At 39.3% G+C, this 70,663-nt stretch overlaps 3 protein-coding genes across 14 annotated transcripts in view; all 3 read right to left on the reverse strand.

Annotated features, from left to right (window-relative positions):
- The window catches only part of cttn (cortactin), a 24,474-nt gene extending 16,811 nt beyond the window's left edge, over positions 1–7,663 (reverse strand). For all 5 annotated transcript variants that reach the window (XM_008303168.1, XM_008303167.1, XM_008303166.1 and 2 more), the window contains exons 1-6: positions 7,536–7,663; positions 5,417–5,525; positions 5,243–5,316; positions 5,032–5,161; positions 3,175–3,285; positions 1,904–1,958 (exon numbers count right to left, since the gene is read on the reverse strand). In XM_008303168.1, the coding sequence (XP_008301390.1) occupies positions 1,904–1,958; positions 3,175–3,285; positions 5,032–5,161; positions 5,243–5,316; positions 5,417–5,500 (454 nt within the window). In that variant the 5' untranslated portion in view covers positions 5,501–5,525; positions 7,536–7,663. The remainder of the gene's footprint in view (positions 1–1,903; positions 1,959–3,174; positions 3,286–5,031; positions 5,162–5,242; positions 5,317–5,416; positions 5,526–7,535) is intronic.
- A 1,499-nt stretch (positions 7,664–9,162) lies between these two features.
- ppfia1 (PTPRF interacting protein alpha 1) lies at positions 9,163–60,315 on the reverse strand. Of its 8 annotated transcripts, none has more exons than XM_008303171.1 (30): positions 59,239–60,315; positions 56,656–56,925; positions 41,911–42,012; positions 41,381–41,545; positions 41,157–41,231; positions 38,704–38,805; positions 38,043–38,276; positions 36,913–37,059; positions 35,547–35,681; positions 32,905–32,988; positions 32,671–32,802; positions 32,365–32,427; positions 31,667–31,746; positions 31,427–31,577; positions 29,923–30,146; positions 29,592–29,823; positions 23,633–23,757; positions 22,620–22,792; positions 22,407–22,500; positions 21,931–21,942; positions 20,433–20,514; positions 20,121–20,321; positions 19,762–19,824; positions 16,395–16,570; positions 16,120–16,217; positions 15,832–16,007; positions 13,200–13,268; positions 12,935–13,103; positions 12,659–12,723; positions 9,163–10,889 (listed from the first exon to the last, which is right to left on the reverse strand). In XM_008303171.1, the coding sequence occupies exons 2-29, from the start codon at positions 56,923–56,925 to the stop codon at positions 12,668–12,670; spliced, it is 3,690 nt and encodes a 1,229-aa protein (XP_008301393.1). In that variant the 5' UTR covers positions 59,239–60,315; the 3' UTR covers positions 9,163–10,889; positions 12,659–12,667. The 8 variants fall into 8 exon arrangements, with proteins under 8 accessions (XP_008301393.1, XP_008301392.1, XP_008301398.1 ...); XM_008303170.1 differs by having other exon boundaries at positions 9,163–10,911; XM_008303176.1 differs by lacking the exon at positions 21,931–21,942 and having other exon boundaries at positions 9,163–10,911.
- A 2,997-nt stretch (positions 60,316–63,312) lies between these two features.
- The window catches only part of LOC103373313 (uncharacterized), an 8,270-nt gene continuing 919 nt past the window's right edge, over positions 63,313–70,663 (reverse strand). The window contains exons 2-11 of the mRNA XM_008303177.1: positions 70,406–70,643; positions 69,216–69,357; positions 68,977–69,120; positions 68,819–68,893; positions 68,417–68,475; positions 67,454–67,644; positions 66,460–66,860; positions 65,199–65,298; positions 64,031–64,220; positions 63,313–63,933 (exon numbers count right to left, since the gene is read on the reverse strand). Of these exons, the coding sequence (XP_008301399.1) occupies positions 63,797–63,933; positions 64,031–64,220; positions 65,199–65,298; positions 66,460–66,860; positions 67,454–67,644; positions 68,417–68,475; positions 68,819–68,893; positions 68,977–69,120; positions 69,216–69,357; positions 70,406–70,643 (1,677 nt within the window). The 3' untranslated portion in view covers positions 63,313–63,796. The remainder of the gene's footprint in view (positions 63,934–64,030; positions 64,221–65,198; positions 65,299–66,459; positions 66,861–67,453; positions 67,645–68,416; positions 68,476–68,818; positions 68,894–68,976; positions 69,121–69,215; positions 69,358–70,405; positions 70,644–70,663) is intronic.

The following is a 70,663-nucleotide window of genomic DNA, read 5'->3' on the forward strand; positions in this document are numbered from 1 at the left end:
TGAAATAAATTCCTGACGTCGTCTCTCCATTTTTCTCTTGGAGATGAACAAAGACTGGATTCCAATTTGCATACGTTTTCCTTAAAGTATGTACTGCAGCTGCATCTACAAAGTACCAACTGTTTCATGCAGTACACATACATTGGGACATACTACCTCATCACAATAATGTGCTTTAAACTTTCAGTGTTGTAGTGTAAAACGAGCTGTAGTTGGGCGTTTTGGTATTTTGGCCACATTACATTTGATATACTATGTACTGGGACATAAAAAGTCATTTTCTGACGTACTAGATAGTATTTTACATTGTATAGTTACTTGCTTCAAATCAGTTAATGAAAACAAACCATAAGATCTTACAAGTTTGCTACAGAGCTCCTTGATAATTGTATGGAAACACGGCTTGTGTGGCGTCCTGCTGGTGGAGGAAAATCTTTGTTCAACACTGACACCAATGAGGAACCACTGGAATTGGGCAAATAATCGGGACTTTGGAGGAGATGAAGGCAACATAAAGACGGCGACAGTATGGAGTCATGAGAATGCAGCTTAAAATACTAGAAGCTAAGAAGCCGGAGGAGCACCAGGTTACTGTTCATACTGAAAACAGTGCAGGCTGTCAGCATTATCAGTCATTTTCACCTCATGTGGTCTTGAATTTTAGTCTCAATCTGAAAGTTCTGATTTCTGTAGCACAGACGTAGATTTAACAGAGGACGGTGGGAAAACATAACACCTCTGAAAGGGTGAGGTCTTTTTCTTCAGATACGTATGTGTTCTAAATGTGCAGAAAGTTTTGAACAGAAGCTGTTAAAGGTCAATGAATTAATGTGAAAAGGAGCCGTATGCACATATAGAGGGATTACTGTCCCAAACTGAAGACACCAAAGTTGATACTAAATGAGAAAAGTTGATCTACAGGAGAATAAATAATTAAAAGTAATGCAAAAGCACTCTACTACATAATACTCCATTATATTTTGAACTTAATTGGGTTTTAAAAAACATTTTCACCAAAAACGGATGAAGAAAAATTCTCAGATTGTAGAAAATTAAGTGTTCGATCCTCAAAATCTACGCCCATGCTATGTAGGAACAATAGTTTCTCAGAGTAAAAAGGGGCTATGATTCTACAGTCAAAAAGTCCTTTAAAGATGAAAGTGAGCACTGTCTACATTTAAATCCACAACCAGGGCTCCAGATTGCAACCATTTTAGCCAAACATTAGGGCTGAATGATTATAGATAAACATCAAATGGAATTTTTCAATGAAAGAGAAAACAAACCTGCATTTTTAATGTATATAAGAGTTATAAACAAAGGCAATGCTATAAATGTGTTATTGACTGTAACAAAAATAAAATAACAATATGCGTATTTAAATAAAAGTTAGACACCTGAATGCTCCAAATGTAAACAGTAAGTCTGGAGCCCCGACTATGAAGCCGAACAACATGCCTCTGTCTGAACACAACCTGCACATTCCTTGGTAAGATGTCTGCAAAATGGACCCTCTTCCAAGGCTTGCTGGTTACTGTTAAATATGTTTAACATTCACATATTTTCCAAACATGTCCATCTGTGCAGCAGGATCCTGGTAGAGCAGAGCGACTGATCGGCACAACAAGAGTGAATGTAGTACAGCTGGCCACGAGCCAAACGCTCATCAAACTATCTGCGACTGTAACGTGTGTCTTCTGTCGGCTACGCAGTTTACAAAACCTAATCAGCTGCAGAAAGGGGGAAACATACACTGTGAATTTAGAGGTTTATCACTAACGTGTCCACTGAGTAAGAAGCTATTTCCCTGTTTTGGACACAGCATATGACTGAAGTTGTTTTTCATTGTGGGTGATGTGCAGCAGAGGCAGACATGCACAAAGACAGTAAGTTACGACATCACCTTTCTGCGAGGCGTGTTTCTCCGTCTTCCCGGCATACTCAAACCCAACAGCTGACTGGAAAAGAGAGAAAGAAGCAAAGCAATCATTCCACTGACCTCTTACTCTGATATGTGGATGTGTTTAAGGACACATCTGATTTTATGAAACAGGGCTGCTGAATTATTCCTCCACTGTTTTTGGGTTTTTTTTGTACTTATGGAAATGAGAAGCACAAAAGGCTGTCATGGTGAACAGCGGAGACAAAACGGAAATCTTGCTCTTTGTTATTTATGCAAAATGTCATCTGAAGCAACACAGCGTGTTTCTTTCCTAAATATTACTCAGTGACATCTGTTGTTCTGCGTCTTACAAACAAACTGCCCGATAACAACCGTTTCATGCAGATGCGAAGGACAGCGACTAAAAAAAACAGAGAAAAAGCTGCTGAAGAAAAGAGTCGGGATTTCTATGTAGGCGTTTGTTTTTTGGCACAAATATTTATGGTTGGGACATTTTATTTGGGTGTAACAGTTTTTTGCTGCCTGAATATTAGTGCTGTTGTGTCTCCAAGTGGACTGGCTGGTCGATGTGCTCTAATTTGACTAAAGTCTCATTGGTGGGACAATGTTCATTGGTAATTTCATTATTTCGATTCGTTTAATTTTGGTCAACTAAGATTTTCTTTGCTTCATTAAAGCCCGACTAATTATGAATTTTAATTTACGCTCAAATATTTAATGTTCAACCCCAGGTAGACTAACAACTGCACCCTGGATGACGGAATAAACCATCGTTTCATTCCTATGACAGTCATAATCTATCGTAATGAGACCCACGAGGCGAGAGGTAAACGTTAAAACTGAGCTTCCTTCAAGTAGTCAGTGAGAAAATATTGCTGTTTTTTGTGTCTTTACTTTGCTCTTATACACTTTTTAGTGTCATATTTAATGTATGTTTTTATATGTTCACTGCTAAAGGAGATACAAACAAATAAACGAGCTGAATTAAAAAAGAAAAAGCAAAAACAACAACACATTGACAGATGATGTGTTACTAAAATGCTTCTCAAAGATCCTTTCACCACTTTTAGCTAAATGTTCATCAACACGGTGCTGCACAGTTTTGCAATAAGCCTTGATTTCAGTTTGCTGTTATTTAACTGTTGCTTTAATCCCACAAACTAAAAAAAAAACCAAAAAAAAAAAACATCAAAAGCCCAGCTGTGTGTCATTTCCGCGAAATGAATGAGATGTTGTTGCACAGTTGAGTGGTGGGCAGCCACAGGAAATACCTGATCGACGCGGTCAGCCTGCACTCCAAACTTCCCTCCGAAGCCCTTGGAGGTGTCGGTCTGGGAGCAGTGCTTGGACAACTTGCTCTGGTAGTCGTGACCCACGGCCGACTGCAAACACACAAACACACAGCAGAGATACTTTAAGAAAACAAACGCATTCGAACTTCAGAATGTAGAACAAGCTCCTGTGTGTTGAGGCTTTAGACAAAAAAGGGCAACAACAACAACAACATTTGAGGAGGGGAGGAACGGTGGAAAGAGCAACAGAGCTGGAAACACAGCCAGCAGTTTGAGGTGGTGACGTCTGACTCATCACAGATGCACAGTGTGGTGTAAACACTGCTCGGGTCATCACATTCATGCTGCAGCGACCACAGTGCCCAGAGCCAGAGAGGTGTGGACGGACAGAGCTGCCTGCCAGGAAGGATTATCAAGTGTGAAACGGCCACAACTGACTCAGCCTGTTCACACACATTGAAACTAGCATTATGGGAAGTGCTGCCAAGGCTCCGAGGACTCAGATGTCAATCTGAAATTTGTAAAATGTTTTGGATGCAACGTGCTGGTTGGTATTTAGTTTCAGCTGCAGGAAGATCAGCAACTGCAGAACTAGTTTTCCCCTCACAGAAAAAATGGCACCAGAAAGACAACAAATAAAACGACACGGTGGATTTTTCTGCCGTGTAGTGCAACTGTGTACAGGACAAACACTTCACTTCCTTCAGAACACTGGACAGACTGATCTGTACTTTGCTCTGATTGCACACATCAGCAACGAGAGCTGAAGTCTAATCAGTGTGGAACCAAAGAGATAAATAAACTCCTAATTAAACTGAGGATGACAAAGTGATTTACTACTGGACGTAAACACCAGATTATGATGAAACACTTGTTCTACAGGTTCAGTCAGGCCAAGAAACTTGAGTCTATTCTAAAATTTGACAGTAAAAGCATAAACTTGTACTAGATGACTAAAGATATTGTCTTAAAATACTACTTGTAGCTTCAGTTTGCCTGATTAGCATGAAGTTAATGTAAGAGGCATTCACCAAAGCATAAAAAAATGCAACCAATTATTTTGAGATTAACTGAAATGTAAGAAAAAAAACTTCCTTTGTCTTCGTATTTCATAAGATGTTTGAAATGTTGATATAAGTCTTAGTTGTAGTTAAGGCTATATTTTTAGACTCTTATGACATTACAGGGATTTAGGAGTAATTATTAGTTGAATAATCGATCGACAGAAAAACAATCTGAAACTAGTTTAATGACTGATGACTATTTTAGTCATTTTTTCAAGCCACAAAACTATAAAAGTCCACACATGATTAGCTGCAGCCCTAAATTGGTGATATGATGTTAATAATTTATTGCCATTCATAATGTGACCAACTGAAAATGCATTTCCTGGTAAGCCAAGGGATGAAGGACGTGTATGTCAGAAAATGTATTGTAGATTGGCTGTAATAACTGCTTGTTCCAGTCTTACACTTTATACTGTTTAACACCGTACGGACCAAAGGAGGTCACTCGGGCTACCAGCAGTTAGCCAGCAGAGACTATTGCGGAAGGTCAGGTAGTAAAGTGCCACCATGAGAAAGACTCCTGTGATGCTTAATGCCAACAGTACGCTAAAGTGGTCACACAGTGAGCTTGTGGCTGATTGCTGAGTCATATCACATGATAAACTTGTTGGAGCAGCTTATATCATGTGACCGCATTCAAAGCAATTACATGATGTCCACTGAGCTCTTGATGTGTCACTGACTAATCAATTATTGATCGCTGAGGCTGCTGCTTATCGGATGAGAAAATTGTTCAAAATTTGCATCCTTGGCTCTCTCAGTCTCTTACTTTGTCCATGCGATCCTGCTGCACTCCAAATTTTCCTCCATATCCCTCTGAGGCCTTGGGCATGGCCTCCAGCTCCTTCTGCTTCAAGCTGGTGTGTTCGGTTGACACCGTCTCACGCAGCCGGTGGATACTACGCCAAAGGAGGACACGGTTAGGGGGACATTCCCATACTGTAGTTAATATAAGTGAAATATATTTTCAGTTCCCTCACTCTATGTGCTCCTGATGTCCTGAGCCGGCCACCGTCTTGGCCCCCCAGCGCTGCTCCTTCTCCGACACATCATTCTGCAAATACACAGAATAAACAGTGATGAGGAGAGTGAAGAATGGAGGATGTTTAGGAGGATTGTGAAGAACTAAAGGAGGAGGAAAAGGATGAAAATACCTCAAAATCAGGGTCAGTTTCCCAGTCATCCCCTCCGTCATCTACAGCCACTTGGATGCTCTGTCCCACGCCTGCCCTCCACATCTTTAGTGAGCCTATGCCACACACTCTGAAAAACAGGTAACGCTTTGTTTTAGACCTGTTATTGTACATACATAGAAAGGAGCAAGGCCTTTCAGGGACCTAGACCAACTTTTTCACTAGTGGCAACGGTGCAACCAACAGTGTCAGTTAGCCGCACCCCTCACCTGGTCACAGGTGCTCATCGATAGACACCACATTTACTGATGTTCCCCGAACGTCTCACATTGCAGGCTGTGGTAGATGCTACTGGGTCACACACTCAAAAAAAAGGTTGCATGTGTGACCATTTTCGTTGCAGTCTAGAGCCCTGCCTCTAATGACAGAGCTGAAAAAATAAAGAAGGACACTGTGAAAACCCGTGAGCTGTCTGTGGACTTGTGTTTAGACAATTTACTGCACTTTTGTGTCCCAATGGTTGGTAAAAATGAGATCTTCTTGTTTATATGTATGGAATTATCTCTCATTAGGCATTGTAAGTCATTTATCCATTAAAACTGAAAACAAAACTAGTTCCAGCATCTCCAATCTCTGCTCTATAAAACTGCAAGCAAAAAATCTTTAGATTTTGTGCTGTTGATCTGAAAAAACATTAGAAAACTTTGACTCAGCTGTACTGTCATGTTGTGCCGTGACACTAAGACTTATTATTACACTAAGACCTGTAATATTTCCTCCTGTACATCATAGCCATACTGGATGTAAAGTGAGCCCATCTAACACAACTCTATAGTAAGAAATGGAACAATTCACTTCCCATTTCTTACAAACATGAAGTGAAGTTAGCATGACGCTACAGCACTCAGAAAAAATGTGGTTATCTTACAACATCATTATTGTTTTTTCAGGACAAATCACTTTTTGCATTATCATTTCATGCTGAGGAACCAAATGATGAATCTGTTAAATCAGCCCTAATATTGTAATTCATCCCCACAAGGTTCCATTGTTGTTGTTTTATTATACTGTGCTGTATTGTACGTACACCTGCACTCCACACCATGTAGCCATGGTCTGGAGCAGATAAATGTGACAGTGTTTAGCTGGCTCTGGACTATCTTCAGTGTGGAACTTTACCCATTATTTGATTAGTCTACTGAGTCCGTTTTTCAGCAAAAATGCACAAACTCTGACTGCTCTGGTTTCTTCAGTTTAATCATTTGTTGTATTTCTGTGTCGTAACATTTCAATACAGTGAAATAGCTGTAGGTTGTAGCCTTCAACTTTAGCTGTGAGAAATCATACCCCACGCCTAATCAAGAAAATGATCCAATTAATTGAGGATGACAGGAATACAGCTTGGGCATCTATCTAGAACAAAAGCTCTCTGTGCCAGTTCCTGCCTCAGCACCATGTGGGCGATCTGCATCTGTCTTCAATCAGAGGCTGCAGGAGACGTGGCTCCATTCATCTCGGGAAGCTCCAGACCAGGAAGAAACAGCAGCCTGAAAACTTGATGTTGGTTACATGACAGGACTGTCTCCCCCAGGACAACCACACCCATCCATGTGATGAATGATCTGAGCAGGCCTGAGAGGGAGAGGGTCCACTCAGGTGTGACTGAGGTCCAAATGTAGTCAAGGCAACAGGGGGCAGCTGGCACGGGTAACCTATTTCAGTACAGCTCGTTTAACCCAGATAATGTCGCTTAGTTTGCGTCAATGAAGCAGGCAAGGCCACAAGTGTCGGGACTAACAGATGGATGTTTTAGCTTGAAAACAGTGAATTATACATCCGTGTCAGCGTGGCGTGTTTTAATTAAGATTTCTAGCATTACCGGACTCTCGAAATAACGGAAACACCTCGTTAATGGTTAATTCCACTAACGCAGATTCAATGTTCAGTGACCAGCAGCGGTAAAACGCATGAATACATGTAAAATACAGGAACAGAGTTGGCAGCGTCAGTCGGTCTCTGGCATTTCCTGTTCCAGTTAGCTAGCCTGCTAGCTGGCTAAAGCTAGCATGCCTTCTGGAATGACTACCTGGCTCAGCTCGAGCCCGGCCATTGGCGGACATTTTAGGCGTTAAATGCTCACCGACAAAGGTAGCTTTGACCCGGCTGAACGCTCAATATCCCTCCTGATGGACGTGGTCCGTTCACAACCGCAGCTTTGATGGAGAAACGGTGCAGGGATCTGCTGGTTCTCCCTCCGCAGCTCTTCCGGCTCTCCCAGTATCCCGAGCCCGTCCAGCTGCGACGTCACAGGTGGGCGGAGCGAAGATAATATATCGGTCGTTTTAATAGAAAATATGAAATATTGGATTTATACTCTTAAAAGTTTTTTTTTTATATGTTTGATTTGTCAATTAAACGATATATATATATTATTTGATTAATGCCTTTGTTTTGTTTTGTTTTTTTAATGGATATATAAAATATATGAATGTATTTTCTTTATTTTATGTTCATTTGATTTTAAATTTACATCAGTTTGATTCACACATTTATATTTATCATATTAATTTGACACATACATTTAATTAATCATTTTTACATAAATTTGATTTATACATTGAATTTTTAGATGAGCATGATTTGTATGTTTAATTAATAGTTTTTATAAATTTATTAAGAAACGTAATTTTTATATCAATTTAATTTGCAAATACATCTTATGTTTATATCAATTTGACTTATAGTTTGGATTTATCTTCTGTTGATTTATACATTTTATTTATAATTTTACATCAGTTTGATTGCATTTTATTGTAATCAAGCTATACATTTTATTTACATTTTATATCGGTTTATTAAATAACAATAATAATAATAATAATAATAATAATAATAATAATAGATTAACGTCTCTATAATAATTTGATTTGTACATATGCAATTTAAAAACATATATAGTTCAACATATAAATCAACCAGCCACAAGACTACAAAATGACTCAAGATGACAACATTGAGGCACAATATGAGCATGAAGTGGCTGCACAGAGATGCAAAATGACAACAAACATACACAAAGCAACTACAAAACCAGACTGACCACAAAAAGGCATGAAGACTTTTTTTTGTCCCTTTCACAACTAAACTTTCTGTACATAAAAATGTTTCTCGATGCACCATGGACATTTTGTAGCCACTTTTTTGACCATGTTTAAATTACATTTTACTAGTTGCCCATCTTCTAAACTCTGACAGCACCCTTTTGATTTATACAGACTAAAATGTCAAATTCCCTGAACTCTAAGGGAACTAGCTGTTGTACTGGTCGCTATTCTACAGGTGCTAGTTGGACTGTTTAGGGATAACACTTTGCTCATTTGACAGAGCCACAGAAATACTCAGATCATGAGGAAAACAAACATTTTTGTATCCAAATGATGCTGTCACTTCTTTACTATTCAACAAATACAGTAAGAGACCATTTTAGCTCCAAAACTGTAGAACATGGTTTCAGTTTCAGCTTTTAAACACCCACCTGTACAGATTAGCATGTGATTACTTTGTGTTGTCTAGTATTTTGGCACCGTTTTTAAAGTGATTTGTCTTTATTGCTTTTTTTCTCCCCCCTCTTGTTTTGTATAGCACCTTGTAGCTTTTTGAAGCATACTACAGCAGTAAAGTTTAATATTATTTCTGCACTGTTCCACAAAAAAGATCTCTGTAGCTTAATAAAAGACTTGATAATGGATACCCAGAGACAGCTGTTATACTTGTTGTTATATTAAAAGTTTATTTCCTCTTACATGTATAGCCTTAGCGCCCACTCATCCTTGCAACACTGCTCTAAATGAGTAACTAACTTCTCATTCAAACATCACAACAGCAGGAGAGGAAAACACAAAACTTCAGTCCTTTTTTTTATCTGCAGTGGAAAATAAGTTTCAGTATTTTATTGAAAGTAAGCAATAAATAATACTGTGATAAAAATAGTTTATAAGTACTCAGACTGTACATCATTGTTACAAGATCAGAAGATTCGACAGAGGAAGAGCAGGAATAAAACAACAGCAACATGATTTGCATTGTGCATAAAATGACTAAATCACAAACAAACGAGAAAGATCTACTTTAAGCTTCGACTACATGTACGGTGAAATGAAAACTCTTCGGTTCCTTCTCATCAAAAAAGGTGGAACCTGTGTTGTGAGTGTAGACAAGACAAACTCGAGAAGCATTCCGAGGAACAAAAAGTGGGGCTTTAGCTCTGAACTGACGACACACAAAACGTGGATGAATAAATAAGAAGCGACGACAGAGAGGAGTTAAGAAACGATAAGGCTTGATATGAAATCTCCGTACAAAGTGTTTAAAAAAAAAAAAAAAAAAAAAGGGGGTCTGCGGGTGGATCGCGCTGCCTCGAGGGTTATCTAGTCACAGCGGGGATCAGCTGAGGCCTCGGTGAAGTTGGTCCATCGAAGGAGTTTCGACACTTTCGAGTTCATCTGACGTCCTCGTCGGTGCGTTTCTCCAGAGGTGAGGAAGTTTTCTTAAAGGGCTGAACTGGGTGTAGATTGGGTGGGGATAAGTGGAGTAAAGTCCGCATGCAAGGTCAACTAGAGAGAAACTGGAAGTCTGTTTTCACTTGCATTCGAAAGTAGCCCTCCGTTTAGTTTGTTTCGCTACTGATATATATATGGCTTTAATTCTTAAAATTCAAGAGTTTCATTTTGGTTTCGCAGATATGGAAAAGAAAGAAAAGAGTTTCACGTGATATCTGTCGCCACCATCGCCCGGCTTGCCAGCAGTTATTTTAACGGCGATGGATGACTCACAGTGTCGAGCAGTTTGTGAAACAGTCTCCAGCAATTCGTCTGATATTCACACATCCGTTGACCTAAGAGCTGCATTTACACAAAAATCACAGGTAATAAGCTACAAAAAAAAAAAATTACAACAGTTAAAAAGGGCAGAGGATATGAATTAAGTTATATCACATATCAAAGTCACTTAAGCATAAATTCAATGATTAGAATTCAAATCAAAGCGAGGAAAGAAAAAAAAAAAAAACATACATCTGGTCAATAGAATCAGGATTATAAAAAAGATTAGATAAAATGTCTGTTGGTAGAAATATACAAACTCCAGACAGCTGAAACATTCAGTTACATACATCTGAGAGCTGAGCTTAATGCGGGCACAGTGGAGAAGTGTTTTAAAAAGTGGGTTGATTAAAGGGGACAGAGGCAAAAAAGGGTTACATAGTAATTCTAAAATCATTTAAATGTCCCATTGGTTTACATAAATATAATAACAAATGTAGATAAATCTAGAAAGTTTCCTCTAGGGATACTGAGATTGGTGAGTAAAGTCTTTCTCTGTGATGACAAAAAAAAAAAAAAAACTTTTTTTTTTTAGTGTCCTTGCAAGTCATTTCAGTTCATCATCCTGGTCTTGAATGCGGGGAATTCCCCTTCATCTTCTGACCAGCGGTTACCTATAGAAATAATGAGGATAAACTGAGAAGGGGGAGAGAGAGATCAATGGATACGAGAAGGGAAGCAGGACAGAAGCCAGGATGGAGGGATGGATGGATGGATGGATGGATGAAGGGGAGGAACAAAAGGAAAGAGAGGAGAGGCGTAAAACGTGCGTTATTAAAGCACAATAGAACAAGAAAGCTGCTTTCTGCTTGGAGAGAGAGGAGCAGATGTGCAGTGAGTAAACAGCCAAACATTTGTCTTGTTGAGGGCTGTAGTGTCCAGGTGGATGGCTTGGTCAATGTGCTCTCATCAAATCAAACTCTTAGTGTTTGGACGGTCGCCGGTGTTACTTTCATAAAGGAAGCCGTCTAAGACTAATACATTACTTTTGGTAGAAGAAACGATCTGTAAACACTCACACTTCCACAACCACATGGAGACAAAAAACTGCAATGATCATCACCTAGTTGTCAACTGTAAAACTAATCTATAAGTTATGGCATCAGTTACATCGGTTTGAGTACATTTTTTAAAATAAAAAAAAGCCAAAATCCGACCAACCTTGGGGTCGGGAAAAAAGAACTGCCAACCTGGCCCTTTTTAAATGTTTGACATTATTCACAATTTCCTGACATGTTACAGAGCAAACAACTAACGGATCAAACAAGAAAATAAATATTGACAGAATGTTTGCAAATGAAACTAATCATGAGCTGCAGCCCTAATGGAGACTGCCAGAGCTAATTTAACACAACATGTGTCTTACAAATATGATTAGAATCATCCTTCATGTCATATCTGTACATATGAAAAGTGTTCACAGTGTATAGAACTAATTTTATTGTTATCTTTATCCAGTTTAGTATTTTTTGCCTTGATTATTAACATGCTTTATTTTTATCTAGGTGCTTTTAAGTGTGAATTTACCCAGTGAGGGATCAATGAAGTTTTATCTTAGAGCTTATCTTAAGGCCACGGCTACACTTTCAGTTTTAGCATTTCAGAGTATGCAACAACCTCTGGCAGCCCATAATTCAACTACATTACCATGACATACTGATCCTGTTTTTATCGCGGTAATGCTCCATGTGCATACTTAAACCAAGCAATAGGGCAATAATTCATCCAAATATTATTCAAACTGCAATAAGGTCGGTGCGATATCCAAATTACAGGAGCTGCAGTTGTTGCGCAACCCACAAGTTACATTCTCCAGACGTATGGGAAGGTACCAGTTTGACCAAAACTGTAGCAAAAATCACAACTACAGAAAACTAATTGCAATATGATTTGTTTTCTATATTGTTCAACCACTTGAGGCGTTGCCTTATTCATTGTTTACTCAGAGTTGAGTCACAACTAATTGACATCATGTCAAAGACGTCGCCTGTGTGGCTGCATTTTGTTCAAACAACAGTTGTTGTACTGGACTCACTGGTTCATATAGCTCCAATTTTTTGAAATTTTATGAACACTGGAAGGTGCACACTGGTCTGTTCTGAGCTTGTAATTATTTCAGTATAAAATAATCAGGTTTAAATAACTCTATATGGTGCAATTAATAGCTTTTCGTGTTGTTTTAGAATTCATTAAGGCTAATAAGGCTAGCAGGTATATTGACTCAGTGCGCTGTGGAAAATAAGTAGATAACTAGCTGTTTATTCTCCTCACAACCAATTAATTGGTTAAAAAATACAATTCAACGAGCTGACCAGTTTCTCTGGTTTACTACAGCCCCAGTCTTATTTGATTCTTACATCGTAGTTGATGTGTGTGTTCTTACCGTTGTGTGTTAACAAGAGTAGGTCCTGACTGTGGCAGTGTCCAGCCTCTGTATAGACTGACTTCCTGCGTTTCCATGTTGGCAAAATCACATGCAGAAACATGCCATTAGTCACAGCATCGTAAACAGAGCAGCAAAGCCATTCAAGAAGAATTAAGGGCACATGAGGAGTCAGGGCTGAATGGCCCATCAGAGAAGTTCTACTGCAGTAATTAGCAGCATTGACAGAGCACATTACACACAAACATGCATATATTTAGTGGTTCCTCTGCCTACCGTCCATCGGGCTCCTCTTTGGCTGCGTGGAGGGAGATGCTGTGCCGCTACTGGTCACTCTGAAGTTGGCCGGGAGGGTATCTGACGCACCCAGGGACATCCCCCTCATGTCTTTGGGCCTGAACTTCTTCCTCCATGAGGGAGCACGGCGGAAGTTCTTATCATCATCCTGGCAGGGTGAAGACATTGAGAGAGGAAGTTGATTTCACACATATTTTCTCACTCAGTTTGTGTCACTGTGTTGGCAAGAGTCTGTGTTTGTCACCTCTTCCATTCTCCTGTCTGTGCCAATGGCCAGCAGACTGTTGTATTCACGCTCCAGAGTCGCTCTGGCCTGGAAAGAACAGAGAAAAAGAGTGAAATAAACAGAGCATCCCAAGGATCAACACTGAACCCTGGCTACATTATCCTGTCTACTGAGGCTGGAATCATATGGTCGTCCTGAGCCTCTGAGCAGCTGATCTGGTTTAACTGGAACTGATTTTTAGTCTCTAGTAAATAGCTTGGTCCTCCCTCTAAAAACTGCATGAATACTTATATCCTGCATATTTAAGTCTTTCCTCATGCACCTACAATTCTAGTAATCTTGAAGGCTTCTCCTTGATCAGTGGGGACAAAAGCATCTTCAAAATGAACATGTTAATGTATTTCAATTTCCTTGTTGAAGCAAGTGTGTTGGACTTTTATATAGAAATAGTTGTGTTACATTTAAGCCAAATGAGCCTATCATTTCCAGGTAAATCTCTGCATTTCACAGTGTACCAGAGTGCTAAATCTGGATTCTGTGGTGACCTGATGCACCAGTAGTGCAGCAATCACTGGTTTGGCACAACTGAAGATGAAACAGGTTACAACTGAGAGTGTTATATGGCCAATAAAGGGAAACAACTGGAAGCAGTGCTTGTGTAATTACTCTTAGTGCCAAAAGGGGGAGACAAAAGAGTTGAACTGCAGGTTTAGCAGCTGATGTGTGCATTCAGGGTTTTTCCTGGCAAAGAACAGGTCTTTGGAGGGTGACTATGCAGAACAGGAAGCACCATCAGTCTGCGTGCACCAATGAGTTAGTGTTGCGTTATTTGACGGAAGTCTATGTGCTTTCCTGTTATTTCTATCCATTTGATGAACATTACTGTCTATCTTGCTCGAGTAAATGAAACCCTAATGAACTGGTCCATTTCTTTTTGATGGCTTCTCCTTGATGTACAGTGGTCCCTCATTTGTATGTAAGTGGGGACAAAAGCATCTTCAAAATGAATACGTTAACGTCAAATTCTATACTCTTACCATTTCGATGCTGCCTACCACACAATTCCTCTCTGCAGGAAAATACCATGACCTTGTCTAAAATAGCTTTAACAACCAGATACAGCAGCATTTTCTTTCCCCATGCCCTCACCCTCATAAATAACTGAGTCAATATTCATACATCATGATCTCATTCCCGTAAGTGATGCACATATTGAACTTAATGTATAGTCTTACATGCTCGTCTTATATAATCCCTACATTGCTTGCATATCGTCTGTACTGCTTGAGAGTCAACAGCAGCTGGAACCAAATTCCTTCTGGGTGGTAACAAACTGGGGCAATAAAGCTGATTCTGACTCATTCCAGGTAAACAGGGTCTTGCTCCAAACTATATTTCTGAACTCCACACCCTTTATGAGCTGGATCACAGCCCAAGGTCCTCTGGTGAGGGTCTCTATTTCTAGGCTGTTCCTAGATTGACGTTAGTAGCTAAAGGCAGACAGAGGTTTCACTTTCAAGGCCCCCTGACTTTGGAGAGTCTTGCCAGAGGAATTCAGGATCAAGACTCCTGTGTCAACCATCATGTCCCCTCTCCAAACACACTAGTACAGACAGGCATTCAATGTTCTTTAACCTCTGTCGCTACTTTTAGGATTTCAGTGATTTTCATCCAATGTTCATATATTTCTGTCCTTTTTTATTTATTTTGATCTTTCATCCTTCCACTGAACCTTCTTTTTTTTTTTTAGGTCTAAATACTGATAAATCATGCTAGTTTTACCATCATCTACCTCACTTTCCACTCTGCTGGAATACAACCTGATGAAATTAGCACAGGAAGAGGACCGTGGCCTCGTCGGCAGGCAGAGTGTTGTGTAACATTTTATACGCACCACGGAACCGTTAACCAGCGTAGCACATTAATAAAACATTAATAATTAGGTTAACCGACTAGTATTTCAAGATGCCAACTAGCGACAGCAGCAACGTCTAATCAATTAGTGGACTCATGAAGCACATCACCTGAATGCATATCCTCTTTCGCCCTAACAATCAACATTGCTTTAATACATTACATAGCTATGGAAATAATTATTAAACCACCCGTTTGTTTTTTCTACAAACCCTCCACAACAAGCCTTCAACATCAATTAATTTTTTGTTGTAGCTTCATCTTAGTAGTTAAATATTCACAATATCTTCTGACAGACAAACAAAGTCTAATGAAACATAAATGATTCAAAATTCACTCTAAATGGCTGAAAATGCCATTGTTTTGTGCATAAGCGGTAAATGTGAAGATAGCCAAAAGAACAGAATTGAGAGACGACAGCAACATAGTCATCCTGGTGCTTTATGAAGAGTTTTACAGTGTCTATACCAAGAACTGCAAAAGAAGAGGCAGAAAACAGCAGTCACAGTGATTTAATAGTTATTTTTGAAGCTGCATGTAATCTAAAGCAGGAGGACCAGTAAAAGTGACTTTTTACAACTTTAATTACAGATATGGAAGCTGTTTGTGGATTCATATGTTGTCACTTTTATGAACCCAATCTGTGTGACACATTTGGAAACGATCATATGGTTGAACCTGGCATGATGATTAAAACCAGCTAACAGTGTTGAACATTTGATGTTTGTCTGTGTACCTGTGTGTTCTGTGTGGGGATCTGCAGCAGCAGGGCCAGCGTGTTGTGATCGAAGGTTTCGTCCAGGGCGAGCAGCGCTCCGTGAACTCCGCTCTCATAAAGATTACCACTGTACTCTTTGAGTCCGATGGCCTGAATCCAACTGATCACACGCTCATTACTCCAAACCAGCACATCTGAAACAACAAAACGATGAAAGAAATTCAGGAGGAATGCAATTTTGAAAGAAATAAAATTAAAATGAAGTAAAAATGATTAGTGTTGAGAAGCCAGCAGGGTGTTTGCTACCTTTGAGCTCCAGCTGACAGTCCTCTCTCTTCCTCTCCAGCTCCTTCCTGTCGTAGTTGAGCCTCCTCAGGCACATCACACCACACTGAAAACTGTTCCTGTTGCAAAGACAGACAGCTTAGTGTTTGTTTGAATCCCTATTAGCTGCTACTTTGGTTTTAAATGCTCCTTTTACTCTAATATTCAGCTTATCTTCCCATTGTATATCCCATCAAACTTTGGATATACAGAAATACTGAGAAGATATAATGACACTTGAATCATCCCTGTTTTACCTGTGGAAGCTGTCCACCATTTTGAGCTGTCCTCTAAGGTCCTTCTTGGTGAGGTGGTCGAGCATGCGGGCGTCCACCAGGGACTCCATGAAGTAGGAGCGGTACTGAGGCAAACCCAGGCTGGGCAGCCACTCGTTACCGATCCACTCGTGGTTCATGTCTCCATACGCCAACGTCTGTGGTCAGAGAAGAGAAGGTTTAACCAGGGTTTGTGTGAGGGAACTGCCAAGATGGAAAGTGTTATTAATAAGATTACTCACTAGATTAGAAACTAATTACTACTCCAGGATATGGATGTGTTTTATAACTGCACTTATCTTAAACTAGATACTGACTGTAAGGCAGATCACAAGAGGCCAGTGACATGTTTTGAGCATCGTCCAATTGATCAATTTAGATTTTATTTTTAGATTTTGTTGTTTTTTTTTTCACCTCCATAACTTTGCATACTTTGCAATAAATAAAGTATATTTACACATGGACCTTTGTGTACAATCGTCCTCGTAATAGCAAAAAAAAAGTGTGCGTAATTCTGTCTTTCAAACATAGTTAAAATGGCTTTTTGACATGATTCTGCTCCACTTGGATCTTAAATATCGTCCAAGTGGAGCCACTATGTTAAATTTATGTACCAGCTTTTCTATAAATTAGAGTTTAAACTTGTCTGTCCTTTAATGTATTTTATTCGTTATCTTTTAATATTTTATTTTAACTGTACCATTAATTTGCGTCTTTATGTTTTTACGCAGTTTTGCTTGTTTTTTAACCATTTTAACACAGTATTTAAAGCACTTTGAACTTTATTCATATTTAATCAGCTGTAATGTTCAGACGTTTTACGGTATCGATAACATCTTTTAAAACTATACTTTGATTGCTGTCTGTGGTGTTTACACAGGAAACTCAACTTGCTCCACAGTAACTACAAACGGGTTTCCCTCTGAAACCTCAACTCTGCGCTTCATTTAGAAACACTACAGGAAAGTGCTAAGTTGCTTCGAAGATGAACAAGGAATGAAGGTGTGAACAGTTCACTGAAGCACATCAACTGGAAGGCAAAGAAAGCTAAATTATCATTAACATATTTGAACCATATTTCCATATTCTGCGGCATTTTTGTCAGCAATTTCGTAAAAATATTTGAAGAATTACAACTTCCTTCCTTGTTTTTAATGTTATCTCTGGCAACCTTTATCGATGGTTCAGTGGAGGATCTTAAGCCTCAAGCAAAACACTTCTTTTACAGTTTTTTTTCCATGACTTGTTCTTTTATGCAATTGTGGTATTGTTTGCATTAACATTATTATGAGCACAAAACTTAATGTGCTGAGGCTGTTTCCTGCAGTTAATTTTGGGTCATATTCTAACTACTAACAAACACAACCACAGCAGTACATACCATTTAGTGACAATCCAAGCAGAAATGTTTCTGCTGCATAAGTATACCAAACTAAAGGGGTCAAACTGCACAATGAACCACTCTGAACATGCGTGTTATGAAGGCATTCTCAGTGACGTAGAAATAAATACCGAGCGAAATCTATGACACCTCCCTAAACGTACATTTAAAAAGAATCAACCCTGAGTATTAGGAATAGCAGAATTTTAAAAAGTGAGCGGCAAGTGGGTTTTTTGGGGGGAACGTGTGCAAACCTGGGCCCAGCTACCCTCGTCATCCTCCTGGTGTTAGCATGGTTAGAGTGAGCATGGTGAGAAGAACAGAAAGGCGAGGGGTTAGTGAGGCAGCAGTGCTGGGTTAGAGTAGCTTCAAGTGGAAAACAAAGTCAAAAAAAATTATAAGACAAGCAAGTCAAAAATATAAGAAAATTAACCAACCAGATAAACTAATGGTGAGGCATCATACAGGAAACAAAAATGGCAACAGACAAAAAAACAACCGATACACAACAGAGGAGAGGGCGATATGGAAAAAAAACACTACTTTGGTATTGTCTCATGTCATTTTGTGAATTCTAAATCAATCTGTTATTTGATACACTAAATTTTCAATTGACAAATCAGACAGGGGTGACTGTTTCATTACAGGATAAATGAAGGTATTTCAATGGTGGTGTGATCAGTGAACTCCTCCACACTGAACCCCAAGTTGTTCCCAAAGCAGGTGGCTGCCATTGGTGTGTGAGTGTGAATGAATAGTTGAATAAGAAACACATTGTGAAGTGCTTTGTAGGCCCTAACTATGGCCAAAAAAACCCCAATATGTCTGGACCACTTAGCAGGAGCAGTGTACTGCTGCACAAGGAGACTACTTAGACGAGGGCAGCAGCCAAACTCAGGTCATTAAACTGGTTTTTGCTTTTTATATTCACAGTCTCAGAACTTTGTCAGCAGTTTTCCACTGCAGGAACTCAGGCTTGGCATGAACGTTTGCAGGAAAGGTGTACTAATAGGGTGATTCATCCTATCCGTTACCATTGCGGTGTAGGATTGACACCTTTAGATGTGCTGTTTACTCAAGAGTGCGTCACAACAACAACAAATATTAGTTTCTGGACATAACTCCAGTTCTAGGAGCACGTAGGAAACTGAAAATGTCCTATTTAAAGAGGACATCCAGAGGGCAGAAAAATGGCACTTACACCTGCACTAGAGTTTTTGTGTGTCCCCCCCTCCAAAAAAAAAAAAAAAGGCCAGAAAGAGGTTCCACAGAGCCAGTGCTTGCAGTTGGAACATGCTCAAAAGTTTGGGCTGTCTGAAAACAACCAACAAGTTCCTGCAGGGAAAAAACAGCCTTTTCATTGCATCTTATACAATCACAGACATTATTAAGGAAGAAACTAGGTCAGTACAAATGGCAGCAAAAATCTCTGACAGCAGACAAATGCATATAGCCTTACCATATATAAATTTCACTCTTTCAGAAATGTCTTTATTAAAAAAATAATAAAATAAAATGTTAAAGGAGCCAGTGGGAGGGAGTCCTTCATTCTTATTCTCTCTTGTTCACAACAAGGTGTCTCTGCTTTCAAAAACCTTTAGAACCTGCAGTCACCTGAGCAGCAGGTGCTTGTGTAATCTGCTATTAAGCACAAACACACATACACACAAAACTCTAGCTAACGTAAGAGTAGAAACACAAACACACCGAAAATGTAAGATCTAAAGACAAAGATGAGGAAACTACTAATACCACCAAGGAAGAACAAAAAGTCACTAACTAGCAGGAAGAATTAGGTCTTGTTTCAAGCTGCCTTGTGAGTCTCCAATGAATACTGGACTGATCAAATATCAATATATGCATGCAATAAGCAAGGTCTGGCTGTCCTGGAGGCAACTTGAAACGAGACTCAACAGTCACCACAGATGTAAGAAGCCAATGGTGCCAAGCCAATCCGGGTAGACTAACCGTGGGAGGTGTGGCTGCCAAACTTTCCATCTCTTCATGCGTGACCCAAACGTTTCCTGTGGTCTGATCATGTGACACCCCCCCAATCACAAGTGTGCAAAAAAGGAAAGAGTGACGAAGGACAGAAAGAGAGCAGGATGGAGAGAAGGTCATGAAGCATTTGTTCATTCATTGTTAGCCAAAGAACCAGAACTGATCAATCATTAGTACATGTTAAGCAGTTAATGCATTAAAAGTCTCATGCTCAATCAGATGACAAGAATGTGTTGACAGAGTGCTGAAAGGAAAACAATTCCTAATATTATCTGTGTGAGTGCACCCTGAATGTGTGTTTTCATATGAACCAGACAGATGAGTACCGTTCTGGAGGTTGGCGGGGCAGAAGGGCTGGTGAGAGACATGATTTCCTGGATGGCCAGACGAAGCTTCAGACGATGTAAGGGGTTACTGATTCCGATCTCCCTTTGGATCTCTGTGTCTGACAGCGCCGACATGATAGCTCCGCTCTTCACGTTGGCACGACATGCAGCCACATACCAGGCTGGCATGCCCACCCACAGCTGACCAGAAGGGGGCAGAGAAGAGACGGTGGCATCAGTTTAAACACGATAAATGTCACAGAGATGTTACTGGTCTGACTGGTTTTTAGATGAATATTGTCAGTGTCATACCTCCAGCCAAACCACAACAGTTGGTCCGTCCCACTGGGCGAATGGCAGGCCCTGCCTGCGAGCCTCTTCCAGTAATTCATGCCTGAGACACAAAATATAAATTAGAGCCAATTCACTTGCTCAAGAACATAAATACATGTTGTACATAGCCACAAAGCCAATGTAGAACCCATCACAAACTCCAAAGTTCACCTTCTGAACACACATGAGCACAAACCCCAGAACATCAACTGACATGCACACTCAAAACAGAGAGCAGGAGTTTGAGAGAAAACGCAGAAACTGAAACCCAGGAAGAGTCAAACATCTGGACAAGCTTAGACAGAATTTCATTTAAATGTATTTAAGGATTCAGGTTTACTTCAACCTGCTGTATATTCCATTAATGTGGCTACTGTGTGTCTCTGTGGGTCATGTTAACTTTGTACTCTGCACCTTTGTTGTAGACATTTCAGTAAACGAGTAGTTGCACAAAACAAATTGTGCACTTAGTTTAGTACTTTTATAAGAAGAGATTTTCTAATTTCTGTGTTTCTTTAAACAGTGAACTCTACAGGCCAGATCCCTGAATCTCTAAAATGCAAAGTTAGCATTTTACTTAGAGCCTCTACAATGGGAAATACAGCAGTTTGAAATAAACCAGAAAACTCCTTTAAAAAAAATCCTAGCCTGGAGAAAGATAGAAAGCGTTTGTCCTCAGCCTTTTTCCAGCCTTGACTGCCCAGGTTTAACCAGATCATTTGTTAAGCCTTTAGGAGATAGCAGCCACAGTTTCAGGTCTGAGGAACTTTATTAGCCAGTTAAGTTTTCTCCCAGAACCAGTGCTTTGAGAGTTAGAAAATGACCTTAGTACGGATGCATTCTTCTACATCTGTACATGCACAGAGGGAAGTATGTAGGACAGAAAACCTTTGCAATGGCTGTATAAATACTGAACATTCACGTCATGCACATTCTCCGTTTGTAATGAAGGAACAGTGCCATTAGTACCAAGTCTTAACTGAGGTCATACAAGTATGAAAATGGCTGGATTTGGCCACTAGATGGGGCCATGTGTCACAAGCACCAACCATCTGTTTGGCAGGTATGTCCAAAATCATGTTCTTAACAGACAATTTAGTTTCAAATAAATTCTGAGCAACAAAATGATTGTGCTAAAGTGTAATATATGATCTTTTTCAAACTTATGGACACAAACACTCACAAAAAGCCAACTATCTGCATGAATTCTGCCATCTTTCCTATAGTTGTAGTGCATAATGTCATGCTCCGATAGGAAAGCTGCGAGAGGAAAATTTTTCACTCACTAAAAATCAGCACACACACATTCCTGTTAGTTAAGCTCCTCTGTGGAAAGCAGGGTAAAGAGCAGCACGGAAAAGCCATCAGACATTCGGAGGGACAGTTGTTTGGGGTCCTTAGAGTTATGGGTGAGGTCAAAGTGAAGCCAAGTGTGGGGGGGGAAAAAAGATAAGGTAAGGCAAAAGCAACAACTTACCCGGTCTTTGGACTACACATGGAATGAGAAGGGGATGATAAAAAAAAAAAAGAAAAGGGAGGTTGGCAAAAAAAAAATATATAAAGAGAAAGAATGAATTGGTGCTAATTCAGGATGGAAGCAAAACAACATTTGTGGCGTTTGCAAAATGTTCACACAAAACTAAGCATGAGGGGGGAAAAAACATAAAATTATTGTAGGAGATGACTGCAATGGAAATACTGGGTGTGGAGTGGAAGGGAGATGAGCTGCTGAGCGTGAGCCAGGTGGCGAGGAGTGAGCATGTGAGCCTGCAGCAGGGGCACCAGAGCCCACAATAAAACTCATGGACTTTTACATTATTAACACTGTATTCCAGTATAAGCATCCTGTAAGTAGGGTGTTATATCATCTGTATTATTTTTCAGCTTTCTTCTCAGTCTACATCAATTCTGGAGACAGCAGAGAGATGAAGGGACTGCTGGGAAGACACCTACTTCTTCTGCAGCTTCCTGTTCTTCTCAGCAGGGCCCCCGAGGGTGCCCATTCCTAAACCGTCCTTCGGAGAGCTCTCTGCCTCAGGAGTGCCAGCTAGGAACATAAACACCTTGTTCAGAAACAGCAATGTCGGCAGCATGGTAGTGCATAACATTTACATAACCATGGTGGTGCAGTGGAATAAAAACGAAGCGTCTCCAGCCTTGTCTGACCTTGGCTGGGGGAATCCTTGCCGGGAATGCTGGGTCGGCCCTTCTCCTTCTTCCCAAATAGGCGTCCAATGGAAGACTTGATACTCTTCTTCTTGGCTGCTTTGTTGAGAGAGTCCTGGCTGCTGTTGCTACTGCTCGGGTTACTACCCTGGCCATCCTGCAGGCTTGCCAGACTACAAGACCAAAGGGTAAGTGATTAGATGGAGGGAGATTACAGAGACAAATGGCAGAAAACAGGACACACCAAAAAGGCAGGGCTCCAGAGTACCACCATTTTGGTTGCACATGCAACTAAAAATCTGTCAGGTCACTGGTCACAATGGTAAAACTGATATTCAGCAGGTCTGCTTGTGTCACTCAAAGTGTGGCTTGGACGAGAGCTCTTGCTGTCAGAGCATCAACTTTCCAAATTTTAAAAAGCACAATCTCTCCAAGAAACTCGTCCTGTGCTGGACGGGTAAAAGCCTGCCATTGGCTACACATGTCATGTGCTTTCTCCTTCTCCTCTACTGTCTACATATTTCTGTTTTCAAAATTCCCTTTACTACAGGAAACAAGCACCACCACCTCCAAGCTTGCAACCTACACACCTAAAATTATGAGGGTTGCCGAGGATCTGGATCGTGAAATGTGTTTTTTTTTCTATGAATTACTATGCATTAGTGCAAGCCTGTGTGTATACATATATTCCACTAAAACAATTTCTATGTCACTATTTTGCAGGAACACCATTGCTCCATCCTTCACTTAGCTCTGCTACTAACTAACTAACTCTAAGTCGCAGAATGTTCCTATGAACAAGAACGAAACATTTATGACTATCCTTACTTCTGTTTACAATCATTAACTAAACGCATACAATTTTTTTTTACATGTGTTTGGGAGCTAACAAAATCTAAAGTGAACATTTTTGGTACACCTAAATGAACCAATATAAAAGGTTAGTCTGAAGCCCTGCACAGTGGTGAGGAAAAAATTTGCCAATTTCTTCTGGTGACAATCAGAGGTCTCACCCTCGAATGTCTCGAATGTCCTCGTGACTGGCAGCGTGTCCTGCCTCCCTGTTCAGGCGCATGGAGCGTGGAGTGGTGGGGGGTGACGTCTCACAGCGGATAGTGGCCTTGTCATCCTGAGCAGACTGCATGACAGTGGAAGAAATGCATTAATGAAGCGTAAAGAACACACCATCTATTCTGCACACAGCGCTGCCAAGTAGAACGCTTGTACATCCATGTTAAACTAGATCCAGTACATTTTACACCAGCTGCAACTACACTCCATGTGTACTGTGCCCAGCCCGTTCATTCTATATATCAGTGCCAGGTAATCTGCTGTGAAAAAATACAAATGAATAAATAAGGGCACGTGTCCATATAGTGTTTGTCTCTGGCACAAAAGTGCTGGCAGGGTGATGGAGGGTGCTCGATGAAAAAAGTAGACCCACGTTGTGGACTTTTGTTACTTTGACTACAATCTGTTGACAACATGTCACTACTTTAACTGTAATGTATGATTGATGTGATTCGTTGAGTGAAAAAGATTAACGGTGACAACACTAGCACCTTTCTCAACTAGATTTGACTAGAAGTGCTCGAAGCAGTCACATAAAAAAACCACAGCGCTCTGAGAAAAGTCAGAAAAAAACTCAGTGGGCATTCAACCTTTGTTATTTAGCAGAATTATAAATTGCAGTGGTGCTATTGTTTTCACACTGACAAAAAAAGACACAATTTCTGGAACTGAAAATGTAAAATGATGAACATTATAAAAAAAACAACAACAAAAGTAGCAATGAGGTTTCTATTGTGGAGGGAAAAATGAAGAACCAAAAAAATGTTGAAAAAAGTAAATACATTTAAACAGGTAATGTGTTGAAGCATTAGGGGTTGACTGATTATCAGTCTGATATTCCACATGTTTCTGATGATCCTGATTGTTTGTATTTAACTGATTGCCGCTTATTTAAACAATGTAAAAAAGTGCTACTTTGGCTCTGACGCAGTTCCCTCTCTGTGTCTGTAGTCTTCACTCTCAAGCAATGTCCCGGCCACTGCGCTATCTAATTGGGTTTATATTACGTGCAAGTGCCTCTCAACAATGAAAGATAAATGTTGGAAAGTTTCCTTTACTTAAACATGGAAAACATAAATAAACCAAGGCATTTAAATGAAACTTTGTGTTGGAGTCAAAATTATTAAATAAATATCAGGAGTATCAGTCGACCGCTATTCTGAAGTGTTATAATACTTTTAAAAGCTTAGCTTACAGGTGTGCTATAAATGAATTGTACTAATAAAAGATTGCACTGCAGAAAAACGATGACTAAATAGATTTTTGGACTCTCTTCAAACAACAAGGAACAAAGCACGGCAGCATGTTGACAGGACGGGAGCCTCCAGCACCGCAGCAGAGCCTTTGACCTGGAAACTTTTTTTTTTTTTTTAACAAGTTCAATATGACAAGCACACGATCATCTCTCTGGTATTAAAAATAAAAAATAAAACCCCACAAAGACACCACAAAACATTTACAGGGATGCATTGTTACACTGGACGGTGAACTGAAGGATGGAATGGACAAACTAATAATGAACGTTATGGATGAAACTTGGGGTCTGGAGATGAGGACATTAGACAGGCAGCTCACAGAGCCCAGTAAAGCAGGTTGCTAGTTTACCTTCCTGCGGTGCTTGCGCAGGTCACTAGGCTGAAGCGTGGCAAAAAAGGAGAGAGGAGAAAAGCAGTTAGTGAGACGCACAACAGATCAGCGGTGGAAACAAGCCATGCACAAACACACAAGAGCAGGAAATCCGATACATAGTACGTTTACCCATGTATACACTCACACACGTCAGCGGAGAGCCAGAGAAACAGTTGTTTTAAATTGTGCAATTAAGAAGGGAAATAAAGTCCGACAGAGTATCACCACACTCGATTAGGAGACACTGCAAAACAGCCACGCTGGAGGTTGGGTCAGGACAAGGTAGGATGGGTGCAGTCCAGCTCACTACAGCTATTTCACTAGAAAACATTGATTACATCTATTTGAAATAAATGACTAAGTAAGAAGCCAGAGTATTTGATGAACAGGTGAGAACACTCCTTTGAAGTTAGTAAAGTGGTTTTGCTTTCTGTGTTATCATACAGTGTGCCACCTGAATTCATGAACCACAGCTGTTCTACTCATATTTTCCGCTGTGCACCAGAAAAAGGTGGGAGGATTGTTTCCCCTCTGCATTCCTCACAGACCTGGCATTAGCAGAGCAAATAAACCATCGGCGTGCCACATTTCTGAGGGAGTTTCTTTTGCCCCCAGGAGGAAAATACCTAATCACTCATTTCCTTTCCTCAACTGACACAGTGAGGCCAGGGCAAGGAAGAGATCAGTGAGCTATAAAAGGGAAACAGGAAGAGGAAATTGACAGGGTGAGCACAAAATTAATATAATCACCAAAAATGCTCCCTTTCTTGCAGCGTCTTGTTGTTTAGAAATTAGGACAATCTGGCGAGTTTTATTGAGGTGTTAAAGGCAATCAGATGTTAGCGTTGACCAAAGAGTCAAGAACCAGAAATATGTTAAAGCTGACAAGTCAGTCATTTCTCTGGCGTCATCTGCCAAGACAAAAGCAGCATTCACATCATGTCTAATGTTTTACAGTGTTTTTGATCTGCTTCAATAGATTTCTAGGGATATGTTTAAAGAGCCCATATTATCCACATTTACAGGTTTACTATTTTTCTTCTAGATTATGTTTACATGTTCTATGTTCAAAAACACATTATTTTTTGTATACTGTACATTGCTATAGTGCTTCTTCTGTCTAACATGCTCTGTTTTAGCTCCTGCCTCTTTAATGCCGCCCTGCTGAAAAGCTAAGTCTGTTCTGATTGGTCAGCTAGCCCAACAAAAGCCAGGTAACGTTGATTTAGTAACTGTCTTTGGTGTGGACTCTAGGCTTTGCAAGTTTGCAGACCTTTTACATGCACAAAAAAAACAAAAAAAACTGTGATACAAGGCAGAAACCCTAAAAGCTGGAACGTGCTCTTTAAATCCCTCACTCTGAGCACAACAGATGCCAGCTTTGCATTACATTAACTGTACAACAGTTGAATGGAACAAGAGACATTAGGCTTGTTTCCAATAATCCTCTGAACCATAAAATCTGCCAGTTGGTTTGAAAAGCATGCTATCTTTCAAAACAAATAAACAAACAAAAGAACAAAGTTGGCAAAAGGCAGAGAAGAACTGTCAACTTTCAGATTGTCACTTCCAGTTCAGTTGAAAAACCTATATACACACATATATTCTTTAAATTGTGATACTTAACCAAAGGCGCTTTATTCTATCTTCTAAAAACAAACAGTTTGCACCAGATTTATCAGGTGAACTGGATGCTGTGTTCACATAGAGCAGATAGGATACAAGTATAGAAACTAATTAAAAATATAGAAGTAGTAAAATATCTAGAGCCCGCAGTCCACAAAAATGTGTTCAGAGGGTTCATTGGTGTGAAGCGAGTAAACTTGGCAGACAGAAGGTGGTGCTATAGGCTACAATACACATGGCTTTAATAAACAAGGTAGAAGAAGCCAGGAACAAAACCATTTGGTAGAAAACTGCTTTAAAAAAAAAAGAAAAAAGAAAAAAAAGAAAGAACCCCCCCCCCCCAAAAAAAAGCTTAAAGATGAAATAAGCAAAACTTGTAATTGAGGAATAGTGAATTCTAAACAAATTGTTTTCAATAAGGCAAGTCATGATTATTCTTTCATGTCAGCTGGTAACGGCTATGTTTCATGCTGTCCTGAGTTTTAGCACAAACATCTGATCAGTCATGAGTTAAATGTTCAGTACATCAAAAGCTATTCAGAAAACTTGTTTTTGATCTTCCATGAAGGACAATAACTTCTTCAAAAAAGTCAATCATCTCAAGCGAGCGCAAAAACTTGCTGCCCCTAATATTGCTGTTTTTAATCATTTTTTTTCTAAAGCGATACTTAACAATTGTATAACAATACATCATGGAAACACAACTAGTGTTTATGTACTTTATCTTCAACAAACATATAAATCAAAAGGACAATAATTTGGTGACCCTTTCTTTTCCCAAGGACCAAACAATGCAGGCACTGCTAGAACTCAAACAAATTTATGCAATCTCAAGATTCTAAACTCCTGAAGGGACTAATTAATGAGTAACACCAACTGCAGTGTTAACAAGAAACTCCATGGCATTGTAGTTCCCCAGGACCAAAATTTCCACCCACAGCTCAATGTTATGTTTTCAAACAGAACCATGTTTAAAAAAAGTATGGCTGCAGGGGAGGAAATGAAAAGAATGCAAGCCTGGACACTGAATTCAACAGACCTACAGTCATTTCAGTTGCCAGATGGGGTCACTTCTCTGTACTCCTGATGTAATGAGGAGTAAATGTGGTCAATTCCGTTTTGTTCATTAATATTAAAACAGCGTAGTAAAGTGACTGCCATAAGCTCTGAGAGGCAGCACTACCAAACACAGATCACCAGAGGTCTACCAGCCTGTTACAGACCTGTGGCCAAAAACAAACCAACGTGATTCACAAAGGAAGGCAGGGTCTGTGTGCAGCCTCGAGCACCAGAACTTCACAGGTGAGCAGGAGGTGCTCACAGGTGCAGAAGGGGTGTGTGCTCTGTAGTTTCTAAACCAAAACAACAATGTTTTGTTCTGACAATATTAGACATAATGGGGGTTCTGCTCACCAGGTGAGAGGTGTGTCCCTTTAAAATCTTTGTTAAGGTATTCGCATTCATTTATGTAGAATATTGACACAAGAACAAGATCTGTCTGAGCATCCAGACTGTCACCGGCAGCTTTGTTCTTATGCTACTTTCACCCAGAGCTCACATGCATCAGAAGAAAGTCTTTAATCAAGACATATGCTTTTTTGCTTTTCGACATTCTGCAAAATACACAACTGTCTTGTAAAGGGTATAAGTGTGAAGTTGATTAAAAACCACTTCAGTGCTGGCTGAAAAACAAAGCTAGCTAAGGTGGGTCTGTATTCTCTAGGTTGATTGGTTCTTCAAAGTTAACTAATTGTAAAATGTTTTTTTACTTTTTTGATTAATGCCATTATAACTGTGTCACACTACATAGAAGACACCTTTGAGTTCTCTCTACCTACAGCCATGATTGTGGCATTTCCAAAGAGCTGTAGGACTTTATGTTCCAGTGAAACATGAGCCCACAGTGAGTATGAATGTGACAGAAGCAAAAACCGTCCAGAAACTGCTTGACGTTCAAAGGTTTACAGCAAATAATGTAATCCTTGCTACTCATAACATATTACAGCCTGAATTACATTTAGTTACAATTTGATTTTTAATCTTAGAAAGAAGATCTTTTAACACAACAAACTCCAATTATTTTCAGAGCAAAGTTGTGTGTTTACTTTAAAAAGCTTAATGTGTGTATTAGATGGCAAAAGAATCGGAACAGAGTGGCAGACTGCACCCACCCAGGGAAGGAACAAAGAGAGCTGAGGGGAGATCTGCAGGTACCTGGAAGTATGGTGCATAGCTATAGGCTTGAGGGGGGGGACTGAAGCCAGTTGCACCATATGGCATATGGTAAGTTACTGTCTGCTGGGAGAGGGAGCTCTGGATGATGTAGGGGTCATAGCAATATTGCTACAGGCAGGAGGGTAGTTGCATATACAAACAGTTACAAGCTGTCACACATGCAAATATTAGGTATTAATGTACAACATGAAGGAACAGCAACAATTTTAGCTGTATAGATAAAAAATTACTCTTAAGCCTGCACTAGAAGCCAAACACCAACTTAAAGCCATATCATATGAAATTATGTGTAATGTAATCAGAGAAAGCAATACTAGTGTTTTATACGGGATAACTGAATGAGCAGCTTTAAATATGCTACTCAGCACATGATATTGATCAGGAAACACAGGAAAGTAAAGGAAGTGTTACCAAGGTCATGACACCCATACGATCCAGTTCTCTGTTGGGGCTGCGGGGAATTCGTCTGGGGGTCGAGTGGCCAGACCCGGGTGGAGAGCTGCCCAGCGAGGAGCCGGCACACAGTGACGGAGGGATGGAGCTCATGGAGCGGAAACGACCTCCCAGGCTGTCACCGCTGCCCACCCGACCCTCGATCTCCTCTGCTCGGATTGCTGTGCTCTCCTTCTCCTCCTGGATCATTCTACAGGAGAAGAGGAAAGAGAAAAGGGTGGAATCAAATTAAAAAACTACTAGCTTGGCTTCTGTGGGTTTGCTGTGGAAGTGATGTTGCTGGTGGTACCTAATTTCATTGTTGATGGCATCCAGCTGCTCCTGCAGCATTAAGGCAAGGGTCTGTGCGTCAGCCTGGCCAGCAGGGGACAGCAGGTCCACCGAGCTGAAAATGGTCTCTCGATCCTCCTCCAGGTCTGAGGCGTCCATGTCGCTCTCAAAGGCCTGGGCCACATTTGCCAGCACATTAGCCTGCTGCATGCGCTCCCACTCCTGCTCATTCAAAGTCTGCACCTGGATTCATAAAAGCAGGTGAAGAAGGGAAATGGAAGAGAAGATAAAGATAGCAGAGGAAGCAGATTTTGAAGGCGGAAAAGGGATATTGCAGGGAGAAAATAATAAAAGACCAAGAAAGCAGGCAGTAGGCATATGAGAGAATAAGAGGTGACACAGGAACAAATGGTTAACTTGAGTATTTGTCACGAATGCATCACACAGACAGAAGTAACCAACACTGTTAACTCCAGCACACTGACTTACATGCCGCTGACGTCCACAATGGAAGCAAACAAAAAGAAGTAGAGAAGAAGAAAATCATCAGACAGAACTCAAACAGGCAAAGAAAAGAAAAAGCCACACAGTCACACATGTTACGAGGCAGACAACACAAAACCCACAAGAAGAACAGGGAAACTTGCAAATCTCATAGGATTCCTAGGTCTCATTTTTCACTGTGATTAGATAATGGTAGTGAGGAACTGTGCAACATAAATTGTCTATGTGGAAGTGCCAGGGTGACATGCACATGTTTACAAATGTTAGCCAGTGAGTTAGTTAAAGGATCAATCTTCCAGCTGCTGCATGCATTCTTAAACCTCTGAACCCCAAAACCTGCCGGCAGATTTAGACGCCGTGTTTTCATTAAAAAATAAAAATAAAATAAACAAACAACTTGCTAAAATTATACCACTTATCGTCAGAAACTGTAAACACAGAAAGAATCATCATTTTTAGACAGTCTTTAAACTTGTCATCTGTGACGTGTGATTAAATCAAGAAAATTGACTAAATCTAAACTGAAAATCCTGATATTTCCTTAAAACCCCCTTATTCTACAGGTTATTTGTCCAAAGCAAACAGTTGAAAAGAGATTCTCTAAAAAATTTTTTTTAAAAATGCACCCTTGAGGCCTCATTTTTTTTCCACTATTGGTAACACCTGGAGGCACATTTTTCTATTTCAGTTTTTTTCTTTTTTTCATAATTTCTAGCTTTATAGCTGTTATGTTTTACAGAAGACTTCTTCAAGTTCTCTATACTTTTAGTCGTAGTTGTGTCGTTCCCATAGAGATGCAGAATTTCAAATTGCAGTGACCACAATGAGTAGAAATGCCACAGGAGCAAAAAAACACTCCGAAAATGCTTGGAGTTCAGAGGGTTACGTGACTGATCTTCCAGCTGCTTGGTGCACTCATTATACATTATTTAAAAAGCTTAATATTTATTTTGTTTAGATTTTATACAACTCCTAGAAGTGTGCAGTCAAAAAAACAAGCCAACGGAAGATAAGCTCACCTTTGATGGCTCGTCGCGCAGCGCTGCCACTCGTCCCTTTTGAGGCCGTCTCAGTACGAGAGCACTGCCGTAATGGTCTGAGTTACTGTCCATCATTGAGGAAGCCGACACTGGGTACCTGAAATCTGGGGTGCTGCCCAGCTGAGACCGCCTGCAAAAACCACAGACACACCAATAAGAATAAATAAAAAAGAACTGTCAGAAGTTGAAACGGTGAATGCTGCCAGTTAACCAGCTTACCCGTGTAGTAAGGAGTTGCTCCTGCTCCTCCCCTGCTCATTCTCTGCCCTCATCGTCTCGATTTGGATGAGGAGCTGCTCCTGTAGGAGAGGACATATATAGATGTAACTGTTATGTGGTAAAAGAAACCAACTCTGGAGCAATAAACGAAAACAATAACAGTGCTAACTTGCGTAAGATAATAAAAAATACATATAAAGGCCCACTCCGACTCCATGCATCATTAGTCATGTGTAATCGCAAGAAAATTAAATACTACTGCAGCCAAAAAGACTGTTTCCACTAAATGCATGTGACGTCAGAACAGGACTCATCTTGTTAGCCTCTGAGAGATGAAATTAAGGCTGTAAAGAACAAACGCTTTCATTGTTGATTCATCTGGTGACTACAAACTGCTTGGAGTTTCGAGGGTTTCAACACATATTCTTTTCCCTTTAAAATTTAACACCCATGATTTCCGCAAACTGGCTTCTTATCGACAAAATATTTGTCAGCAGTAAGTTAAGACAAAATAAATATGAATATGTGGGGTCAATTCAAGTGGTACTCTTATTATTTTCAGTAAGAAACACCGGTCCTACTATGAGAAAAAAAAAAAAAGTCTGGAGTCCTGCTTGCAGTCACAACAGCCATTAGAAGCTCAAATACCCCCCAAAACACAGATAAAAGTGAGGAATCAGCTTTAAACCTTTTCATACCTTCTCATGGTGAGACTCCTCAATCAGTTTCTTGGTGTGCTCCAGTTCTCTGATCAGGGCATTCTGTACAGAGACAGGAATAACACTGACACACTGGCAAATAAACACTGACTGAGCTACATACCATGACATATGATGCTGCTGCTAACTGGTCATGGGATACACATACAAGAGAAGCAACAAATATTTGTGCAATTACGGTGTCCTCAGCTTGCCTGCTTTTCTGTAGGGCTGGACCCGAATGTTTAACTATTCAGACAGTTGTTTTCAAATGTTGTTATAAAGGCTAGAAACTCTGCTAATCACCTTATCCTCCAGAGCAGACATCCTCTCTTTGAGGTGCAGCTGGAGTCTCTCGTTGGACTCTGACAGCAGCTTATCCACAGTCTCAGACAGACGCTTGTTGTGCTCCTCATTCATCTTCTCTCGCTGCCGTGCCTGCAAAAATTGAAACATTTCAGTACAATTCACATGTTATGACAGTTGCTACCTCAGTAAAAAAAAGAAAAAGAGGTATAGAAGATTTTTCCTCTTACTCACCCTGAGCAGTTCCTGGTTCTTCTCCTCCAGCTGGGCCTCCAGCTGCCTCAACCTCTCCTCAACGTTGCCATGGCGTTCCTCTGCCTGAAAGTTGGGGGCAATGATAAAAAAACCATAATTGTTTCTTTATCAAGATATTCTTGGTTTGGTAGGTTCAATCCTCTTGGGGCTGACAGCATCTCTACAGCTAGGCCTTTAATCCTGGAGAAGGACCAAGCTAAGACAAGGCCTGAGGAAGCTTGGTTCTGTTTGAGGTTATGGGGGCAGAGCTCAAGTCCTTCAAAAGGATGGAGTCACAGACGTACACATTACGTGAACTTGCAGCTAAAAGCCAAACATCATGCACTAACTGCATAACAACAAAGTAGCAAAGCAGCATGACCCATAAACAAGTATGCCAAGCTCATACTACAGGAGTTTACAATCCTAACAGACTTTGGAATCAGGTTGTATCACAAAGAACTGACCAGTGAACAAACTGACATCATGATACGGAAATTACATTGTGATACTGAAGAAAAACTTTCGTTACAACAAATTGGCTTAAGAATAAAACACGCATCTGGTGTACATAGCAATGCTGATGCTTTTTCTGTTTAAATGTTGTTGGTTATGTCGACTAATCCTGGCAGCTCTTCTACATATCAAATATGTTTGATATTATCAAGCTGAACCAGATGAGTCTGCAAGCAGTTCTGCAAGTTTCAGACTGGCTCTGTAAAACCCTAACATCACTAAATAATGTGGGCTGAGCATCGGTTCAGGCCAAGATCCCAGACCAGCTTTCTGCTGTGATTGTCTGGAGGGTGAAACAGAGGTCAATAAACCTGAAACTCCTGTAGTCTGAGCCTGCCATGAAACAGAAACAGCAGCCAATGCTTCCCATGATGTGGTTCTACCACAGAGATTCTACCAACATATAAAGACTGCATGTATATCAATAATTGATTCAATATCCATCTGCAGTGAGGCACACAGAAAAATACAACTACTGTATATTAGCAGATATAAAAGCCAACAGGCTGGTAAACTTTTTTTCTGTACGGCAGCCTGTTCTCGATTTGTAGTATCTCCAAAGGGCAGGGTCTCCACCAGTCTTTGAGCAAATCAGTTGGCACTTCCTGTTTGTGTTAGATACTAAGAAGTAGAGTTTGTGTGTTTGAGGAGTGGTACCAGCATGAAGCACAGCTCACCAGCACATGAAGCACAGACACACAGGCGTACAGACAAAGACAGACCAAGGCCTTTTTTTTTTTTTTTAGGTTTGACTAAATATCATGGCACTTTGCTATTGAGTCTGGTACTGCACTTAACCAGGAATTTGTTTATTTTTAATTTTTCAAGCTTCTGGGATGCATAATTGTTTCTTTGTTACTTGTGCGGATGCAAACATAGCGAGTACTTTCTATTGGCTGGTTAAGTTCAGTAACAGGGCAGAACTGAATTTCTGAGTATCCAGGACCAGGAGGATGGGTTTGTGCAGAAAGCTGGTCTACCTTCTTCACAGTCTTAGTGCCTTTAGAGCCACACAGAACACACTAGGGGTTTGACATGGAGGTGGCACAGGCAGCATGAAGACCACACAAAAACAGCATGACAGAAACACAGAAAGAAATTAGAAAAAACAGAGAACAAGGGATACATTTAATCTGAGCTTCGGCACAATTAAATGTAGTGGCTGAAGGGAGCAACTGTAGATTAAACGATGGGAATATGAGTTTAGTGAGCTGAAGACAGAGCAGGGAGACAAACTGACAACATGTAGTGAAAGAATACAACGATGATGACGACATTGTGTTATAAGCACCTTCAAAAAAAAAAAAAACAACAACAGTAGAACAAATTTGTGTCCATGTCTTTGAGCTACATGGAGAAAATATTACAACAAATCAAACATTTCCTTCCATTTCTAAGCATGTTGGGTTATATGCAATTTATACCTTGCTTTCTTTTTGTTTGTTTTTTCAGTTGTGTTACCACAACATGTCTATGTCCTGCACAAAGTCAAATCAATATTCTTCTCTGGTTTTCCCCTCGGTTTTGTGTGCATTTGGACAAGTCTCTGTGTGTCATTTTGTGACTGAATATAACTAATTCAAATCAACAAATGTAACTACAATGAAACAAAAGAAAAACTATACATGAGTAACTGTGGAACAAACACAGGATTAAATATATGACAGGAGGCCATTACTTCCCCACAGTCTTTCAATCAAAAGACTGAGATAAGAATAGTGACAAAGCTTAAATATTAGATATGTAATGTCAGCCAGATCCAACACTAATAAGGTACTAAGGTGCCTGTCCAAGTTCTGCAGCAGCAAGTGTTGTCCAGACAAAAGCTCAAACTATAAATGGATAAAAAGAGAAGCCAAATTTCTAAAAATAGGTTCCTGTGGATATTTGGAGTAACATAAACAATGGCTTCCTCTGCAGCTTCTACAGTGAGTTCCTGGTTGCTACAATGTAAAGGAAGTTTTCTAATAATCCGGGGTACATTACGTGTACTGGCGGGTATGTTTAGTCTGAATACAGTTAGAAGCAGTGGGATTTTAGGTCAACATATTGATTAAGAGACTCCAATTCAACAATTTATAAAGGTGGGTTGAGCAGTACACAGGGCAGTGGTAAGGTGCTTATACCTTTGTGAGGGCAGCGACTCTCTGGGCGAGCTCAGCTTCCACCTCAGGGAGAGTCTCTGCCTTGCGAATCGTCTGCTGCAGCTTCTGCTCAGCCAGTTCCAGCTTCTCCTGCAGTTGTCGGTTTCTGTCTTCAGTCTACGGCAAACAAACCAAAAAGTCATTAGCAAACATGTTAAAGACGCATCTGTTCTACATCCTGGCCTCAGGGTTTGCTTTCAGCTTCACAAGGTGAAGAGAGTGGCAGGAAATAAGACTGTAGGCCGGGGAGAGAGCGAGGGAGACAAAGGGAGACAGGGTGAAGGGATGGGTATGGGTGGGGTGGGCAGGAAGTGAAGAAGAGAGCATTCAAAATGGTACAAAGACTGACGAAACCCACAAGAAAAGAGAAGAAAGACATCTCCATCTCCAGTGACTACATGTAAAGAAACAAGCCAGTGTCTTCAAGGCATCCCATTCAGGGCCTGCTGCGCTGGTCAGTGTGTGAATATAGCAAGAATTCATTAGCAGGAGTCTGAAAACTGCCAAAGAGAACTGCAGGCGATTCCTGCTGGCAGACAGCTCTGAGACTGAAACACCAAAACCAACACATGCTTCTAAGACAGATTATAGATGACAAATTACAGACGAACCGGTGCAGGCTTCAGTAGCTCGCACACCTAATTGGTGACCACACAGCAGGTGATTTTTTAAAAGTTTTAACCAAAGAGCAGGGTTTTTCCGATTCAGTATAAGCTTTTGGGGGTTGACTACACACGACAGTAAGCATGATTAGTCTGGTTACAGTAAAAACAATGAGTCTGTGGAACTTTACTTAACAGAAATGTATGCCTTTTTCTGTTGTTTCTGACTATTTGATATACAAAACACCTATTATGTTGAGTAAATGAAACCCCAATGAACAAAATTAGTTAAAATAAAATAATGAATAGTAATTTTCACTTGTAATTTTTCTCCTTTGGCTCTAGCTAAAACCTTTGAGAATGTCAAAAATTCCTCAATGCAGGAAAAACAGACAAGATCCCTCCTTGATTTATTGTCAATAACCCACTGAATCCCCCCCTCCAACCAAATTCTGTAGAAAAAAATCTGGGTTCCTTGATGCAACTGTGAAGCAACTAGTGACACAGCTGCAACCAACAGTCACATGAGAAAAATTCAGGGACTTTTTAGCTGTAATGGGCTGAACTGCAGGCAGTGTTTACACAGAGCAGATAGGTGACAGATTGGCAGCAAATTTCAAAATGTAGGTAGTAAAATATCTATAGTATGTAGATCCACCATGTTTTTCAGGAATCTGTGCCTCTTCCTGCTTTTTCTAACCAAAATGGCTCTATGCAGGAAAAATACTGAGTTGTATGGGACATACCTGTCTGAATAGAGACTCCTTATTGGCCACTTCATTCTCCAGCTTGTCGTTGAGGTCATGGACGGAGGTAGCCTCCCGCTGAGCTGCCAGGTAGCGCTTCTCTAAGGTGGTGATCCTCTCCTCCATATCTTCCTTCTGAGCCATTGACTAAACACACAAACATCTGCATCAGTATCCTCCCATCACTGTTTGCCTCTGACCCTTGACTCCTGTCTGCTGACTTGGCACAGAAATCAGCACGCTGGAAAAAATTTGCTTTGTTGACAGAATGCAACTCAAATAGATAGGAGGTGTTAATATTAGACCGTTTTCCACTGCAGGAACTTGTGGGTCATTTTAGGGCAGCCAAAACTTTTGTGTGTTCCAACGGCAGGAACCACCCTTCGAGAGGGGTGTTTTCAGGGGAGAAAAAGCACCTACTCCAGGGTAAGTACTTTTGAATGGCCCTAAAAAAAACTGCTTGACATTGGTTGGTTGGTTAGTTTGACTCTGAGAGGAAGACAAGCAATTTTTTTCTGCCCTCACATTGTCCTCCTCCAGAGCAGACTTCTCTCTAACAACACCGACACAGGAGAACATAACAAAACATCCACTGTCGTATTTCCTACATGCTTATAAAACTAGAATTGTGTCCAGAAACGACTATTTTTCGTGGTTTTGGTGCAATTGCATCCACAACTGTTGCACTGCAATGGAGACACAAAGGCCAAAGGGGTCAGTTTGGAGTCATTCCTGTAAATGTTTGTGCCACCTCACACCTGCCACAAGTTCCTGCAGTAAAAAGCTGCGTAATATATACAGCATTACGAGAATTCAAGCACTGTTGATGTTGACAATGCCAATAAAACTGCCCTGGCTAAAAATATTTAACACTGTTATGTGTAAAGAAAGCACTGCCAAGGAAATACACATAAAGATCGCGCGAGAGAGTTTACTAGCACATAGTTCAAGCCATCTTAAGTGACATCTACACTCACATTTTAAAACGCATAACTTCTGCTACTTTTTGGCCTGCCATCCACATATTTTTAAATATTTCCAAAACTGAACTAAAACACTAGTTTGGATCGTGATCATTTCAAAATTGAAACGTGTTAGTGTGGATTTCAAACAGACGCTGCCATCTGTACCTCTCTGAGGTCTCTCTGTAGCCGCGTGTTCATGTCTTCAGACTTAATGAGGTCCTTTCGGGCCGTGTCCAGGTCCTCCTCCAGCTCATTGATGCGCGACGCCATGGCAGCCATGCGCTCCTTCATCTGGCCCAAATCAGCCGTCTGACGGTCCACTACCTCCTGGAGCTCGCCAACTTTCCCAAATCCAAGGCCGGTCTCCTCCTCCTGACTGAGGGAACCATCCGACGACCGCTGTAGGGGCATTAACACATGTTGGGTTTTTTTTTTTCAAATACACACAAGATAAACAGAACAAATGCAGAACTCAATTAATTTCTTTTAAATATTAAAAAAAAGGTAAGATCAATAAGTATGCAAAAATGTCTACATTATTATTTGACCTAAAGTATAGGCTATAAATATTTCTGAAAATATCTTCAGAGACAATAATTCTAATAAGAGACTCATCTTACTTCTGCGCTTCATGAATTTCATATTACATATTAGAAAAAGACAATAAAATACAGTGTAAATATCCTGAGTTAATTAGATTCCTTAAGATTTAATTTCATTACCGTAACACATGCTCAACATTTGTCACTCACAAACAACTGCTGCCTTGCTGCCCGCTTGGTGTTCACAAACATGTCATTTAACATATGCTGTTGAGTAACCTCACCTTGCCATTAGTGCTTGGTGTGTTTTCAGAGTTGTGGTTGACCTCGCTGGTTCCATCTGCCAGCCCTCTCTTCTGACTGCTCTGCTCCCTGAGGTAAGCCAGCTAGAGAAAACACCAGTTTGTTAGCAGCCTGTTGAGTCATTCATTCAAAACAATTATCAGGTTAACCACTAAACCAAGAGTGCAAACCTACTTTTGCTTCCTTTTATCTTTTATGATGGTATTTTTTCCTCATTTCACTCAGGCAAAGTACTGCATGTGTGTGTGTGCGGCAGAGAGATACAAAGAAGCATAGCCAGAAGCCTAAAATAGGCCGAGTGGCTTGAGTCTTGAGTTCAACCCACAACTATTGTGGTTAGAGATTCACATGAATACATTCAATGTCAAATGGCCAATAGGTAATAAAACAACTGCAAAAAGCTGCCTTGCCTAAGGAGGTAAACTCCTTAATAAAACCAGAGAGTGGCAACTGGCTGATTTTGTGTATGTGTGTGGTCCCGGGCTGACTCCCAGGAACAAGAGATGACTGTAGCATGAAGCATAGAGGAAATCTAGGACACCTCCCTGACATCCTCTGGGCTCTTTAGTCAATCTTAATCCCATTCAACACACACAGGACTGAAGAATCTTCCTATCTTTGCATGCATGTGCACATAGGAGTCGTGAATGTCTTTATCCTAGAATATGTAAATAGAAACAGAAGAGCTTGAAAGGTTGTCATTTGACTTCAGCATTATCTCTCTATTCAGTTTGTATGACCACAGATAAATAAAAGGAGGACATCATTCAGTTACTACTGCATTTTAGGACTACAGTGTTCAGGTCAATTGGTTGGTCGATATGATCAAATACCATACAATAACATTTAAATTGGCTTTACAGTTGCTTACAACCATAATATAATGAATTTAAATAATTTATTAGACTACATTTGAACATCCTGGCTTTTTTGCAACTTTGAAATGGCCCGAACTGATGGAGAATGATAGATCTAAATTATTTAACATTTACTAAACATTTACTCAAAGTCAGCTCCAAACTAACAGACACAATGTCAAAGAAGTCATCAGTGTGGCTGCACTTGGTTCAAACTGATTGTCAAAAAGTCGTGTGTACACTTTGCTAACAACAGTTTGTATATCGCAGCTCAACAACCAACATGGCAGATCATCTAAAAGCAGCAGGCTAACTTTTCTGACATTTTCCTCAATAGTTCTTGTGCTGGAATCATCAGTTAGTTATACTAATGCACACTGGTCTGCTCTGAGTCTGTTGTTATTATTTCAGTATAAAATAACCAGCTTTAAATGGTTTATTACACTAGAAGTACTACTTTTTAATGCTGATAATAAAGCTAGCAGGTAGAGAGTATTCAGGGTACAGTGGACCATTTAGTTCGTCTACAAAAAAGGCATTGTCTGTTTTTTTCCTGCAACCAATCAATTGATTGAAGAGTAGGTACAATTTCAATACAACAAGACTTTCTTTGCTTCATTTCTCCCCTGCCATATTTCACTAGCATGGTCAGATACTTAAACCACCTTCACTTTGAATTTCTGCAATGCTCAGCACCATGAATAAACCTCCATTGCATCTGCAATGTAAGTATGAATTGACATATTAAGTATCAAAATCACCCAAATAACCACATTGTAAAGAACCTAAACATATGGACAGCTCCGTCCTACTGGGCAAGGCTTCCCAATAATAGCCCAAATGCTGCTCTCGTAGCAGCACGTCTGTGGTTAGACAAATTACAACAGCAGTGACATTCAGTGGTGAGAACCATCTGTTTACTGTATTTTTTTCTGTGGTTGAATTGGCAATGTTCAGCTGGGCGTTAAATTTAAGCCTAAACGTATCATTCACCAGGTGCACATATGTTAAACATGCAAAAGCTGAGAATTAGCCTCTCACGTTGGTCCAATAAACATTCCTACATCACATGAATGCAGCATTATGTTTCTTACAGACCTACAACTTGAAAAAACTGTATTGGTATTGTGCTGAAGACAGGATTTAATTAAAACCTGAACTTGGCAAGACTGCTTTTAATTACAATGCACCCAACTAGTAAACTTGTGATTGTTTCACGTTAAATGTATTTTGTTTTGATTTTAATTACTCACTTTAGAGTATCTACTCTATTTGCAAGTTTTAGTGTTTCTCCTTTTACTATGTTTTTAATTGACATTTTAATTATTTTATCTAGCAAATCTTCTTTTCTGAAGTGGAAACTTTAATGTCTTTATTCAATCAGCTGTATAATGCTACTCTTCTGTCAGCATATTCTTTTGTTGTTCATCTTTGTTGCTCCTTGCTATTGTAATTTGATTCAATGTCACTGAGAAAGAGGAACACTCTTTACATGACCTGTTAAATATAAACAAAGGCTGAACGAATGAATGAAAGTAAATATCTCTAGTTATTTTCCAGATATGCTGTTTGCTTACTTCTTTGTGCGAGATGGTGAGCTGTTCCTCCAACGCGCTGCATCGTTCCAAGGCAACGCGAAGTCGTTCCCTTACCTTGAAAACGTGAAACAAATATAAACACCATGGATCTTTGTTTTACACAAATTTTGTCGCCTTGCAATATCAAATATCTGTAATTTACATGTTATCATGTACACTTATGTGAACAACTGCAAAAAAACCCCCAAAAAACAAAACTGTACCTTCTCATCAAGGGCTTTGTGGTGTTCAAAAAGTGACTTAAGGGCTTTGAGGACCTCCACCTCACTTGAGACGCCTGCTGGAGACTGAGCCTGTCTCTTCACCACCGTCATCCTCAGACTGCGTTCATGGCGAGACACCAGGCACTCCAGGTGCTCCAGCAGAAGCTGCTCACACAACAGGCAGCGTTAACAAGTTAGAAACGTGTTGGCACAAACGCATTTATCATCATCAGTTCAGATCTAGATCAGCATTTTCTCTTTTAAGTAAACAAATGTGCAACTCCATTAGACAGAAATCAACACAACAGCTGTCAGCAATACGTTTTATTGCCTGTGGTTGAAATAGTTTGATGATTAAGCAGTTTGCCACGCCCATAAGCTGTGACAATGGTGTGGATTATGAGATAGAAACTGATTAGTCAACCAGTGTTATGACAACCATCTCTACTCATAACAGAAACATGCAGACTATCCAAACTTTCCTCATCAATGGTTGTGTGGTTGTGTGTGCAGCAGCACATTCTACTAACCCGTGTGTTGTTTCTCTCGGCCTTCAGCTCTGCAATCTCCTCCTCTTTCTCAAGAAGCTGCTCCCGGCACACGTTCACCTCCTTTGTTAGTGCAGCAAACTCCTAGAATAGAAAAAGACAAATTTGGTAACGTAACCACTACTTACTAAGCTGTTTTTATGTTAGGGCACAGCAGTGCATGAGAAAAAACATGGTGGTAGCGGGAAGATTTTACATCCGAGGCCAAACACAAATTCTAAATCCACAGCAGCAATGTCATGCCTGTTCCTAGAAGTAAATGCATGTCATTAAACTGTAAATGCTCGACCAGTCAGGCCATCATCTTGAATATCACCTGGATTCAAAAAAGAATTAAAAGGCAGTCAGATCAACATGTCTCCTTCTGTCTCTGAATGGTTCACAATACAGACCAACACTCTGAACCACAATCAATATCTGTACGTTTTCTGCGCCTGTTGCATTTTTAACTGAGTGAAGACGAGAGGCTTCTCTGGGCACAGCCTCACTTTCTGCTTGTTGGTGGAGTCTATAACTTACCAATGTTCCCTAAATGTCACAAGAGCAAGCTACGGTAGTCATTAGCTAAGAGGCTGTGCACAGAGAAGCCTCTAGTCTTCACTCATTTACTGCAGTACAGCAGCTCAGACAGACATGTGACCAAAAATTACTCGATGAGCCGACCACTTTAAACATCAACACTGCAGGAGATCATGTTCACTTAATTGTGGGAAGCCTTAACGCTGAAGTTGATGCTTCTCCTCATCAACATATTTGCTCACTACTCATGTAAAGATATCAATAAAATTAGCTCCTGCTTCACTACACTCTGAGTTTGACAAGATCACACAGAAAAACTATGACAAGTAACAGCAAACATTTCTGTTTCTCCCTGCTGACAAGGGCACGGTCATGTTTACATCAGAAACAATGGATTCGGACACCACAGCCGCTCGCTGTCTCATAAATACTATGACCTCTCTGCACTGTTTTGACGGTTTTCCAGGAGAGCTGATCTGTAATAATACAGACTTGTTGGTTATGATAACATTCCTCAGAGTTTCTTAAGAAGGAACAAGGTCTGCTGTTAAAGAGAAGGAAGAGACAGTGAAACACCATCAGATCATTCGGTCAAACACCTATTTGCCTATGACAGACAGCAGAATACATGATACTGCCACTTTGTGTACCCTCCATTACTCTCACATCTTTCTCAGGTTCTTTTCAAACAAATGCAGTTATGCATACACACACACTCACGGATGCACACACTGCTTTTAGGGATTATATGCATGGTTGGACCCCTAAAGAATGTGCCATCCTGATTTTTTGCCCTGTAGCACAAGCACCGTGAGTGGTGAGGCCTTCTTGCTATGTTTCCGAGGGTAGGAGGGTGGGGGGCGGGGGAACAGAGGGCTGCTGGAACTGATCGTTCTTTTCAGGCCCTACCACAACTATTCTCCCTTCCCTCTACTCCAGCCTCTGAGCTTTTCCAGCGCTTGGCACAGATTCTGCTCGACTAAAGGAGTCAGAGGGAGTTCGCTATTGGCTACAGTCAAGGCCTCCACTCTGTGTTAGCCAATGAGGGGAGTAGGAGGCAGGCCCAGGGGTAATTACAGAGTGGCTTACTTCCTACATTCCAGAGCAGGCGCTGAGGTTCAGTTATACAGCAACCTTGAGATTTCTCTGTGTCTCTGCCATTTATGACCCTGCTCTTCTCCCTTATCAATCTTTAATTTATCATACTGGGTATAAACCAATGGCAGCTTGGGCTTAACTTTTACACTTGCATGGTGGAAATGTGTCAAATGAGCCATAAGGAAGCGCTTATCAAATCTATCAAATCATGACACAGTACACTGCCAAAAAAAAGTACATCATCTTAAAATCCAACTCGGTTTCGATCATCAAAACCAATCCACAGATACTCCCACCCTCCACCTAATATGCACATGCCCACCTACTTCATAAACATATAAATTAGGAAGTCCTTTTAAAGGCGATTAGTCAGCATAATGTTGACACTGAAACATCAATATTTTATCTTTTAAATAAAATTAAATCTGCAAAATACCCCCATTTATCAGTCTGAAACTGTAAAAACAGGAGGGATCATCAGATTTCCAACTCTCCAACAGTCTTCAATCTAATCCTGTACGACATGAAGCTTTCATTGGGGAAATTAACCAAATGTAAGTTAAAAAAAAAGAAAAAGCATTTGCACCAGATTCTAAAAAAAAAAACAACAAAAAAAACTAACTAAAAGTCTACACTCTAAAGCACAACCCACAAGCAATGAGTGACTCAGCTGTGACCAACAGTCACGTGATAAAAAAAAAAATTCAGAGACTTTTAATTTCAACTCTGGGTTGTGTTTACACAGAGCAGAGAGAAGACAAGAATGAAAACAAATTAAGCTGGCACTTCCATAATAACAGATTACATACACATCATACATACACAAGGCTGGAATAATTACACACCTGTAATCATGTCAACTTTGCGTGTGTAGGATGTGTATATAATCTGTAATTATGGAAGTGGCAGCTTAATTTTCAGTGTTATGAAAAAGAAGCAAGGGCTGCTTAGTGCGCTGATCTAAATGAATAATTTTCCTTCAAAACAACATTTTTTTGAACTTATAAGTATATTTACCACTGGTAAAGCACCAAAGGAAATAAATAGCTCTACCTACTACTGAACACAGAGCAGTTTTTTGTGGCTCAGAAATAAGCACTACCTTCAGTATATCATTTCTGTAGATCATTTTCAGAAGAGCATAGACACTGAGCTGCAAATATCTCTGTTCACTTGCTCAATACATAGAACAGTTTAATCTCCAAATATACGATGTGTGTCTCAAATTCAAATATGCAGAGAATACATGATCATAAGCTTGCACGCATGCACATGCAGCCATGGGCATTCGGGGCTGATCCCGGGGTAAACTGGTGCACGGCTCAGTTAGTGCAGATGAGTGACATGCTGGTTAGATGTGGACTGAGCTGCTCTGTAAGCCTCAGAACAGGGGAGGGGATTAAGGGGGGTACACGAATATGTGTGCCAACCTATTAAAGGAACAGCGTACCAAAACACGAAGGAACACACAAAGGCTTTTCAGGGATAACTGTACTCTGTGTCGCACTCCGTACTCCACCACCTTTGTGGCACTGAGACTGAGACTAATTTCCCTATTATAATTCAATTAAGGGTGGATTGGAGAGAGTGAAAAAACACAGGAATGGCACACATGAATAACGTTCCCACAGAGATATTAAAATTCCAGTCTCTTAGTTTTAAAATATTAGCTATTTAATCTGAATTGTCTCTTATTTAGAAAAAACATGTCAGCTGCCCAAGAGAAAGCCTGAGGATCATGTACACAAGGCAATTTAAGGATAATGATATAACACCTTCAGTATAACATGCTAACTAAGTATCTTTGGCAAAATGGAGTGTAACATAATATTAGGGCTGTGGTGTCCAGATAAACTGGTGACTGGTTGGCCAATATGTTCATCTGACCAAATTCTCATTGGTCAGACAATAATCTGGTCCAGAAATAATCCATTATTATGGGGGGCAGGAGGAACAGACCACCTGTGAACATACTTGCATTTTCACAACTTTTAACTGGCCCAACCAAAGGAAGACTGTGTGTCTTACTTATTTAACGTTGATTAAACTTATACATGGAGTATGATCCAAATTAACCAAAACCATTTCAAAGAAGTCACTGGTGAGGCTGCATTGTTCAAAGAGATGGCAGAAAGTCAAGTGTAAACTTTTTAAATAGCATTTTGTACATCATAGCTCAACAACCAACATGGCAGGACATCTAAAACAGCAGCTAACCTGTGTTATATTCCTCAATCGTCCTTGTGCTGGGATTAGTAGTTGATGAAGCCGTTTCAAAAATCATATGTATATGGGCAGGTGTGTGCTGGTCTGCTCCGAGTCTGTTGTTAATATTTTAGCATAAAATAACCAGTCCTAAATAATATAATATGCTGAACACATTAACTTTTTATATTTATTTACAATGAATTTAGCGCAGTGTGTCCCATTTAGTTCATCTGCAGATGACGTGCAGATTTATTTTTTTCCTCAGGAGTAATCAGTTGGTAGATTGACAACTGTGTCAAAACCTAAAACTTGGTACCTGCACCAACGAATGGCACAAAAATCTAACTCATATCTCGCATTCACTGCGGCTACAGCAACATTGTTGAAGAGGAGAATAGTGAGAGCTCACTGTTATGTCAATATTACGGTCAAGAATGTAAAACAAACTACAAATTACAGAATGCTTGATACGCCATTTTGTGTGCATGTTACAATACATCGTGTTCTGTAGGCTGAACATTTCCACATCATAGCAATCACGTAAAACGGAAACTTTTCTAAACAACACATGGACAGTCTATTTAATTAAAACCTGTGTAACACTAACTGACTGACCGTTTTGTTTCAAAGTACACTCTGAAAACTTGGCAGCATATCACAGAACGGCAACTGTTGAATAGGCTTTGGAATAAGCTCTTTTTCTGTCTAACACCGTACTACCGACAGACTGCGCTGCATGTGGAACTGAGATCGGAACCAATGGGCCTGCCTCCTACATAATGACTTTAGCCATTCTTAAAAGCTTATAGCGTGTGCTGAAATCTGACACTGTGCAGAGGGCATCTGTTCTCCTGGAGGAGGACTCACCGTCAAAAACTAATTAGACACCACAATAGCTCTTATTCAGAGCTGCTTAGCCTGCTGCCCAAAAGCACACCGGAAGAGAGATAAAGTCAATCTAAAGAAGCTGAACGAATGCTAATTTTCACCACTTCTTTTCTGTGATATTAAAGGCCAGATCATAACTGAACTCAAAAACTCTTTTATCATAATCCTGAGTTCATAACGTGTCTTATTTCAAGTTTTTATCAGAAAAGACCTTTTCCTGTGCATACATTAGCATTAGACTGTTTTGTTTATATGTTCTATGTTCTCCCAGCTTACTTTACTTCACTTTAAAAAAGAGCAAAGTGAAAAGATTTAAGGTTATTTCAATTTCTTCTTATCCACAATTTTGCATATCTGAGATTGGAAAACTAGCTGTTAATCATTAAACTACATGTAAGTGGATCAATCTGCAGAAGTTTCTTTTAATAAACTTATATCGCTTTTATAGACAAGTGTGAATACATGTGTTTTCTATGAACTGATGTCCTTTATTTCCTTGGTCTATTTGTTGCATAAAGTGTTGATTTACACAGGATGTTTTGTGTGATTTTACAGTGTTATATACTGTAATCAGGACATCCCTATAAAATAGAGCTTGCTGACCCCCGTTTTTAGACAAAGATTAAATAAATAATAAATATGTCAGAGGTGATGTTTCATTAAACTTAACAAAAAACAGCATCACCAGAAGCTGGTTGGTAGCAGTAAATACCCTATACCTCTATATAGGAGATTGAGATATGGGGTTGCTCAATTAAATCCTTCACAAAACTGGTTCTCGGATTATTCAGTGAGCAAACCTAAGTGTCAGCAGGTTTTATAGGGCTAACCTTAATAAGAGTAACACGTCATTAAATACAATAGAGTTTCTGTAACTCCTCAATGTTTCCACCTACTGTATCTTGAACACGAGCCAACTGAATTTATGAGCCCCCACAAACCTGTTCTTTCAAAATTTCATTTCCTAATGCTGCGCTGCAGTCATTTTAAGGCTTTTACTGTGACGTAGTTACAGCATTAGTCACTTAATTTAGTCTTACGTCAGTTCTACACAAAGATCTGAACACTTTTCTGCACTTGCTGCGAGTGGCTCTATAAACAACTATATATTTTTTTAAGGGAAGAACTTCAAAACAAGCTGTTGCCACAGTGAGCTGATGGGATGCAGAAGCGCTGCGGTTTGGACAACCACTATAACAAGACACATGTGTAGCAGGTGTGGATACGAGATGCTGCAGTGGCTCCAAGTACAGCCTTTAGAATTTAAAACGCACATTTCGTAAATGATCCTACAGCCATGTGAAAAAATAAGTGAAAATCATGGACATTTTCAACTTATTTTAACAAGCAAACCTTCAGAGTACATTATCTTAGACACTGCTTCAGTATTTGCATTGAAAACGGATCAACCACATGGAAAAAGTACATACATTTAACATGCCTTCCAATCCACAAGATCAGGGCTTCCAGATTAGGTGTCAATGATTAGAACCTCCTGAGAAAGTGACATGTGGGGTGTCATCATTCTCATGTCAAGATCTAAAAGGGTTTCTAAGTTCTTCAGAAAAAAACATTTGGGGACATCTCTGAGTTAAGGGTTCCCAAAATTATATAAAATAAATTATCTGCAAGTGGTAGGCAGAGATGCAAAAAGCTCCAAAGAGTCCCCAAAACCCCAAAATTTCATCACAGGATCCGCTGGTAACTCTGCAACTGCTGGTGTAAAACAAATAAAGGTCAAATAAATAAATAAACTGGACGTGTCTACAATCAGAAGGAGACTGCACAAATTTAATATGGTGTCACAGGAAAAAGCTGTCTAAACTGAACATAAGAGCCAAACTATTTTTCCAGTGAACATACAGGCAATGAGCAAGCTGTCTGAATACACTTAAGTCTGGAGAAATGAATCAAAGATGCCTCAGTAACAGCAGATACGTTTGCTGCAAACCAAAGGCAGCTTTTCAGGAGAAGAACAATAAATCAGCTGTGAAGTATGGTGGTGAAAATATTATGGTTTGGGGTTGCTACGCTGCTTCAGGGACTGGACAGCTTGCAGTCATTGATTTAACTAGGAATTCTGCTTCACGTCAAAGGGTGTTTGAAGTAATCTGAAGCCATTTGTGGTAAATCCAACAAGGGATGGCTAACAAAGAAGAAATGGAGGGTTGTGGAATGGCTTACTCAAAGTCCAAAATTTTAATGCCGTGAAATGTTGTGAGCGTTTTCAAAACAGGCAGTACATGCAACAAAAACCTTAAATATCCTGCAACTGGAGAAAATTTTCAGCAAGCTGATGTCAGCAGCTAACGGACAATTATGCAAAGCAGTGAGAAGTTACTTCTGCTGAGAAGAGAAACTCTAGCTTCTGAGGACAAAGCTATGCTTTCGTTTTTCCAAAGAGTAATATTACATCCATTGATTTTTCTTTTTCTGAATAAATAACAAACAAAAGAAATATCATCTTTATCTGTAAGCATGCTATCAAAGAGAATCACTTTTTGTTTTTTTCTTTTGTCAAAATATGTCAAAAAAGTCAATCATTTTTTAAACATTACTGTCGAGGCATCAAGGGGTGACAGAATCAGCTGAAAATGCAATAAGCTGCAGATATTGCAAGTGTTTTCTTAAACAAATCAGCAAATAACAAAATGCATTGCTCCAGGCAGCTGGCCTCCCAAAAAGAAAGGAAGAGAGCTTGAACAGACTTAAGGAACACTGGATACTTGGTAAAGCTTCTAAGAAGATGACAGTGGAAAGCAATTGGCCTTTGGATCAAACTAAACAAAGCATCATGGCCTTCACTCCTCTGTCTTGTGTCCGCTTCCTTTTAAGCTACTAATTCAGCTCACATTTGGCAAAAAGCAACACTTGCACTCCGTCACTTTCATGTCACTGTGTGGAACAAGTCAGCCTTTGTCCCTCTGTCTTACTGCTGTGCACTCTCAATTCATGCCATTGTGCCACCGACCAGAATACAGAATTTGGTCACTGCGGTCAATTGGTCCCTTGAGGATAAGAAGCAAAACATCACCAATAACAAACTGCCAAATGATACATACAGTTTCATTTTGCTATTACGTAACAGCAATGTGGAATTCTGACTTTTGCTGCATAAATGAAAGTCACTTTTTTTCTGCCCATCTCATCAGAAAAATCAATACTGTAACACTGAGACTGCCATCTCTCTTTCTTCCTCTTTCGCTTCTCACTGGATGTAACCATTTCTCATCTTGCACAACAGTTTAAGCCAGACGGAAACACAACATTTCTAGCTGTACGAGTTCAACGCGTATGCAACGTTGAAGGTTCAACTTCCTATCTTGAGTTTCAGGATGTCAGATGAAAAAATGCAAACAAAGCAACCAACACAGGCTAGCACACAATCCAATCCTCCCTAAAACTGAGGGAGTTCACAGCTATCTACATACATTTAGTGGCTACTTATGTCTGCATTAAATGTCTATGTGAACAAGCGTTACTTAGATATCCTAAAAAACAGTCTACATCCATCCAAAACCAACAACAGACAGCAACACTGCGAATGCTTTGGCGTGTTTCTCCTGTTTCAGAATTTAGATCGTCAGTATGTACTAGCACAATGTGCATTGGCCTGTGACAGTGGAGTTCATTCCCCTACTGTGGGACTAGAACAGAGAAAAGCCTTGACCGAGATGAGCAGCCACAGAGTGACAGGGAGGCCGGGTGACCTAATACTCAAACCAGCCTCCGTGGATTGGATTTCATCGCCTCACCGCTACCTGGAGTAAGAGCCACTTGCGGTTTTCAAAGCAGTGCTGTTTATAGTCGCAATGTCCGGTAAGACTTTTTTTTTAGCACTAAACATTGACCTTTTTAAACAGGACATGATATCCCTTGTTCACAGCGTCTGGCTCACAGTGAGACGCAGAACTGATACATGCAGCATGTATCAGAGCTGGCAGCAGTACAAAAATACTGTACACAAAGACAAAAACGGTGCAGCCACTAAGACACGATGTCTCATTAGATTAAACCCCTTTCAGACATGCCCATCTGATGGCATCTGAACATGTAGACTTCATGTCTGAATGAACACCCTGCTCAGTTTTGCATAAAAGTCATGACAGCAATCTTACTAGGTTGGGCCTTGTATCATTTCCCTATCACTTTCAGGCAGTAGTATTCAAAGTTGTGTAAAATGATTACAAGACTTTTCCACATTTCTGTACCAACACTGGTGCAAATAACATCCTACAATGCATCTCCACAATTACAAGTTCTATGACTATATGAAATATCTGTTCTGTAATGAAGACAGAGTCTGTACGTGCTTAGATGAATGACTCTTACTAATAATGACTGTAATGCAGGTTCTGGCAAAGCCTTAACAGGAGCTGAAGTTAAGTTTGCTGCCTCCAGTCTTTCCTCTGAGTTTCTTCATATCTGCAGCATTAGACAGCAGCAGAATTCATATAAGCGTGTTGCATGCACCTAATCACATGGGCCAACAGGAGTAACTTCTTTAACTACTTACAATTATAAACATGGAAACAGGATCAATCAGGCTCTAACAGCAAGTCACACCGTGTACTTTCCTTCACCTCAGACAGGTGAGCGGTCACAACCCGAGTCACACTTCATCACCTGGAGCTAAGTCATTTGTTATGTAGTGGATTTAGATTTCTCCCTTTGTTATTTACTGCACTTTTATGCATTATACATCACTTAATTGAAAATTCCAACGTGTGCACCACAAATATTGCTTGTGTGTACCGTAGCTCAGTCCATCACTGTGTTGGGTGTGTCTGAATGAAGCCTTGAGGACAAGTGACCTGTGTCTGAATGACAGAATGACGTCACGTTAACAGACTGATGAGGCAGCAATGTCACGTATCTGATGTCTGAAAAGGGCCTTAGAGATCAAGCATTACAAGTAACCAATAATATCAGTTAAGGAAAGAGATACGAGTTGAACCGTTTCGTCCCTTGTGTCTGAATTCCATTTGCATTTAATTCATCAACAGCATAACTAAATACTGCTGGTATAATTGCATCTAAAAGGCAACAGCCATCCCCACACAAAGCTAACATAAAATTCTAAAAACATCAACTGCAGAAAAGTTACTGACGTGACAATGTCCACCACAAATGTCATTTAAATAGGGCTGAACAATCAATACAGTTTAAATGAAAACTGAGATTTGAAACAATACAACAAAATAAAAACTCTGCAGTTCAGGACAGACACAGACAGCACATCTGACCAACAGTTCAAACTGTTGTGTCAATAGTTTTACAAATCCATGCTGTGCTCCTTGCGAAACAAGTCACGCTTTCGATGGTATCTTGAACGGTAATGTTCCATCACATGTTTTAAATCTATTACACATTAAATGCTGTGCTGAAGCGTGACTTAGAAAAGTATATGAGAAAATCAAATTACTGAATTTAACTACTTAATTTAATTACTTGACTAGCACAAAATCAAATGAGATTTTGGTATGTCTGATAGTGAAAACTGGCCTAAACAATGAGCTTTTGTGGATTTGGTTGGTGCTTTTTGGTGACATCTGGAAAATTAAACCTATGAATGAAACAACACAAAGCATCACGCTAACCAGGGTTTTTCCTGCACAGATGAATTACTGCCACCCCCCAAAGAGGCTTTAGTTGCCTCCCTCAGAGGCAAGAGCCATAGACAAAGCAAAATTACCAGCACCGGATTGATAAGAATTTTAACAAAATCTTTTTTTCATTTCACAAGTTATGTTAAGTGCAGTTTTACTGATTCATGCAAACTGAATTCTCTGTTTATCAAATGGTCTGAAATGACAAGAAAATTCCTAGATGTCTGTGTGTAACAGACTTACTGCCTTTATGGACCAATCACGCTTACTGTCATGCGTAGTCAACCTTAAAAGGCCCATTCTGCGCCAGGAAAAACCCTGCTAACTGCTACCAGTTTTTCCTTTTTTACTGCCACTTTTACTGCAATCTTCACAGCAGTTGTAGAACACAGCTGGGAATTCACTGCCAGCAGGCACAAACAGTGATGCCCACTTCAAGCACAACCATTACAAACTCTGGCTGACACAGAAGCACAAAAACTGACTTCACCGCAACATGTGGGTCCTAATTTTAGATGACTTCAGACAGAACTGGTGTCAGTGAGGTATCTTCAAGATGACATTTGATTGTGGGATCGTCAGACCAATTAGAATTACGCACACAATGCATATGCAAGAAAAGAACAAATATGCACCATCCAACAGTTCACCGCTGGAGCTGGAAAAAGCTGTTGACGTGTGAGCAAGCTGCCCTGGAATGTTTGTGCATTCCAGTCAAAGGGTACTCTCACCAGGAGGGAGGGAACAAGGGAGAAAATCGCACCTCCCCTTCACCTACCTACTCAGCCTGGACACTGGACCAGTGCAATAGTTCAAGGTGGCACCAATTTCATCCCTCATTGCAGCTCACCAGGCTTCTCCTGCTTCTTCTAATTACATTTTCTTTTCAAACACTTCTTAAGGGTGTTGTAACAGCCGACACTCTTTCTCAACTGTATTATAAACCGCTAAACAAGGTCTATAAATGGCGTATCAGTTCAGATAAGAATCACTTTCCAAATAAGTACGTAGTTTACAATGTGGATACATTTAATAGTCCTCCTTCCATAAAAGATGAAAACAGGAGAACAGAGTTGGCGCGCAGCTACAGCCAATGTCTTTGTGTGAACACAGCAAGTAAGCGCTTAGGCTGCACGGTACTGGACAAAACTCACACTGTACGACTTCATCTCTGAGATATACATCAATACAAAAAACAATGCAGGAATTTTCAGCAAAGGACTTGGATCACTCTATCAATAAATAAATAACTAGTCATTGTAGAATTACTTTAAAAAGCTCTTTGATACCTTTCTCATATGGCGTAACACTGGCACAGACGTCCAACATATTTTTCTTGCGTTTAGATGGCATTCAGTTCTAACTTTGCACTTGTCATACAGAACTTCGGGCTAAAAACAAATTACTTGTGTGACAACAGATGCAAGACATCGCCTGACAGAGTACCTGTTTTCAGTCAATATCCTTTCTACAGGCAAAATATTTGCATACCACTGACACTGCAACCAAATCTTCCTTTTTAGTGTTTCTCTTCTGTTTCTCACTCATTTTGCTGTGCACATGTGGAGTCTGCATGTTAACAGTGTCTTTAAGAAAAAAAAAAAAAGTCACCTCACAGTTCCAACAACGTGACCATTGTGCATGCACACATCACAATCTCAAAACTACAACAATACATTTTGCAGCCCTCATGCAGCAACAGAAAGCCAAATGAAGCACTGAGACATTTTTACACTTTGCTTAAGTGCTTTTAAAAAATGACACCTAAAATTAATCAAATGTACAAATCTGCATTCTGTAAGGGGTTGCTGAAATTTCTTGATTCTAAATTCAAAATATGATTACAAAACCTCCTCATTCATTTAAGTCGGAATATCAATGAATCAATGTGTCAAAGATGGTCAACAGTAGGGAGCGTACACCTACAACTTAAAATATAAACAGAAACCATTTTAGAGGAAATGTTGTAAATAATCGAGCTTAAGTGAAAACAGTGACCAGACAGCACAAGCTATAACCGCAATGTCCATGCTTCAGTTCCCAAATGTAGGACCTGTGTTGCATTTCTCTGTCCTTGTTTACACTATTAACTGTCAAGTAAAAGAAACATTATGCAAAAAAATTAATAAAAAAAATGAAAACCCCCAAAACTTAGTTCTGGACTGGAAATATACAGGAAAATGACACGAAAACAAAAGAGTTTTGCACAGTGTGTGAACACCAGATTACAGCACATAAAGCGCTTCTACTTTTTTAACAGCTGGATTTTCTTGCCTTCCAGATACAAATCCCAGGAGGCCTGGCAGAAAGCCAGATGATCAGCTGACTGCACCACATCAGCATAAGCAGCAGCATGCATGCACACGTACAGACGCACACAAAGAGCCCACATATGAACTCAGTTGTTTTAGTCTGACAAAAGGCCTCAGTTACTTCTGTATTGGAAAAAAGGAAATGAAAATGCACACATTGAATAGAGATACATTTCTGATGATGTGAGACTGAATGAGATTTTCAAACCCAAAACAGACCAGACACCACTGTAGACATTCATGTAGACATCTTTAGAGACGCTATTGTGTTGTGATCAGAAGCTATGCTGGTCTGTGACTTATCCAAAAAGACAGACTTCATCACTCTAAGCATAAACACAATGCATTAAAGAAAAGTCTGCAGAATCTTAACATGTTACTCATTGTGAGGATATCAACAGGATTCCAACTTTCACATCTTAACCTTTTCAGCCTGAATACGCCTTCAAATGCATTACATGCATCCTTAACTGCAGCTTTTAAAATTTGCTACTTGCATTCTTTTAAATCGTGACTTCAACTTGAAATTCATTCACTGTTTAGCCCTGGTATGAATTGCACAATTTCAGTCCACCAAGACTTCCTTTGGCTCCCTATAACTCCAAATCAGTCATCTATCACGCTCTGAGCTGTGATCACCCAAAGTGTGCAAGTCTCTAGCTTTCCACTTTTATTTATTCAAATCTGAGACCAACATAGAAAATCAACAGCACACTGACTTTATATACTGGCTGCATGTTCAACCAAAAGTTCAACAATGCTTAACTGATGGTCAGCCTTCTGTTCTGTTCTCTTATGCATCATTAAAAGCTGGAAACCTGAACCTCTTTGTTTTAAATATAAGACCATGGAGGGTAGAAACATGAGTCATTAATACAACAAAGACCTGCAAGCAGATGGACAAAGGTGGGCTCATGACTTTCTTCACGTTATATTATGCAAACAGTAGAAATAGAGACACAGCTATCACAAACTAATTACTATGAGGAGCTAATCACGTATTAATTCTATGCAAAGTAGTAAAAATATCAGTGAAAGTTGTCCTGTTTTCTATACTGCACAACTTCACATTTATCTCCAGTTCGTTGTGCCTGCTAGGTTTAATAACTCAATTTTGAAAAACTACATCCACTACCTTCATACCCTTTTGTTAAACACAAAACATGTTCTATATATTAGCATATATATGCTAGTCAGTTCATTGTGATAACAGTTGTGATGATTATTAATTAGTTTATTAGGCTGGACTACTCAATATGACTAACTCTACCCATTTAAATGTTTTCTCAAGCAGTAAAATGGCTTGTAGCATACCATGGTGGACATAATTTGCCTGAGTTCACACCCCATTGCGCTTTACAATCCTTTGGCCATACAACTCCCAAAAATGTCAGACTCTGGTACCACTTTCTCTAGTGTGGGTGCCAAAGATCTGTAAGAGCTGTTATCCAAAAGTGAAACTGACACTTGGCTAACAATGCTGCCAAGAGTCATGCAGGAGGGAAAGCTCTGCAGTGACACCAGTGTTTTTCTGCATAAAAAGTAACAATGCAACTAAAAACATGTAGAAATTTGATTCACAAATGCTGATGTCCTTCTATAAACAAACATTAAACAGGGTTTTTCTGGCCTTAGAATGGGCATTTAAGGGATGACTACACACAACAGTAAACATGATCAGTCTAAATACAATAGAAGTCATGACTCTGTTACCTCATGTGGCAAAAATCTATGTATTTTCCTGTTATTTGTGACAATTTTAAAAAACAAAATAGCTATTATGTTTGGGCAAATCACACCCAATTTTCAAACTGGTTAAAAATTTAACTGCTGGCTAAAAACCTCTTCAGCCAAATCTCGTCCTAGTGAAAATCTCTGAGTAAATAAAATAATACTATAAATGTGTGACATGCCATATCTTGATGGTGTTTGGAAAGACCTGAGAGGTTTTTCAGTTTTATGGGACAGCGTAGTCCAGAGCAGCTGCTGCAGTTAACAAATTGTGATTATTTTACATTATATTCATCAACAAATCAATCAGCTCTACAACTTGCTTTTCCCAAAAAAAAAAGAAAACTGTCCCCCTTGCTTACCTGTGGCAAAGCAGTGTTCAGTTGTCTCTGCAGCGAGTCCCTTTCATGACTAACTTCATGCAGTTTACCCTGAGTCAGACCCAGATTCTCCTGAGTTTCTCTCAGAGTCTCAAGAAGACGATCTCTCTCCTCCAGCATGGACACCATCAGCGACTCGAAGTGACCCTCCGAGTCTGACTGCAGTGGGGAGCCAGAGCCCCGGCGGCCACTGCCGCCTCCCCCGCCAGGCCCTTCAGCCTCGCTGATAGTGGGCATCACCTCGCACATCATCTGTAACCGTGGTTTGGCAGGACAGAGTAGAAGAAAGTAGGTGAAGCAACAGTGTTTAGATAGAGTGAAGGAGAGGGAAGAAAGAAGATGTAGAAAAAAGTTAGCCAACTGCAATGTTTTGGATTAAAACATCTGAGACAGGGCTGCAGCCAACATTTATTCTCATTCTCGTTGAATCAATTATTTGCTTTGTCTTAAAATGTCACATGATGTCAATCAGCGTTTCCCAAAGCTCAAATGTTTTTTATTCCCACAACCCAAAGTTCTATGAAACACTGAGGCTTACATACTTCACATAGTTTTACCTCTGGTTTTAAAATTGGATCAGTTTTTGTTCATGTTCTAACACAGACCTTGTCTTAATAGATTTGAGATAAAACAGATGACAGTGAGGCACATTTAAAAGTGCACCTGCGGGGATGATTTAATCAGCATTCTTTGCAGATACTGCAGCACTGTCCATTACAACAGCTTATGTAGTGAGCAGAAGGGAATACAGAGCCGCCAAATCAGCTGAACCTACTTACCGATTGCTAGTAATGGTTAACTGCTACTGGAACATAGTAGCCAAGAGAAAAAATTCAAATTAACCTACACTTTCACTGTTCAGAAAAAGAACAGAGATACTTCAATCAATCAGAAAGCTGATTATCTTTACGTTTATTGTGTACATCGCTGCATCTGACAGCAGCTGGGAGGGAAGGCCTGAGGAATTACAGTCAGTCTCCACACCAAGGGGCTTAGGTCCTGTAGACAGACTGCTAGACAAAAAGCCAAGAATCATGTGAGCTGGATTTAACATACCTACAAGGAACAACAACTTACAAATTGGAGCAAGTGTAGCAGCCAGAGCTACCCCTTCATCTTATTCTTTGCCACTGGCTGAGATGCCAAAAGCCATTTCCTTTAAGAAATCAGTGTTCGGTTCAGTGCACCAACACTCAACTGCACTGTGTCTTTTAAGGACTGTGGTCAAGAGCTGGACCAAACCTGCTAATTAACATGACAAAAATCAGCCATCCATCGTTAATTAAACTGAAATTAAAAACTGTATGTTTCAGGTGATAAACACCGTTTCTGGTTGAATGAGACAAACTTAACCTAATTTATGAGAGGCAAAACACAAAACCAACGCTTCATATCGAGGTCAAGCCACTCAGGCTCAACAATGTTTATGAGGGGGAGGGTCACTCAGCATCCATGGGAGGTAGTGACAGATGGTGGGTCCAGTGTGACTTAGCTTTGACATGCCATACGTCAAAAACTAAAGATGACAAATCAAGACATGAAAACAGGATACCCATGTAAATAGATATGCAGTTACTGTACAGGTACAATTAACTTTATGAAGGAGTGGCTTTGTAAACTTCAAAGTCACTCCTATACATGCTCATGGGGAATCTTGGGTATGTATAATATTGAAGATTCTTAACCTTAAGATTAACATTTGTCAGCTTAATTTGTATTGTATTTTAGGGCTGAACAGTTAATGAATTTGACAATCATGATTTCTAACAATGCAAATCAGGAAGATTGGAATTTAAGATTGTACAGCAGGTCTCATCCAGGGTTTAAACTGGCATATCAATAGTTCTTCAAATTCCTGCCTTTCTTCTGGCATGACAGTCATGCTTTTGATGATATCTTATGTGGCAATGCTCCATCACAAGTTTTAAATCTACTACACGGTTAATAGTTAAGTGAAGCTCGACTCAAATTGCAATATCGACTAGATACTATAATATTGTAGGGTTAATATTCAAATTAGTCACCTAAATTTGTAATACATATAACAGTAAAGGTTGTTAACTACAATATATGAATTACTAAGGTACATTTACTTTCAAACCTGGATAGATAAACTTGTTGGGTAATTCAATAAGTTTCACTGTCTATTATCCATTTGATTATTTTCTCAAATAATCGAGTTTGGTCTATAAATTGTGTGTGTTTTCCAAAACCCAAGATGACAGATGCCTTCAGTTTGTACACAAGATACCCTGTTTACTGTCATCGAGGAGGAAAGAAACTACAAAACATATACAGCCAAGAAGCTGCAATCAGAATGTTTTGAGTTACTTCTTTAAAATAAATACTTAAACAGATCAATTTCTCATCAAAATAATTCAACAGTTGCCAAATAATTCATCATTGGAGTAATCATTGCAGCTCTAATATATATAACGGTGAGATGAGAGTTCAATCAGCGTTTTCCACTATGAGGCAGCCACACACACAAACACACGCACGCACTAAAATGATGCTACAACATATGGATGAAGTTATTTAGTGTGCACGTGTGTCTTTTCTCACCTTTGAAGCGTAACGTTATTCCAAATCTCCTTTGTAATCCACGTTATTTTGTGACAAGTAAACAAAGTCCAGGTACTCCAATTGTATGTCACAGCCTTATCAAGCTTCACAAATATCCAAAGTCATTCAGAAAATATAAATTCCATTCAGAGGCTGGGATGCATTAAGGCTGTGGGGGGAGAAAAAAAGTGATAATTTCCTAAAGGCCTCAAAGCGAAACCCACATAAAGTGAGCAGGGGGGCAGTATTCCAAGTTTGGCCGGCTAACTCAACGTTAGCAGGCTAGCAATAAGTAAGCTGGTGATTCGATGATTGCATATCTGGATTTAAAGTGTCTTATCTTTGCATCTCAAAACAAACACAAATCAATTTCAACTCGCCGAAAATAACATCTCACAACAGGTAGACGTGTAAAGATACAGTTAGGTGAAACAGTGACAGCTTTGCTAAGCTAATTTGAAGCAGAATTCTTTGGCTTGAAGTCAGTTTAAAGTGCTAGCCAACGTTAGCCACTAGCCTGCTAGGTAGCTAACGGTTGCTAGTTTCATCTACTAACTTAGCTGAAATAACGTCAGGTAGACATTTAGGGGTAAATCTCGTATAAAAGTACACAACATGATAAAACAAATCTCTCGTAACCGTTTATCTTACATTATCTAAAGTAGTAAAAGAGTTTTTAAAATCCTGAAATAGCTCCGCTTCAGTGATTAATCTATCAAGTAGCGTTAGCAGCTAACGTTAGCTTCGTTAGCTCGATTCGGTTGGAGTCGCGTCACCACATCACGGCTCCGCTCGGAAACTTCCAGCTAACATTGAGCGACGTTTCGGTCCGTCTATGGGGGAGAAACCAAAACCGAGGATGAAAACTTATAATCCTTTCGTTTCTATCCGAGTTTCTGTCGTTCTCTCGGTATTTCCACCCAAAAAAGGTCCGTCGGTGCGGTCCTTCCCTGTCGCCACTGACTGCCAGCCTCGGCAGTCGGGACAGCCAATGGTGGGCTCCGTGTCGCTAGCGCTTTTCATTAGCCTGGGAGTCCACGGGAGGAGAGCGCTTCCCCGGCTGGCAACAGGAGGAAAAGGAAAAGCAGCAGCGCTCACAGTTCCTGTACAGATCCCAGGTAATAACGACACAGCCCACATCATCAAAAAAAGTTTTACATTTACAGGACTTTAAAGTGTCTGGAATGTCACATACAGGTGTCATTTTTATTTATTTTTCACTTTAGTCAAGGAAATTTGTTCAAGTGTAAAATATTATATATTATCAGGTGAAATTGTATTGTACATAATTTTGTGTTGTAAGTATTTTAATAATTACTTTACTGAGGTAAATTTGTAATAATATATCGTCTAATGCTGTAAAGTCTGATCCTTAATATTAAATTTATTCAGATAAATTCACACAATATATATATATATGCATGAATATTAATCATGTAGGGTATTAATCTTAATATATAATTTAGTCAGGAAAATTTGTGATCATATATAACCTAATATTATAGGGTCTTTACCATAAGATATACATTTGTAGTATTTATAATATTCTGGAATCTTGACCTTAATATTTGTACTTGTCAGTCAAATTCACATAATAAATAATGCTGCTGGGTCTCAGAGCCTATATTTGTTGAATTTGCATAACAAAAATGCTGTGAAGTCACATTTGTAATATGTTTAATATTGTGAGGTCTTAACTTTTATATTTAAATGAGTCTGTTTAATTTGCATAATTACTAGTACTGTAGGTTTTAAAACTTAATATTCAAATTTATTCAGGTATAATACTGTGGGGCCTTAAATGTAATATTTAAATTAGTCAGATAAATTTGTCATATATTTGATGTTAACCTTAATATTTGGTTTAGTCAAGTAGATTAATATCATAAGTAATAAAATAATAATTTGAAGGGACGTCATCTTTGTATTGAAATTAATTATTTAAGTTTACAGAGCTGATAATCGATAGGATATTAACCTTAATATTTAAATTAGGCCGATAAATCTGTAATATATATATATATATAGATTATTGTGGGGGTGTTTAGTTTAATATTTAAATGTATCAGGTAAATACACATAATAAATAACACTGCAGAGTTTTACCCTAATATTTATTTTAGTCAAGTAAATTAGTATTACGAAGTCTAAATATTAGTCACATAAGTTTAAATAATAAATAATACTGTACAGTCTTTACACCAAAATGTTTGTCACAGAAATCTACACATTTATTAATATTGTGGGGACTTAATATTAGTGTTTATTTTAGTCAGGTTAATTTGTATTATGAATAATTTTGTAAGGTCTTAACCTAAATACCTAATCTTGTAAGCTAAATTCACAGCTCCAGTCTTATTTCTGTACTGAAAAGCACTTTGGCTTAGCGGCTGTTTTAAATGTTCTGTATAAATAACAGTGACCTGACGTGACCTGTCTCTGTAACATCCTCTACAGTAAAACTGGCTATTTCATGTTCAGAACGATCATTTATAGAGGTGTATAATATACTATGACACGTGAAATCAACGTTTATATTATGTGTAACATGAAAACATACTAAAAATTTCATAATTTTGTGTTTCCCTTTATATTCATTGTATTCTAGGTTTGCAGACAGGCACCTACAAAAGCTGTTTCCAACAAAGATCAAATATAAAGACGACAGAATGTGGCTGAACACAGAATTTTACGTTTTCATTTAAATAACGCCGCGTACTTTTAACCATTTATCTCTATTAATGATATTACATGGATCATATGATTAAAAACTGATGTGTCTAACTTGTTCATCACTTATGTTGTTTGTTGTCTTAGTCTTACCATATTTTAACCATTTCAATGCGTGACCTACATTTAGCTGTAAAATGATGAACTCACAATAAAGAGAGCAGTTGTGCCATCTTGTGGTGGAGCGACACAACAGCTGTTTAAAAGCTAAATGTGCAGCATTGTGGGTTTTCTTTTTTACTGTTGAAATGGTTTTCTGTAACTTTTCAATCAATCAAACTTTGTTTATACATGGTATATTGTGCGCTTAGTGTTTCATATTTACAGCCATTCACTTTATTACTGTCCTGCTGCTAGACTTCATCACATTTCAGACCAGAATTATTAATTACGTTCACCAATAAACCTGTCGACAGCTAATTAAACAATGTAGCAACCAAGAGAATGAGCACAACCACAAAAGGCAAGTTTATATCTCTCTGGTCTGATATCTATGAGGTCCAACAGTAGTCTGTGTTTTTCAAATAAATGAAGATATCTGTTAAAAACTTGTAATTGTGATTGACCATAAACTTCTTTTTTTTTTTTTTTTTAAGTAAAATCAATTTTCTTGACTTTTAAAGACTGTAAAAAACATTCGCAAATTTATATATATATATGTATCTTTTACAGATATTTTCTTTTTACTTTATGAATGAAACTGTTAAATTGAAATTTAATACCTTAATACTAATACTATATTTATGAAATTCGGGACCATTAGTGACAATTACCAAGATAAAAAAGCATTGGTTCTGTAGTTTTACACAGATTTGTTTGTTAAATGAGAGAAAACTTTAATCATTACAGAAGTGTGAAGGTGTTTTCATCAGTGTATAATGTCCATGAGCTGGTAAACTGTCAGGATACAGTTTTTATCATTATAGATATATCCTTCATTATTATATCCATCTACTTTATGAAATCTATATTATTGTATATTAAAGGGTTATTTTATTGTTTATGCACATGTAAATATATATTTTTTAAACATTAAAAAAGTGATAAAAATACATATGATCTCATGTAAAGTTAAGGCTGAAAAAACATGTTTAAATTATGAAAAAATTACTGTATTGTTAAAAGATGGTTATTTTCCATAATTTCTATATTTTTCGCCCCCACTGCCAGAATATTTGCCTTTTTTTTAAAACATTTTCTTTACAGTGCAGTATTAAAGTAATAGTTGTTATACTTGAAACACAAACAGAACAATATACTGTAGAATACATTATTCGATTAGCATGGGGAGTTGCATGCATTTGTGTCAGAGCAGATGAGAATGAAAAAGGACAAAAGCAAAAATAGTTGTAAGAAAAAACTTTATTGATCAGTTGTTCACCCCTTCTCAGGCCAATACATGTCAGACATAAAAACATCGGTTTACTCTGGTGTAAGTCTTTAATTAATCCAATAAACCAGTTTTTAAAAAAAACAAAAACAACAAAAAAAACACAGCAAAAATACACACAAGAGAATGTTTTTATTGATCCATTAAAAAAAAGTATGCCATAAGTGATTTAGGACTTTTACATTTATTTAAAGCCGCTTTTGACACAGGAACAGTTATGACGGGAAAACAATCATGATACTTGATTTAAATCAGAGAGTAATATTTATTAGTAGGAACAGTTAAAAACGCTGAACAATCACCCAGCAGCTGCAGCACTAGTTGATCATCATTTTTGGTGTCGTTTCATAGAAAAATCTGTTAACTTACTCGCCCATACACAGATTGTATAAATTTGACGCAGGTATAACATGTAGATGTGTGAATTCTGCTGCTGTCTCAGGTCTCAGATACAGGCAGCGGTTGGTATTTGACCTTTGACGCCTTGGTTTTGTAGATGAGCACTCCACAGATCATGCCAACAGCAGCGAGGGCACATCCAGCGATGAACACCAGGTTCAGGTTCACGGTGAACGCTGGAAACGACAGAGGCACAGTTTCATTTCAGTGTTTTACTCAAACAAGGCAGCTTCACGTGCTGTTAAAAAACAAATCCACTCGCTGTTTCCTCACCTGAGCTGTCACTGTTCTCGGCCGACCGCTTCAGGCGCAGGGGACCCTGGGAAACAAAGTGCTCTCCACTCTGGATGACGGCCTCTCTCTTTCTGCGACGCCCACTGGTCGTGGGATTTATGCATCCCTTCGAGCACCTGGTGTTGGGGTTCCCCACTTCGCACATGATAACTGAACAGGTGATGTAGACCTGATGACAACAGAACACAGTGTTATTATATCCAGTCTGCCCCCTCTCGTGCAGTAGTTCCCAAAGTTGGGGCTACAAGATGATTTTCAGAAATAACACACTTTAACTATAACTCCAACAAAAGTTAAAAATAATAATAATAATAATAATGATAATAGTAATCTGCTGCTTCTACATACTGTATGTTTACTCAGCTTACACATAAAGATTACTTTGATGCATCGTGCTTCCAGCCAATATTAACCCTCTAAACCTCACTTAGTTTCCAAACATTGTTTTCTTGCTCCTGTCACATTTTTCTTTGTTCACTGTAAGCTATTTTTTTTTTACTACATTATAAAAACTATGCACTTATATGAAAATAGCGACAATAGCTAGAAGTAGAGAGAACTCAAAAATGTTTTCTATGTAGTGTGACACAGTCATAGCGCCATACACACAAAAAAGTTGGATTTTAAGCTTAGATTTTGTCCCGTTTATCCAAAAGAATAACATATGACATGTTTGACATGAAAGAGCAAAAATTATATATAATAAGATTATGGTTGTTAAAAGGTCCATAAGGGCTCATTCACACTATTTCAATAGCAAACTGTCGAACATGCAGAAATAAGTTTAATGGCAACAATAGACAGTGTGCAGGAGTCAGTTTGAAACTATTCCATTTGCTCGTCTCTCTTCTATGCATCTGTCTTATGAAATACATATGCAAAGAGTTCCTTTATCTAACATAAATTAAAATAGAATAATACAGATCAGGAACCACAGACTATAAAATTAAATGAAAATAGGCTTTTTCTATGAAAGAAATTATGGCAACATGAAAAAGACTAAACGACACATTAAAAACAATTATAAATTCTTATTTTTTCCCTCTTGCAGTTCCACAATTTCCTGCACGTCAGTCCAGAAACTTGTGAATTTGGACCGACCACGTTGCTGATGCATGTATAGCTACACCCTAACCACATTCTTCACCTGGTTATGCAAGCCGATGAACTTGAAGGCATCCATGCTGAACAGGAACTGCTTATTGTGGGCACTAGGGTGGATGGTAACAGTCGGGTCCACTTTGCACCTAATCAGAGCAAAAGCAAGAAGACAAGAGCATTGCTACTGTAAGTTCAGGTGTCACAATATATGCCAGTATTGAGGCATTATATCTGTCATAAAGGCAGAGCATAACTCGTTGCAGGAAGCTTGGGATGCACTTTTCTGCGAATGTGCAGCATTAACAATCAACAATTTATTAATTCATAACACAGTTTCAGCACAGTTAACATTTGTCTTGTGTTGGTCTAATTGTTTTAGGCTAGGGACATGTGATATGGGGTGTAAAGATAGCTCTATGTTAAAATCAGGACATCAAAATGCTGTCCTAGTTGATTGATTTGTCTCAAACACCTGAGCTCTGGACAGAGGACTTTAAGCATCAAAGAAGTCTCTGTCATGGTGGCCCATTGCTAGCTAAACCCTCACAATGATCCCATAGTTGAAGTGACCATTTTCTTTAGTGGCTTCAGTCTTAAAAAGCAAGAGGCTCCACCTGGTGGTGCAATCAGGTACTACAGCTATTCTGCCATACTTGAAGTGTGTATTATATCCAATGACTCCAATTAGTTTGGGGGCAAAAAACAAAACTTGATTAGTGCATCCCTACTTAAGACATTTAATTAGTGGCATTTAATCTCCCATTCTTGTATCTCAGCATCAAGTTACACAACCTGGGTCTTGAACAACAAAAAAAAAAAAACAACCTCATCATCACATTCATCAATTTAAAATTTTTGCCTCAACAGCATGAAAGAAACCTAGTCAATAGTTTAGTGGACAAAGGTCCAAACTTTTTAAATATGCTATAAAGCTATCTGTAGTGAGGGAGCTGAAGTCAGTGCTTTACGAAACCTTTTCAAGACCTGCAGACACCCTCAATGGTTTTTACTGAATTTTGACTTTTACATCAAGATATCTTGGACCTTTTAAATCCATCTTTGAAAGGTGCTAAAGCAATAAAGGTTATTATTATTATGATTATGATTATGATTATGATTATAATTATCATGATCATTATTATTATTATTACCTAAAAAGGGAAACACTCGGATGGATAAGAGAGACAGAACATAAACTATCATTAGGGCTGATACATCATATAGGTAACCACTCACACATACAGTCAAATCCCTATAAATACTTTGTGGTTTCCTCTGTTGCTCCTGGAGGGTGTTGTCATGCCTACCCGTTTGCAATGATGGTGTAGGGCGTGCGGTAGTTGGGGTTGTCGTACGGTGCAGCCCTGCAGGACTCCACAAACATCTCGGTGTTGTTGACTGAAGAGGTCGCCTCTATCTTCATGAAAATTTTGCTCCCTATCTCCACCTCCATAGGGTACGAGGTTGGGTCAATCATGGTTCGGTAGCTGCTGTCTTCATAGAACTCAAACCCGTAGGTGAATTGGCCAAAGCCTCTGTCCCACACGGTAATGTTCTTCCTGTGAACAGAGAAGCTCTGCGTCACGTTGCCATGTTTGGCGTACTGGCAGTAGAACTGCACTTCCAGCAGGTGCTTCCTGGTGATCACATTTCTCGAGTCTTCGAATGTGGTGATTTCATTCTTGAACATGAGGTTGTCCTCATCCTCCTGCAAAGCAAAAGGTTGCACGTTCAGCCACAGTATTGAGGACATGTGAACTGTTCATGTTAGACGTTGATCCTAGAAGTTGTTACTCTATTTTCTGTCTTGCTTTTTGCACATATTGTTGTTGTTGCCTGTTTTATAACTAAGGTACTACTCTTTGGTCAACTCAGGCTGTTTACAAATGTAGGATATAGATAAACTTAAATTGATTTGACATGTCCCGAATGTGCAGAAATGTTGCTGAAACACATCTGACTGATTAAAGTCCAAGGGTTTAGAAATGAATTAAAACTAATTTATTTTTCATTGACGTGGAAAGGTTACTTCCCCAAACAAAAGACATGAGTACAGAAGAGTGTGTGTTGACTCAGCATGGATAATAAAAAAAGAGAAAAGTTGACAACAAGAGGTTTATACTTGAAAGCACGTCTGAGAGCCAGACATTTAAAACATAAACTGATGCAGAAATGGAACAAATTAGTGCATTAAAGTTCACCGGAATGATGGAAATGACGTGTTTGACACCCAGGAGGACACCCAGTCTCCTGCCTAATGTTAAAAATCAATAACTGATGGAGCAGATGACCCTTGGTTACCTCGATCTGAGTGCCACACTGGTTGAGGGGGATGATGCCGATGACGTGGGTGCTGTTGGAGTGAGTCTGCAGGCTGCAGATGGTGTTGGAGGGGTCGCTGAGCCGCAGATGATCCTCACTGAGTCGAGGGAAGGAAGCTTTCTCCACCAGGATTGTCATTGAGGACTCATTACAGATCACTTCGCATTTAACTGGAACAGGAGATACAGAAATATATATATATATATTTTAACTTCACCCCTTATACAGAAAACTGCATGTTTTGTAAAAATATTGTGCGATAAAACCTGCATTGAGCAAAGTTTTTGATACAAAAAATATTGCTTAATGTAGGAGTGGAAATGCAGGTTTATGATTAACATTTTAAGTTAAATATAATATATATGCTAAAATATATGTGTGTTGGAATTTGGTTGGAACAGGATATTCAAATTTATTAAAACATATTAAACTGATAACTGCGTATTTTGTAAAACACACACACACATAGATTAATTGCAACAAACATTGTTCTTGGCTGTAACAGGAGACTATATAGGAATGTAATATTTCAATTTCATCCTCATGTGCAATATTCAAATTTCATCTGCAGTGTTTTATTTTCTGATGATTTTCTCGTCTTATTTTAGCTAACTTATTTTAATTTTCACGAGTGTATCTGACTTATTTCTTAGTGTTTTTTTTTTTTTTAATGTTTTTATTCTGAACTGCATTTGTTCTCATGTTATTGTAATTCTGTTTTCTAAACAACATCTGGCACAAGAATTTCCTTCAGTAAATTGACTCGCTTTTGAAAGCAGCCTCAAGTGGACATTTGAGGAACTGCGGTTTTCACCCAAACAGCAAAAGGAAAAGCATTGCAGCTTTAAAGAATTGTTCTCCAATGTACTGTATTGTCAATATGTCCAACATTTAGCACTTAAATCAAGAAAATGTTGACACTGAAACAGCATTTAGACTCACCTATCTGTGCCTTGACTTCCACCACGACGCACCTCATCTCAGAGTGATAGATGCCAGACCTGAAAGAGCATTAGTGAGCACTGATTCAACACTTTTACTGAGGAGAGGCAATGTACATTCAAGTTGGGCTGATTTCAAATGAATAGCATTTAATTTCAGGTGAAAAGAGAAAAGAAAATGCACAACAAGCAAAGTTAAATATGAATTTGACTCATAGCATTTTTTTCCCCTCAAGTTGACTTTAGATGTTGAGATTAAATCTGTTTATTTACACGATGATCATGTAGTAAAACATCTTCCTCCTTCTTAACCTTCCTAAGAATCTTGGCAGCTTCGTGGGTTCATTATTCTTTCCTTATTTTCATTTCTCAGACACAACATGAGCAGTGAAATGTCACTCACCGTGAAGTCGGGGTTGGGTGAAAATGCGAGTGAGAATGGGACTGGGTGGTGACTGGAGGTCTGGTGACACTTGGCCTGTAAATTATAAAAATGGTGGAATCAAGGTTTTGAAACCCTCAAACTGATTGTGTCCCAAAAGAAATGAAGCCACGGCTCACCCTGTTGCTGATTCAACAGCAAAGCAGATTGGAAAAAACTCCCCCAGGTCTTCGTCTGTGGGCATCCACCTGATGACGAACTCGTTGTGCGTCGTCTTGTGCTTGGTGACGTTCGAGGGCCCACTGATGATGATACCTTGAATTCTGTATGAAAACAAAAGCAAGAAAACAGGGATTTTCTCATTATTACAGATGTTGCCTCTCTTGCACTTTTTGCTCTGTCTCTGTGTCTGTCTTACACTGCAAGTGAAGCTTGAGCTTTGACTCTGATCTCCAAGACTGAGTTGATCTCTGCATGGATAACCTCTGCATTTTTAGGTGTTGGGGACACAAACTTGGGCAGGTAGAGTCCTTCTTGACACGATGGAACAGGTGGGTCCACTGGAAGATTAAAAAAAAAAGGTAAAGTTTAAAAAAAAAATATATATATATAGAAAACTGTCACTGTGTTGCTGTGTGAGGATCAAAACTGTAGTGTTTCTTTGATGACAAACAGTAATTGCTTTTACTGACATGTAACTAAGTACAGTGCATCTCTTTCTGGCATTCTGGCACGTTTACAGTCATTTTACATCAATTTGTGGCATTTCTTTTATTGTTTTGTGTCTCCTTTTAAATGATTTGCATCTCTTTATAACCTTCTTTGGCATCTTTGCAATAATTTTATATCCACTTGCATTTATTTTGTATCTCTTTCTGGTCTTTTTGCGTGTCATTGCAGTCATTTTACATTTATTTCTGTTCATTTTGTTTCTCTCTTTGCTGTGTTGGTTTATTTGGAGTCATGTTACATCAATTTGTGGTCATTTGGCATCTGTTTCATTTGTTTGTATCTCTTTTAAATTGGTTTGAATCTCTTTATTACCTTCTTGGGTGTCTTTGCAGTTGTTTTACATCTATTTGTGTTGATTTTGCAACTCTTTCTGGTCTTTTTGAGTGTCAGCAGAAAATTTAAATCTATTTTTGTTTATTCTGGATCAAAATTTCTATTCCATACTTGTATTTGTACTTTTACTCATTATCGGAATTCCTCTTCCACTACTGACTTCTTCCTGCAGTTTGGGGGTGAATTCCCTGCCTCATGAGGTAACAGGTGTCTCCCAACATATAGATTTATGTCTCCTAGATAAGCTAAAATTTTCTGTTTCGATTCATTGGTCAAGTAAAGGCTTCATACACTAAAATTTAAACATAAATATTTAATCTCAAAGCTAGTAGTTAAGAGAACAAATTAAATGCATCTTTTCAAACTTTTCTCACGCAGATGGACTCCTGCCCTGAATAAATCTAAAACAATAGCTAATTATGACGCTGCCGGAGCTGCAGCATGTGTGGAAGTTGAGGGCGATGCAGCTGGTAGTGGTTTGCAATTAGTGTGGTATTAAAAATATATTCAGATATTTATGTGTACACGTGAAATCTCACTTACCAAGAAAAGCGAACTGTAGTGGGAGTTGGCTGAGGGGAGGAGTTGGGGCGTATGTGGTAGTGGGCCAGTGCGTGGTTGTGGGTCTAGCTGTGGTCCATGTGGTCCATGGACGTGTGGTTATAGTTGCTGTTGTGGTTGTGGGCCATGTAGTTGTGGCTGTAGTTGCTGTTGTGGTTGTGGGCCATGGAGTTGTGGTTGTAGGTGTTGTTGTGGTTGTGGGCCATGGAGTTGTGGTTGTAGGTGTTGTTGTGGTTGTGG

Source organism: Stegastes partitus, unplaced genomic scaffold, assembly GCF_000690725.1.
Source record: "Stegastes partitus isolate 25-593 unplaced genomic scaffold, Stegastes_partitus-1.0.2 Scaffold1949, whole genome shotgun sequence".
In the NCBI taxonomy this organism is placed as follows: Eukaryota; Metazoa; Chordata; class Actinopteri; family Pomacentridae; genus Stegastes; species Stegastes partitus.

Bases quoted from the DNA above. Each gene is read 5' to 3' on its own strand.
- ppfia1 (XM_008303169.1), bottom strand. From the start codon at position 56,925: ATGATGTGCGAGGTGATGCCCACTATCAGCGAGGCTGAAGGGCCTGGC. The intron at 41,232-41,380 runs GTACAGTTTTGT...CACGTTTTCAAG, and splicing joins ACAAAGCCCTTGATGAGAAG to GTAAGGGAACGACTTCGCGT. The intron at 16,008-16,119 runs GTAGCAAACACC...TTGTTGTTTCAG, and splicing joins CTGTCAGCTGGAGCTCAAAG to ATGTGCTGGTTTGGAGTAAT.